Here is a 72,089-nt window from a genome sequence, read left to right on the forward strand (position 1 = left end):
CAAGTATTACATTACTTTGTCAAATTTCTCTAAAGTTTCTAAATGCTTACTCAGTTCATTTCAGTATTTATTATAGGCCAGTAAGAAAACAACCCAACAAGCAGCAGACCAACTCTATAGACCCTGTTCAAGTTTAAACAAAATTTAAAGTTTTGTTACTGAAGTACTTCTCAGACATTTTAATATATTAATGAGCATTGTCAATATCTAAGAAGTAGATTCCAAGTGCAACATTTAGGACATTTCCCCCCATTAAATAAGAGTGTAGAACTTCTTCCTTCGCCTAGTTGGTTTCACCAGTCTATTCTATGAAAGCCATGTTCCATGGGACATACTTTGAGAAAAGCTGTTTTGTTAAATTTTAATTCTTAGAGCACCTGGGTGGCCCAGTCAGTTAAGTGTCTGACTCTTGATTTCGGCTCAGGTCATGATGTCAGGGCTGTGAGATGGAGCCGGGGGTCAGGCTCCGGGCTCAGTGTGGAGTCTGTGTGAGATTCTCCCTCTCCATCTGCCCCTCCAGCTTAGGGGTTCGCTCCCTCTCAAATAAACAAATCTTTATTTTTTTTCTTCAAATAAACAAATCTTTAAAAAAAATTCTAATTCGGGCAGCCCCGGTGGCGCAGCGGTTTAGTGCCTCCTGCAGCCAGGGGTATGATCCTGGAGACCCTGGATCGAGTCCTGCGTCGGGCTCCCTGCATGGAGCCTGCTTCTCCCTCTGCCTGTGTCCTCTGCTTCTCTCTCTCTCTCTCTCTCTGAATAAATAAATAAACAAATCTTTAAAAAAAATTCTAATTCTCTAAAAATTATAGCTCCATGCAAGTTATATAGGTTAATGTTCACTATATAGCATAGTTGTATTTCCAGACAATTCCAAATTTCCTAGAGATAGACAGATGGGTGGATGGGTAGATGGGAAAGAAGGAAGAAAGGAAGGAAGGCATGGTATTTATCTTGTATACTGTAGTCGCTTAATTATGTAACTGATAGTAACAGCCTAAGGGCTAAAAAAGTTTTGGAGGTTGCTTCTATCTTAAGGCAATTTGCTTTCCCAAGTATCTTCTTGTGACTTCGAAAACCAGCAAGGACTCCTTTCATAAAATAAAATGATATTGCACAATTGTTTGCTGAGGCCTCAAGCTCCTTTCCCAGAGCACAGTGCTCTCATCTCACAGAGCTCAGGATGGAGCTGACGGTATGGTGAAATGCCTGAAAGACAGTGTTCCTAAGGTTTTGTGGTAGGACCTAGCTCAGAAAAGTTAACACAGTATTCATCTAAACTCAGCACTCAATAGGTCAACCAAGAACCAACAGCATCAGCCTCTCCTGGGAGCTTGGGGGAAATGCAGACTGTCAGGTCCCACCCCAGACTTACTACTGACTCAGGCTCCACTTTCACCAGATTCATGGGAGATTTGTTTGCACCTTAAAGTTCAAAGAGCCTGGATCTAACTGTGTGCTTTGCACATACAATTGTGAATAAATATTCATTACTCAGTCTTAAGGGATTCTGTTAAATCAAATTGAGGCTGGTTAGGGTGCAAGCCAGTGAATTTAGAGAGGAGGAGGGAAATGCAGAAAGAGACCCTGAGGGTGAGCAGAGATAATTCATCTGTTCCTTCTATGCAGAATTGGATTACTCTTTATGATTTTTCTTCAATTTGATTTTTAAATGGAACCATTATGACTCTGATCTAAGGGGCTCCGAGTCATCAACCAAAGTGTGCTAAGAACTAAGAAGGCACCTCTCCTTTAACATTTTTCTTGGGGTTTTTTTGGGGGAAGGAGGGAGATGGACAAAGAAATTTCCAAATTTCCCAGGTCAGGGGTCCTCAGTTGGTGGTCTGTGACCTGGATGTGGTGTATCAGGAGATGTCAGGTCTTCAGCATCCAAGTGGGTTCTATTCTAGATTCTGCAGTTTCCAGCTATGGTTTTAGACACGTAATGGTTTTAATCTCTGAAAGTCCTCATTTCCTCTTTCATAAAATGAGAGCACTGATACTTATAATATCCTCAGGAGTAGTTGAAAGATATCAAGACTTGAAAGCACCTCCTTTGGGGGAGCCAATGTGAATACCTTTCTCAGGCCTAGTGTTCCAGGGAGTCTCAGCCCAATCAGTCCTCCACATCCCGGCAATCCTACCCTATTCCCTCCCTACCTCCCCAGCTTGGTGACCAGCGGCTTGACAAATATACATTGAGCACCTTGGGTAAGCCAGGCAAATAAATGAGTGACAGAGCCTTCCCTGGGATGGCTTCATCCAATAAGAGATTCCTACTGAGTTCAGTGATTCTGAGAGTTCTAGATTTCACAGGTCATTAAAATTTCAAAAATAATTTAGGACATTGATAAAGGATTGCCAACTTTTTTTTTTTTTTTTTGCTATTTTTAAGAAAATGGCTCTCTCCATTTCCTAAAAGAAAAATCTATTTTAATACCATAAAGTAGGACATTATGAAAGATAATCCTTTTATATTGAATAAATTTGACTCTTTGAAAATATTGCAGTGTCTTTTTTTTTTTTTTTTTTTTTTTACTTCAGTATGAATAGATAAAACCTCTTCACAGACCTGTGCTATTTGGTAACCACTCTCTCTCAAAACCCTAGAAGGCTAAAGAAATAGGTTTTGTCTAGAAGTTGCTTAAAGTTGCCAGAAAGTCCTGAGGTTTGCTGACCAGACCCAAAGCCCCACCTCCATTCCCTGACCTCCTCTGGCTGATGGAAATGTTAGTTGAGAAGCTGTAATAGGATATGACAGCAGAAAGGTTGGATTTACTACCCCAGGCGTCCCCAATGCAAATATTGTTTTATTTGTGTGAAACAAAGCTTTCTTTGGGCCTTGGCTACTGCTGGGCTTTAGGAGGAGGCTGAAGGGGCTAGCAGATGGGAGTAGAAATGCAATTAGTTAATGCAATTGTGTTATTTAATGCACTTAGCAAATATATATGTTTTTAAAAGAACTGAAAGGAGCTACATCCAAATGTAGGCAGATGTTATCGCTAGTTGCCTGGGATTATGGTTTATTTTTGTACGCTTTGGATTTTTCAATATTTTCCACACTTTCCCTAAGAAGATACATCATTTATATAATAAGAAAAAAGTTTATCTTGAAAATATAAATATATAAAAATTTTGAACCATGGGAATGGGGTTTCATACCCAGATGTAATGTGCCTGCATGAAATAAACTAAGCCCCACTATATACCCTTTTGTACCTTTTGAATTCTGTGTCTCAAGCATGTGTTATCTATTAAAATAATAATTGATTTAGAAAGAGTTCAGAAGGCTGGAGGAGTTCCTACACATAAGGCTTACATAATTTTCTATGCTTTCCACCTCAATGCAACCCCATCCCACCCCCATCCCATCTTTGGCCTTGGGGGTAGGGGCTTCTTCTATGGCCACTCGACTGGTTAGCAGATGCTATCTAATTAGGTATGAAAGAAGATGTGGTCATTGCCCGGCTTGATTGCTACAATAAGGATTGCAAATCATGAATCCAAACAAAGACCACTTCAAAAATCCAGTGCCTACCAAAAACATGGTGCCATATGAGAAACTGAGATGAAAAAGAAAAAAATAAAGATGAGCTGTGTGAAATCAGACTTTGGGTGGACAGAATTCTGTGGTCTTCTGGGACCTGTCTCAGGTCTTTGAGGTAGGATGAACATCTTACTCATTAGTAAATATTTGAGATGAAAGCTTTTTTCACTCACCTCCTAATTATCATTTTTCCAAAGCATCTGCTTCTGGGAGAAGATTAATTAGTTGGCTATTCCTAAAGGATGGATTTGGCGAGATCAAAGGACCTCAAAATGTAATGGAGAGGAGAACTAAACTGTGGAAATTTTCTCTTTGGAGGAATGAAGATGAAAATTCATTTGGGGAGTGTCACAGTGAACAAGATTTGCTCTGTTCTTCTTTCTTTTCTTTCAGAAAATAAAAGCTCCTGCCAGGATGCAAATATTTAACTTATACTGCATTTTATTAGCCTTCTCTTTGTAGGGCTGCCACTTAAAATTTTTCTCTTTCCCTCATTGGGTAAACACATCAAAGAGGTGTTTATCTAAGACTATGTACAGAGACCTATGAGGTACTCTGCATGGAAAATGAAGGAAAAAAACTCAAGGATGGTTTCCTTATGTTCACTCAGACATCTCCCCATTTGATTTTTTTCTTGTAGATTTAAACAAGTCAACCAACAAAATTGATGTTGATAAATTGTGCAAATTTATGTCTGTGCAAAGACACGTTGGCTTGCCAATATCCTTGTCCCTCACCTGCCATGAAACTCTACTTCTCTACATCTTTTCACTTCTTTTCAGAACGGTCACTGCTCTAGGCTGTGCCATCCCATCTATGCCTGAATATCTCTGCCATCCCCAGAATTCATACATCAAAACCTAGTCCCCGAAGGTAATTTACCCAAAGGTAAAGGTGTTAGGAGGTGGAAGTTGATGAGATCATGAAGACAGAGCCCTCAGAAAGGAAGTGTCCTCATAAAACAGACTCCAGAGAGTTCCCTTACCCCTTCCACTGTGTGAGGACACGGTGAGAAGACAGCCATCTATGAACCAGAAAGCTGGCTCTCAACAGACACCGAATCTTCCAGCACCTTGATTTTGGACTTCCTGGCCTCAAGAACCATGAAAAATAAACGTCTGTTGTTTATAAGCCATGCAGGCTGCGGTATTGTTACAGTGCTCCAATAGGACTAAGACAGTCCTTGTACCTTTGAGTTTTAATTTGATGACTAAATATATTTGGTAGAAACTTTAGAAAATGTAGATTAACAAAGAGAAAATTTTAAATTATTCATAAGTCTCACACTCAAAGAAACTGCTATTAGCATTTCATTATTTAATCTACCCTTCCAGCCTTTTCCTCGCCACATACTTTTCTACACAGTCAACTCTTACAGTTCGCACTCTTTTTCTATTTGTTTCTTCCCCCTCTTTGCTTTTCCACAACACCGCTCTGTAGGATGAGAAGAAAACAACTCTGTTCTGACTGTGGTGGGTGTTGAGATGGTTCTGATAACACATGCCAATCATATTTCATCCAAGAATTGCTCTACACTTAGCTTCATAGACGTTACCTTTCGAAATGGCTAATGGCTAATGGTTGCTCTGCTCTACACCCTAGACATGTACCTAGAGGTGATCTGGACACTGTAGACGGGCCTCTGCCTGGGCCCCTGGGACCAACTAATGGATCTGCAGCAGCTTCTGGCCTTGGAATTGGCCCTGATTTAGTTCACCGGCTCACTTCAGAAAACACTGCTTTTCATACCATCTGCCCAGCAGTGAATAAAGACACATGGGATGTTGGCCTCTTGGACTCAGAATCAAAGGGCAAGGGCTACCTCATCCTTCCCCTCCTCAGCCTTACCTCCTTGGCTCCCCCTCCACACACCCACACTGGGTCATTTCCAAGACTGCACTGTTGATTTTTCAACTTATCAGCACTTGCAGTTGGGGATAAATTGGGTCCCCCAGGGGCTGAAATCTGCCCTAACTGCTTCAGCCTCAGGTTATGGGGGGAAAAGCCACCACAGAAATGTTTCCCTTAGTGAAGTGTGCAGAGCCTGCAATGGCAAAAAGTCAGAGGGACAGCCCGGGAACGATGTGCTACAAAGACGCAGGGTGTGTGGAGATGTATTCGAATGAAGCCCGAATGCAACACCAGGACCCGTTAAGCCAACACTGATACTAATATCAAGAGGAATGTTTAAAAAGTTCCTAACTTTTTAACGCTAACTTAGCGTTTCCCACTCTGGCTGACCACCAGAATCACCTGATGTACTTTTTTAAAACTCCAGCCATATTGTTAAGATTCTACAGACCTGGGAATAGATCTGGGCAAGGGCATTTAGTATTTACTTATTTCTATTTTGAACTGCTTTAGGGAGGTGTTGCATGCTTTTTATTCCATTTTTCTTTCTTTTTTCTTAAGTTAAGCAAAACTGACCATTACCAATGATTTCTTTATTAAACTGACCATTTTTTAAAAATTGGGTATTAACTCAGACAACACCAGTTCAAATTGATTTGTTTGCTTAGAGCAGCAGTTCTCAGACCTGGCTGCACCTCAGAATCACCTGGAAGGCTTTTAGAAATCCTGATGCCTGGGTCTACCTACCTACCTTCAATTCTATCAGAATTTCTGGGGCAGGTGCTGGGGCTGAATGTCAGCTTCTCAAAGGTCCCTGGACAATTCCAAGGTCAGACCAGGCTGGGGATCGCTGGGTGAGACCCAGCTGAAAGGATGCTGGCCCACCAGTGTGCCAGGTATGCTCACTGCCAAGCTCTTGGGGTACGCTGGAGAATCCAAACACTGATACCCCTAGTCAGCCCACTCAAAGAAGAAAGCCCATGCGTGGCCTCTGCTCACCGCCAGGTAATCAGTGTACCCAAAGTAGGCACGTGGGGAAGCATCACTGCTTCCAGACTTCTGGCAGGTTTTCCTGCTCTCCTCTCCCCTCCCGTCACTCCTCACCCTACAACTGACTACCAACCGCCTCCCACATGTGAGTAAACAATCTGCATGCAAGAGGATGCCTCTCAGCTATTCTCTGACACGGGTTTCACTGGCATATGTCTTGACCTTCATGTGATTTACCAACAGTACGCCACCAAAAATGGAGTGCTTTAGAGTAATTATCTCTTTGTCTTCCCACAAGTTTTTTAGGTAAGTACTCTAATCATTTTTAATCTATTGGGGTTTTTTTTAAAGATTTTATTTTATTTATTCATGAGAGACACACACACAGAGAGGCAGAGACACAGGCAGAGGGAGAAGCAGGCTCCATGCAGGGAGACCAATGTGGGACTCGATCCTGGGTCTCCAGGATCACACCTCCAGCTGAAGGCGGTGCTAAACCGTGGAGCCACCTGGGCTGCCCAAGTTTCTAATCTATTGTTGAGGAAGCAGAAGCTTAGAGAAGGTGCAGGCCACATGCCCATCCTCTGCCCCACTTCCTTGACTCTGGGGCTGGGACCCTGCAAAGTTCATTTCTGCTTTGCCCTGACAGGCTCTGCCTGGGGGTGCCCGGAGGAGGGAGAAGGCACTCACCCCTTCTTGTTGCCTCCAGCCTTGTCAGCATCCTCCAGGCAATGGCCCTTCACTTCAGGAATCTGGGTTCCTGTTCTGCGAGTTCCTTCCTTCCAGCTTCTAGATCCTGAGAACTGCAGCTCCCTCTCTCCCTAGCCCAATGCAAAGGTGGGGATGGGGGTCAGGAGAGGGGGTGTGTGGGGGGGTAGCTGCCCTTGCACTTCTACTCTGGGGTTATTCTGCATTGCCTTCTGGCATTTACCGTCCTCCCACACTGATGCAGCCAATTCCCTGTCTTAAATTCTCTCTGGTAAGATAGCCAGTGGGTTTCTATTTTCCTGACAAATAAATTAAATAATTACTCAAGGACATGCCGCAGGAAGTGGCAGACTTGGGACCCAAACCTAACTCTGTCTGACTCTGGAAGGCCCACTCTCCCTACCTCCTAAGAGCTTCGTGGTAGCAGGTGTAGGCCTCTGAGACAAGAGAGACTTACCTGGCCTGAATTTTAAGAACTCCTCTTTCAAAAAGTGAAAAATGTCTTTGTACCCATGAAAAACAAATAACTTTAAGGACAAAATGACTACTGGTGTGTGAAATGGAAAAATTTATGGTACATTCCAAAAGTGCCTGAGGGTGATTACTTTTAGTGCTAATTAAAGTCCTGGATCCTTGAAATAAGAGTACTTTATCTAGGCTAGCACCATCAACAGAATGAAGTTGAATTTCCATATTTTAAGGGATAATTCATAATTTCATATGAACGAATGTATCTGTAGAATATTCCAGGTTGTAATTAATAGTCTACAGGCGAAATATCTTTGTGAAATATGTAATGCATATCATGCAGCTTATCTAGTCCACACCCAGTTCATGTAGTCTAGAATATGGGGAATCCGGTAGAGCTCAAGCTTTGTATCATCTGGATCTGGACTGGGAGCTCAATTCCATCCTCCCAGAGAGTGTTTCTTCCTTTATAAACACTTCACAGTATTACAAGTGAGACCTATGAATAAACAGTGGCTAACACAGAGAAGTCACTGGATGTATTTAATCACACACACACACACACACACACACACACACACACACACACACACACCAGGTTAACCAAATGCTAGTGGAAAGTACAAAAAGGAACATTGAATAAATGAAGCATTCTGTGTACAGGAAGAGGAGATAAATTATTCTAGAGATGACAACTGTTGATCAAATTAATGTAGACATTTAATGCAACCCGAATCAAAATTTCAAGGGGTTCCTACAGTATGCGGTAATATCATATTTTTTATGATTAAAAGCAGTGTAAGAATTTTAAAAAGCATTAGCCAAGATGGAAATATACAAAGTAGAAAGAAAAAGTCCTCTCTAATTCCATGTGCCAGAGGTAACCACTGTTAAGAGAATGGCACATGCTCTTTTAGACGTTTTTCTGTCTATACAAATATGCCCATAAACTCCGTGTTCTGTGGCTAGAATCATGGGAGGGATTTGTTTAGTCTGCAGCCATAAGCTTAGTGCTGGGCATTAAGCACATATGCAGCATCCAGAACTATGTGTGAGAGCCCTGGGTGTGAGGAGGGAACCCATAAACCTAGGAGACTCTGCACACACATACACACGTATCACACACACAGCATGTCTGGCAAGTGAGCATGCCTGGATACTGGGAGGAAAGCCATCAGTCACCAGCGTGGGGCCAGGTTTTGGCTTTCCTGTTCCACTAATAAAAGCCAATGCTCACTATGTATACAGGTTCATTTGTCTGCAGAGTCCCAAGTAGGAAGTTTGGGGATAATATTTTCCTCTAAATATATTGGGTGCCAGGGTCACATATGCTCCCAATAAGTCTTACCACTGTCTAGATCAAGGTCCTGGTGAGGAAGAAAAGGCATGTGCCACAGGTAAATAAATGTGTTTAGCGAAAGAGCTGTCTTCAAAGGTGTGGCCAGGCTACAGGGAGAATGGTGAGGGTAGTGGTGGTGGTGCAGGGCTTTATTTTCTTTTTCTTTCATGCTGCTTCTTGCTCTCATTCTGCTTTCTTTCTACTCCTCTTTCTCCCTCAGCCCTCTCCTGCAGCCTTTTGCACAGGGATTGAATTTATTGAGTCAAATACTTACCTGATGTAACTCCAAGGCACCTTAGAGCTACCTTATTGGTATCCTTTTCAACTCTCCCTCTACTCCTTGGTTCTGGAGAAGCTCTGGATTTTAAGCTGTGTAGACCTGATTCTCAGACTCCTCCCTACCAGGTTAGTGGAGATCTGAAGCTGCCTGCCTGAGCCTCCTGGAGCCTAGCGCACCAGCATGCCTGACTCAGGTTATGAATGCTACGCGATAGTGCTCTCGGTCTGCTGGATCGAGTGACAAGCTAACACTTGGGTAACCTTGCACGCTTGGCTGGGGTGAGAGCCCAGAGCTGCCTCTCAGGGTTTGAACCTACTGGTGCCTGTGGACCCCAGACTCTTTCCCCACCAGTGCCCTGCAGACCTGCAGCTCCCCCAGCACCACAGAGGCTTTTGTCGGAAGGCAGCCATGGACTGTCACCTGCTTATCCTGCTCACATTCACACAGAAGGTTAAAGAAGCCTGTGAGTTTGGCCTGGATCTTCATGAGCCCTGCTGCCTTAGCATATGGCCAATACTTTGTCTGATTACAGCTTCTTCTGATTGGCTTTAGATATGTGATTCCAGGTCCAAGAGCAGCTAGAATGAATTTTATCATCCTCCATCTTAGCTAGCTGCCTTGACAAAGAAGATTCCATTGGAAGGGATGCCACTGAGTTACCTGGACAGGCCTCCTGCCAATGCTGTGTAGACCATAACCAGTTTCCACTCTAAGATCCCCTTGTTCCTTGTTTTGATTGTTCAAATCTCATTAAATGAGTAGAAATTGCTTCACCCACTACTCGTCAATTGGTCAAGAACTTGGGACACTGTTTTGCTCTTTATCCTCTGAAACATGCCATCCAAAGCCAACCCCAGACACACACTAAGTCAATTAACTCACTCACCATTCAGCAGAATCCTGTGAATTTTCCAGAGTCCTCAGACCCATTCTGTCTCTGTGACTTTTCCTTAAATGAATCTAACTCCTGCCACCTCCTCACTCCACTCCCCATGCCACCTCTGCATCCCACAAAAGCTTCTCTTTCCTGGAAGCGTCTGATGTGCCCATCACCTGCTCTAACTCTCATCTTAGCACCTCAGAAGTGGCTGCCACTGTAGCTTTTGTCCATTGTGGTTCTCCTATCGGTTCCATCACCTCGCTTGTGGATCTGCCTCCCCCGCTAAAACTAATCCAACTTTCCCATATGCCCTTTGCCTAGAGTCACCAATTTCTAAAATTTTGTCTCATTCTGCTTTCTACATATATAAACATTTTGCTGAACCACTTGAGAGTCAAAGACATCTTACACCTTTACTTTGTAATACACCAGAGAGTATCTTAACAAGGATGTTTTCTTATTATAAGCATAATATAATTAACAAATTGAAGAAGTTTATTATCAATATAAATACCATTGCTTAACATATGGAGGATATTCAAATGTTATTGTCTCAGTAATGTCCTTTGTAGCATTTTTCCCTGATCCTGGTTGGTTCCACTTTAAGGTCCTCATCACATTTATATGTTGTGTCTTTCTGAGTCTTCTATATTCCAGAGCAGTTCTTGGTCTTTTTCTTTCATGACAGTAACATTTTTGAAGAGCACAGGCAGTTGTTTTGTAGACTGTTCCTCAATTTGTGTTTGTCTGATTCTTTATGGTTAGATTCAGCTTAGGGCAAGTTGGCAGGAATTCTCCAGAAGTGACGGAGCTTCTCAACGTACACTGACAGGAGTAGTTTTGGAGAAATTATATTTTCTTTCTATAGTTCCTCTTCCCCCATTTGAACAGGTAGGAGACTCTGAGACTTACTGCAGGTTGATGAGAGGCAGGGCAGGAAGTGGTAGTAATCTCTAGGCACCCCTTCCCACTTTTTATTTCCAAAATCATGTGTTTATTGAGAAGAAATGGGGAAATTTGAAGGAAGAGGCAAAAAAAGACAGAAGGACTTGCCTTAGACCCATACAAAACTCAGGATAGAGGGGTTTGAGATTCCCAATAAAGAGACAAGACCAGTGTCCTCTCCCTGGAAGATTCTAGAGATGGCAGGAGCTCAGAGGGAAGCACTACATGGTGCCCAAGGAGGCTGACTCCCAGGACTGTGCCCTGGGCTTGTCAAAGACTCCCCACATCCAAGTAGGGGAGGGACCTGCAGGGCAGACAGACCTGAAGACATAATACAGACTAGAACAGCAGGAGCCTGCTGACTATACCTGGTAGAGGCGGGGTGGGGGGGACCTCACCCCAAGAATGACCCAGAACCTTCGTCCTACCCTGGAAAAATGGCACAGCCCTAGGAATGACTGGCCAGCAGGAAGTAGACTTTGAAGTAGAAGTAAGTTTATTTAAGAAAAGCAAAGGATTGTAATATTTCTCCTACGCCTGAGTTTGTAGCTGAGATTCAGGCCTGGTGGACACTCACTCCCTACCCCAGCTCCTCTAACAGATGTGAACCTAGCTCTCTGCTCTCAAGGACCTTTTCTCTTGAAACCACTCCCCTACTTTCTCCTCCCTCCCCTACAGCTTCCTCTTGGTTTATTTATCTCCTGTGCTCCTCCTCCTTTCAAAGAATCCTGCTTCTCCTTAGGGTCAGTCTCTGTCTGGGTGGGTCATTGGCCGTCTATCTCTGTCCATCCATTGCTGAATGGAGCCCATGCTCTGGATCTGCAGACAAAGTAGAAGGGGAAAGAAGCCCTCAAGGTGTCTGTATTAGCTATCTATGCTGTGTAACAAATTACCCCCAAACTCAGAGGCTTACAATACCTATTATTTCACAGTTTGTATATACATCAGGAATTCAAGTGTGCCTTAGCTCGGTCTTCTATAATCAAGGGGTCAACCAGAGCAGCAGATGTCTCAAGACTCAGCTGGGAAGGTGTCTGCTCCAAAGCTCACTCATAATAAGGCTGTTGGCAAGATTCAGTTACTCATGGGCTATTGGCCAGTGGCCAGATTTAGTTTCCTGCCACACAGACCATAGGGCAGATCACAAGTGATAGCTAGTGTCATCATAGCCAGCAAGTGAGATGAGCCAGACAGAGAGGGCACTAGCAAGATGGAAGTCATCGCCTTTTGTAACCTATCCTTGGAAGAGGCATCTTTATAGCTGCTAGTTGTGAGAAGTAAGCCCAGCTCCATGACAAAAATAAAGAAAGTAATTTCTATTCAGGTAACACCAAACTTCTAGTCCAAACAAAATTTGAATTTTTAAAACTTATCAAATTCATCTTATCAAGTTAGAGTGCATTATCGAATCTACCTCGACTCCAGTGTGTATTCTTAAGCTATAGCATGAAATCCGATTTTCTCATGACTGTGCTACAAGGCCAGTCCTATGCCATGCAGTGAAATGGCAAATGTGTTTGATAATCCGGCCACCACTTTTTTTCCTTAGCTGGCCTCTCTCTTCCACTCCTTGCCTCTGCATCCCCTCCATGCCTCCGTTCTCCTTCTGAAAGTCTTCTTGAGATAGGCTCTGAGGTGCACTGGGGTGACCTGACACCCAGCTGGGCCCCTCGTTGGCCCTCAGGCCCTCACCCATTGGTCTGTGAACAGCGGAGGAAGCTTCCCGCAGGTGGCCATCCTCCTGGCCTGATATTTCTTCCACCCTGCACTTCCTCACTTTGCTGCCCAGGTTGATGCTATACCTGGGCCCTTTGTCCTACCCACAGCATACAGCTTTTGGACAGTTTAACTTGCATCCATGTTAGTAGAGTCCAGTCAAGAAGTCAGAACCTCGTCCACATGTTTTGTGCAGAGAGGAATTTCATGCAGCCATCCGATGGCGACAGTCTTGAGGGGAATGGTAGATACCAGGAAAAGGGGATGGCCCAGCTGTCAGGATGCTGGAGCCCACATGCCCTGGCTGCTGGACCACTGGAAGCTTCACCACTGCCGCTAACAGGGCTGCAGGCCATGCAGCCTACACTCCTGCAGCTGCTGTTGCTTCCAGAGGCCCTCGCATGGGCAGGAGACGGTGTCGGCCGCTTGCTTCTGCTCTGGGCTCCACTGTGACTCTCAGAGACAGACTCTCACCAGAAGCAGCTTGCAGGAGAGTCTGAGAAATGTAGTCTGGACACTAGCCTCCCCCACCCGGATCGCTGGCGTCCCCAGCTCTGCCAGGCCGGGGGCTCCAGGAAGGGCAGGACTGGAGCTGAGGGCCCCACGCAGAGCCACACTGGACCCCTCCAGATGTAGGACCTGCCATCTGGGCCCCGACCTCTTGCCTGGGCAGCTAAGAGAACAGTCAGGCAGCCTGCCACCTGCAGAGGGTGTAAATGTTAACAGAAGCCACACCTGCGCAGGTGTGGGCAGGCTCTGGCCCCGTCGGTGCTCTGCACATGGAAAGAAAGGCTGGCCTTGCTCGGGGACGTGTCATCTGTAGGCGTCCACAGCCGGGAAAAGCTAGGCTTTCGTTTCATTTCTGTAGCAGCCATTCAGTGTGGCTTCCTTCCATTTTTTTTTCTTTTTTTTTCTTCCTTTTTGCTTCCTTCCATTTTTTCAATTTTGAGTCACTCTATATTTCCTAGGAGATATGGTAGAAATGTTTCACTCTGGCATTACATAAAACAGGAAATTGCATTTTGCAGTGTTTTATTATCTCTGGTTCCCATTTGCTCCTGGTGCTCTTCTAAGTCAAATGTCTGTCTTTGAACAAGTGGCAAATTTAGCAATGATTCAGAGATATTTATTGGAAGTCTGCTACTGGCCTGACACCGGATAAGGAATTAAAGAATCAAGAAAAGGAAAGAAAAAATGACCTCATGTTTAGCTGTGTTACAGTTTTGTTAAAACATGAGGCTACGTACCTACAACTTCAGAAAACAAATAGATGGGGGGAAAAAGAAAGAAAGCAAATTGATGGAGTCTATTCCACGGTGTGATACTCTGTGGTCCACACTGAGGATCCCAGGTCAGGAAAGTTTCTCTCTAAAGAAGGGATGGTATTATGGAAGGCAAGGAAGAGGAAGAGGTGAGTGCCGAGAGCTGTGAAAGCAAAGGAAAGAAAGGCACAGACACACTGGTGGGTGGGCGGTGAGATTGCTTCACTGCAGCGGAAAATACAAGTCCTATTACTGAGGATCTTGAACATCAGCTTGAGGAAATTGAACTTGATTCTAGAGTTGCCAAAACGTGGCCATGGAAACAACGAAGATTATAAATCATATCATCATTCTGATTTTATAGAACAAAACATACAAGCAGCCTGAAGGATGTAATATTTCAATAAATGCAGCTCTAAAGTACTAATTGTAGTCCTATAAGCCTAATAATTACATCTCTTTATAGAGATGAGGTATTTGATTAGAAGTATTCTGGGTGCCTGCGTGGCTCATTGGGTAAACGTCTGCCTTTGGCTCAGGTCATGATCTCAGAGCTGTTTGATCAAGCCCCACATCAGGCTCCCTGCTCAGCGAGGAGCCCGCTTCTCTCTCTTCCTCTGCCTGCTGCTCCACCTGCCTATGCTCACTCTCTCATATAAATAAATAAGATCTTTAAAAACTATATTTTATCTTACATCTCAATATGTTTTTTCCTCCTAAAATATAAGGTATAACTACCCCTACATTCTGATCCATTTGATCCCTGAGTCTGGAAGTGAGTTTAGATGGAGACGCATGCTATGATAGCTAAATCTATTTAATTCCTGCATTTCTGAGTTAGAATAGCAAAGAATTTGAGCCCAATGCAAAAGATAAAGCCTAGTCAGTCCCTGAATTTGTACAGAGTGTTAGGAGAGCAAGGGAGCTCTGGACCAGATTTTCCAGAGTTCCCTCTTCCATTTCCACCCCTATTCTCCTGCTGTTTCCGCAGGCCTGATCCAAGCTGCCTGAATAAACACCCAAGGCCGCAATCCAGGTCAGCATCTCCTACCACCTGCTCTCGGGTAAGGAAGCTGCTCATCAAGCCTTGAAACCTCCTCCCACCCTCGTTCTAGTATTTAACTTTGAGAACGCATCCTCTAGTGGCGACCTCTGCAGTACCCCGTGTGCAAACAGGATGCCCCTGGAAGGCTGACTTTTGGAGGCACCCTGCCTCGGCTGCACTTGGTTTTCTGAGAGAGGTAGGAGATGAAGAAGTTGGCTTCAGCCACATTGCAAAGGAGTTTGTGGCTAGTCTAAGGACATTGATCTTTGTTGCTCAGATCAGATATTTGTTCGGTTAACAAATATTTCGAGTAGTGGAGGAAATGACCAGTTCTCAATTTTATAGACAAGGCTCGCCTTCAGTATTTGGGTAACTATTGTAAGATAAATGATGCTGATAATGCAAGTAGCTAGCTTAAGAAATAAAAATAAAAAACCAATGAAAACTTCTCCGTATGTGCCAGGCTCAGGGCGAAACTGAAGGAAGGTACTGCATCATTCTTGGCCAAGCTGAGGGACGCAAATCCAGAAACTGCATGCCTGTGCTCCTCGCAGTCCGCTCAGCACACAGCTTCCCCCACACGTTGATACAGGGAAAATCTATTAAAGTGAAGGTCAAGGACAACCAGAAAGGAAAGAAAACAGGAAGTTATCACCGAAAGACATCTCCAGAAGAGAAGTGTATTGGTTAGGATTAAGTCTGGCTTAGAATGAGAATTCCAACACAATAGTGACTTCAACTGACAGAAGGGTTTCCTGTGTTTGTTTTGCTTTTTCTTTTTTTTTAAGATTTTATTTATTTATTCATGAGAGACACAGGGAGAGGCAGAAACATAGGCAGAGGGAGAAGCAGGCTCCCTGCAGCGGGGGGGGGGGGGGGGGGGGGGGCTAATGAGGGACTTGATCCCAGGACCCCAGGATCATGACCTGAGCCAAAGGCAGATGTTCAGGCACCCCCTGTTTTTTCTTTCTTACGCTAATGTCCGGAGAGGTAAGCAATTTAGGCCAAGAGTGGTGTCTCCTTTCCTCAAAGTCCTAGGGATCCAGCCTACTTGCAGATCACTGTTTGCCAACCCTAGGAAATGGTTCATATCTTCATGATCCAAAATAGGTTCTAGAACTCCAGCTATCTCCCAGGCACAGGGGAGAGTAGAGAGCCAAGGCGGGGTGAAGAACACATGCTATGTGTTTTTAAGGAAGTATTCTGGAAGCTGGTCCTGCTCTTTGGCTTATAGGTCCTTCTGCAGGACTTAATGCCATCATCTCATTAGATGGAAGGCAGACTGGGAAGTTTGGGAATGAAGTGATGAAGTGTGTTTGCTGGGAGAAGATGGCGGGTCTCTTGGAGTCCCAGCTGATAACTTTATCTTCTTATTTTTTCTGTCCCAACTCCCTCTGTCAGCTACTTCATTGTGTCCAAAACCTACATTGTCCAATACTCTGCAACCTACCCCTTCCATTGTGGTCTGCAGCTCCATGGAAGCCTTGCCAGTCTTCATGTACTGTCAGGGGCTCAGGGTCAGAGGGTTCCTCCTTACTGACAGCCCTGGCCAGGACTACGCAGAAGCTTTTAGCATAAGCCCTTATGCTCCGCCCAACAAGGGTTGGCAAACATGTCCTGTAAAGAATCAGATAATAAATATTTTTGGTTTTGCTGCCATATATTCTCCATTACAGCTGTAAGTCTGCACTGTAGAGCGAAAGTAACCACAGGCCGTATGTATATGAGTGAGCATGGTACATTTCAATAAGACCTTGTTTTTGGACACTGAAATTTATTTTTTATTTATTTTTTTTTTTAAAGATTTACTTATTTATTTTAGAGAGAGCGAGAGCATGGGAGCCAGGGGATAGGCAGAGGGAGAGGGAGAGAATCTCAAGCTGAGTCCCCGTTGAATATGAAGCCAGATGCAGAACCCAGGACTCTGAGATCGTGACCTGAGATGAAATCAAGAGTCAGCTGCTTAACCAACTGAGCCACCCAGGCGCCCTGACACTGAAATTTAAATTACATAATGTTGTCACATGTCATGAAACATTATTATTCTTTTTTTTTTCTTTTTTTTTAATCATGAGAGACACCCAGAGAGAGAGGGAGGCAGAGACATAGGCAGAGGGAGAAGCAGGCTCCATGCAGGGAGCCCGATGCAGGACTCGATCCCAGGTCTCCAGGATCACTCCCTGGGCTGAAGGCTTCACTAAACCACAGACCCAGCCAGGCCACCCACATTATTATTCTTTTGATTGTTTTTCAACCATTTAAAAATGTGAAAACTGTTTCTATCTCACAGGCCATAATGCAAACATGAGGGGTTCAATTTGGCCCACTGACTGTGGTTTATCAACCTCTGCCTTAAAAGATGAAGATGTAGGATAGTTATAAATGACTACACATATAAGTGATATTATTTATACCTAGTGCTGGCACGGAGCTAAACCAAATACACAATCCTCATGGTAGCCCCATGATAACCTGTCTTATGAATCTGATTTTATAGATGAAGAAGCTGAGGCCCAGAGAGGCTAACTTGCCCAAGGTCACCCAGCTAGCAAGAGATTCAGGCCCACCCAGAGGCTGTGTCAAACGATGGTGCTTTGTGTAACCGACAAGCCTGTGGTGCCTCCGTGAAGTGACGGGAAAGGCTGGAAATTACAAGGGGACCCCTGGGTGGCTCATCTGGCGTGATCCCCAGATGTGGGATCAGGTCCCACATCAGGCTCCCTCTGAAGAGCCTGCATCTCCTTCTGCCTGTGTCTCTGCCTCTCTCTCTCTGTGTCTGTCTCTCGTGAATAAGTAAATAAATAAATCTTTAAAAAAAAAAGAAGTACAAGCAGGGAACATCCTGCAGCATCGCTCATTGGCCACATGCTGCAAGGGGACACAGAGGCAAATGCCTGCCAGGCAGACTGTAGTGGGTAAGAGTAGATTCTAGGGTCAGAGACCTGGGTTCAAATCCTCCCCCACCCTCTGTTAGCTGTGTGGACTTAGGCAAAAGGGACAGGACTTCACAAAACCTTAGTTCTCTTGGCTAAAAAAACGGGCATAATGATATTACCTGTTTCGTGGAGTTGCTGGGTAGGTCGTATATGAAAGGCTTAGCCTGTTGTAGGCACAGGGTCACTACCATATGGTCAAACACAGGTCTGGGGAGTTTACTGTAGGATAAAGCAAGCACAAGCTGTGTCTCCACCAGGAGGAGGTAGGAGCACAGGAGCTTTGGGGTTGGTGTTGCTATTTCAGGAAGTATTCAAATTCCAGGGGAGGCATGTTTTGGCCTGAGCTGGCTGGGAGGAGAAAGCCAGGGCTACTGAGCTAGCTCTCTTATGTTCCATCACTCTCCTGTGTCCTCTGCTAGGGGTCAAAGGGCTGGACAGGAGCAGAGCAAGACCCTGCCAGGGGGGCTGCCCATGGGTGGGAAGAAAAAAAATGTAGTTTTGAAAACTTAAAGATACAGGTAAAGCAGGATTTTTCACCACCTTCTGTTTCCAGCCCAGCTCAGCCACAGTCACAAAAACCCTGTTCGGGGAAATGAAACCCCCTAATCACAGCCGGCAGGACCCTGAGAGCTCCCACTTTACCAGCTGAGGCTTTGAGAATTACTTTATAAAGCATCTGTTGCCTAAAGGCAGTGTTTTAGGAGAGATTTGCACACATTTCTTTGTTCATTCCTTACAACAATCCCTTGCAGAAGTTCTATCAGCCCCAATTTAAGATGAGAAAACTGGAGCACAGAGTGGTTAAGTAACTCTCCCAAAGTCACTCAGCAAAGGCAGGCCCACAGCCTCAGCCTCTCACCCAGAGCCCACGTTCTATTATAGGTCACTGGTTTGAGCTTGTTTGTTTGTTGTTGTTCTTTAAAGATTTTATTTATTTATTCATGAGAGACACACACAGAGAGAGGCAGAGACACAGGCAGAGGGAGAAGCAGGCTCCATGCAGGGAGACTCGATCCCAGGTCTTTAGGATCACGCCCTGGGCTGAAGGCGGCACTAAACTGCTGAGCCACCTGGGCTGCCCTTTTTATTATTATTATTATTATTCATGAGAGACACAGAGAGGCAGAGACACAGGCAGAGGGAGAAGCAGGCTCCATGCAGGGAGCCCAATGTGGGACTGAATCCCAGGATCCCGGGATCATGACCTGAACCAAAGGCAGACACTCAACCACTGAGCCACCCAGGTGCCCTTGAGCTTGTTTTACAACAGAACCCCCTGGGCAGCTTGTTAAAAAATATATATATACCCACTTCCTACCCGGAGATTTTGATTCAGTAGGTGTGGGGAGCAGCCCAGGTATACACATGTTCAATAAATACCCCGGGTGATTCTGGTGCCTGCCAAAGAAAACACTGGGGTGGCGGAGACCCTATAACTGTGCTGCAAATGGGAGCCAGCTGCAGAGGCTTATACCGTGAGCGGGCTTCAGAAAAATCACAAAACAGATGGTGACTTTGTTTTTAAATATCCAATCCTCAGTTAAATTCAACAAAACTGAGAACAAAAGTGTTTCTAACAGAAAGAAAACCTGGCCTAAACAGGCTGGTGAGGAGGGAACAAGGAGGGGCCGCAGCAGGACAGCTGTTTGGGCTGGAAGAGGTGCTATTCATTCCCTGCTGGGGCTGCCCTGAAGCTCTGAGCTGTCAACTGTCCTACCAGCAGGGGAGAGGGGGGAGCCAGGGGTGAGGCGGGCCCTGGCAGCCCTGCCTCTGCAGGTGGGGAGTAAACCTGAGCCTGGGGAAGGCTCCTCACCCCCTGCTGTGAAGACCTGGGATTTCTCTACACCCGCGCATCTGGCCACAGATGTGCTCACCGCAGGACTGGAACTATAAAGGGTCACCAAGGATTCCACTGGATTCTTTGCCTCCCTCAGAAACAGCCCCTTGCACCTACAGAGTGGGCTCTGGGTCCAGGCTGAGAGAATGAAATTTTGCTCCAACCCACCTGCCTCATTTCTTAGCATCATCCTCCACCCCCTATTCTTTACTTCGTTTGCGCTTAGATTTTTTTTTTTTTTTTTGTGCTTAGAGATGTTTTAAGAAAAAAAACATTTTATAAAGTTAGCACCGGGGAACCTGGGTGGCTCATTCAGTTAAGTGTCTGCTTTTGGCTCAGGCTGTGATCCCCATGGTCCTGGGATCGAAGCCCATGTCGGGCTCCCTGCTCGGCAGGATATCTGCTTGTCCCTCTCCCTCTGCCCCTCTCTCTGCTCATGCTCTCTCAAATAAATAAATAAGATCTTAAAAAGAAAAAAAAAAGCACCATAAAGAAAGTCAGCTTCCCTCTGAAAAAGATCAGAGTGAAGCCAGCTATCAGGGTACCTCGTTGTCCAGTGAGAAGGGGTGCAGAGGGCTGGGGCCATCCTTATATTCTTGGGAACAGAGTGGGGATGGAGAAAGGGGAGTGCTGGCTGAGGGGCCCCAAAGAGTCGATGCTCCAGGACAGAGGTCCTTCTGGCTGGTTTCAGGAGTGGGACAGAGCTGCCTCAGGGAAACGGGGAGAGCAGGGATTCAGGTGATGTCCCTCTGGGGTGAGGAGGAGGACTCCTGAGTACGAAGGGGAATGGCGAGCCTGAGGACTGGCAGACGTAGCTCTGGGGGGGAGCACTGCTTGCTTCTCCCAAGACAGACAAGGACAAGTAGCAGGTGTCATCTGCCTGCAGTGGAGGACCCGATGGTGACCTTCCCCTCCTGCCTCTTCTCTGGGACCCCAAGGAAGCAAGGGGGCACTCAGATGTGCCCCCGAGAAGAGGAACACAGACACAAATGGGAAAAGATGGAGGAAGAAAGACTGTAAAGCAGAGATGCCAGGAAATAGGAGCAGAAGAGGGGAGGGGAGCCCAAAGAAAGGGAGGAGCAAACAGATACAGAGAAAGACAAGAGAGGAGGCTAGCCAGGGCCACAGTCCCAGAGAGACCCGGGATCACAATGTGACTTCCCAGTCAGTGTGGCCTTGCCCTGGCCTCTCTGACCTTGCAGGGGCTTCCTCAAGTCCCAGAGGTGGGAGGTGGGCTTGCAGCGAGGCAGTGTTCCACACAAGGTGGGGGGATGTGGGAAGGCCTTGGGAGTGTAGGAAAGAGAAAGCAAGGAGAGGGAGCCCTGGGGGGGCAATGGAGAGGGGGGCTGGGAATTCATCCTGTCTCACGGTGGGGTGGGAACTGGGGAGCACAGGTGCACTCGGGATAACAGCACCGACCGTCTCCTATGGGCACTGCAGTAGATGCCTCCACAGCGGTGCCCAGGGACTGCAGCATCAGGGGAGCCACAGGGACTATAAGGAGGAGCCCATCCTGGGGGCATTTATGAGGTGCAATCCTTGCCACTTGTTTGACCAGCTGTAGAGGGAAGGGGAAGAACCAAAGTCTGTTCCTAGGTTGCTATTTTGAGTAATTGGTGAATGATCATGCCATCAACTTGCAGGCAATAAAAGAAATGCAGATTTTTGTCAGAGAAATCAGTTCTGTTTTGTACTACTGTTGTTTATATCTGCGTGGAAAACTGTAACTGGCCAATGAACATGAGATTATGCACAAACTCACCATTAATGAAAGATTAGAAGTTAAAACAAGATCACTTACTTAATCAAAAGGACAAAGATACTGGATTAAAAATTTCACTATTGGCAAGGACACTGGCCAACAGGTGCTCTCACACATCACTGATGGGGGTGTAATTTGTACAATCATTTTTGTAGGTAATTTGGAAAAAGTTATTAAAATGTTTAATGCGCTTTCTTTTTTCCCCCCCTTTATATTACTTATTTTATCCCAGTGATTTTTTGTATCTCTTTATAGATGAAGATTATGAACAGTTTGGTAGTAATATATGTGGCAACATTTGTTTTCAGTTTCTTATTCTGTCTGACCCCATCATTCATTCCACATCAAAGAATTTATTCAACAGCTTGCAAAAATAAAAGCATAAGGCTGTGCGCCGGAGCATTGTTGGTATTCACAAGAACACCCCATTTCCTCCACTTTCCAACTATGTGATTTGGGGCAAATTACTTCATGGGCTGTGCATGTTTCCTCCCTTGTAAAAGTGGTAATACTGGCACTGACGTTATTAGTTTATTAGGAGGATTAAATGAGATAACTGAAGCCAAGCATTTAGCATGGTGCCGGAGCTATGGTCAGTGCCCAGCTAACGTTAGCAAGCGTACTCCTGACAGGGAGGCTTCTGATGGCATGTTAGGGGAAGGTCTCCTGGCATGGAAGGGAGTGTCTGGGCATTGGGAGGACACTGCTAGATGAAGCTGAAAGTTGGGGCAGACAGGAAAGATGAATCTGTTGTCAAGTGTACACTTTCAGTTCACATGAGGAAAGGAAGCAGGAGGCTCAGACCTAATCTGGAAAGACACATAGTAGTGGTTGTTGGAGAGGAAATGGGGTCTGGGGACTGTTTTGTGCTTAGGGGAATATGTAAACCAATGAGATCCAAGATTCCTGCTGAGAAGTTAGAAGCCTGGCAGGAGCCCCAGGGTCTCAGAGCAGACCCTCTAGTGCTACCTTGCTGCAGAAGAGTTGCTGGGTTTCCAGAACAAGCAGGGCGAGGGAGTGAGGGCAACAGAGGACAGGAGCGGAGCCTCACCATCTTGGTTGGCACAGTGCTAGGAATGTGGTCGAATGGTTCTAGAATGACTCAGACGTGTACAGAGCCTTAGCCCAGCAGTTGGACCCAGTGCCATGCACTTGACTTTGGTGTCAGCAGCTGGGGCTCGCACGTCAATTCGTTGTCCACACTTGCATTGGATATAGATCTTTTGCATCCTATCTACTTTCAGGGTTGTCATTGCTCATGGGCTCAGAACTTAAATGATGTCCTGGCCCGAAGAATCTCTTCTTTCCAGGTCCAACCAGGCATCCATGTGGTGGGGTGTCCAGAATGGAGTTTAAGAGGTAAGCAGACACCTTACAATGTATTCTGTGTGCCCAGAAATAGCTCTTGAAATTCTGCCCTTTGAGACGCTTATTATGGTTGGGGATTCCAAAGTATCTCTGACAAGTACATTAAATAATGATTTATTAATTCATATCTATCGGCAAATGCATTTCATCCCTTTGCCTTCTCCTTGGAGTGGTGATCTGTTTCAAAAGTCAGGGGGATTTGATGAGGTGGAGGGAGAAGAGGGCAATTTCAGAACTTGGGCCTTTCAGTACGGGAAGATGGGTTTTAGCTTGAGGACCAGGTTGGGGTTTCCTGGCTGACTGTTGAAGTGTACCGGATCACCAAAAGGGAGGAGAGCGTCTTGGAGCCAACTCTACAGGGTGGTCTATAGATGACAAAACCCAGAGATCACAGGGCCTGATGCCAGGAGATCTGCATTCCTGTTTCAACTTTGCAACTTAATAGCTCTACTAAATGGGCTCCCATCCTTGACCCTCCCTTCTCTCTGCCATAAAGGAGGGCCAGTCATATAAAATCTTAAAATAAATAAATAAATAAATAAATAAAAATGGGCAGCCTGGCTGGCTCAGTGGTTTAGCACTGTCTTTGGCCCAGGGCCTAGTCCTAGAGACCCGGGATCGAGTCCCACGTCAGGCTCCCTGAATGGGGCCTGCTTCCCTCTGCCTGTGCCTCTGCCTCTCTCTCTCTCTCTCTCTCTCTCTCTCATGAATAAATAAATAAAATCTATTAAAAAAAAAAAAAAAGGGAGGGCCAGTCATGCCCACCCCAACCCCTTCCATTCAGCTGAGTGTGGCTTGGCTTTGGAGAATATGCCCACCGCCATAATAAAATAAATAAATGCAACAGCACATAATATTATTATGACTATTGGAAATGTCCCGAGGGGACTGGCCTCAGCTCGGTCACTATAGAGCTCATCTCAGACAACCGAGGTGACAGGCTGGCCCTGCAGCCCCCCTCCCCCCGTCACCCCCGCTGCATGCCTCTCAGAACCATACACAGAAGCACATGAAATGCCCCATTCAACTTTGCTGAGATCAAAACCTTAAAGAGAACAAGTTCAGCTGATAACAGCCTTCTTCAGGGAGTTTCAATGGAACAGTTCAGGGTCTGCTGATGCTGGGATAAGATGGACAAAGCATCTGCTTCCGGCCTGGGGAAGAGAGCCGCCAGGGCAGGTGGCCAGGGCCTCAGGGAAGAGGAGAGCAGGAGCATGTTTTCACTGCTTACTCTTAGGCCTGTCCAGAGACCCTGATCATCCAAGAGCAGCCCTTCGGGCCAGCCAATCCTATGTGGGACATGGCCTGTCCCAGAGCGGCCCAGGTGTCTGCTGCATGTGGACAGGGTGTTGTGGGTACAATAAAGGAAACTCAAAGGACTGGCCCTGCCCACGCGGGAAGGCGGAAAGCCTCAGACGCTCAGCAGGGACAGCACGCAATCGCCTTGCATAAGCGCAGTGGTGGTGTGAGCAGATAGAGTCACCTGGGGTCACACCGGGTTTCAGTCCCTGTTCTACAGATACAGCTTTTATACCTGTGAAAATAGAAATGAGATTAGCAGTGCTCTCGGACCTACTGTTGTGTGAAGAGTTCTTGTATTTTGGAGCCCTGTATAAGTAGCACATCATAATTCATGATACCTTGTTAGTATTAGAGATACATTGTTAATGATTCAAGTGTGGGAGGGAGCATCTTTGAGGGGATGGAGCTTACCCAGCCATTCCATCATCAGGAAGGCCACTGATGATCTCTGAAGAGTTTCTGGTTGCAAATTACTGCCTGGTTTTACTTCAACATCACAGGAATCACAGAACTCAGAGCTTGAAAAAGATGGATTAACCATCTAGTTCAAGCACCTTATTTTAGAGACAAGCTACGAGGCAGAAACTCCATCTGACTTCTCTTTGCTTTGTGCAAGGCTCCTGGCACAGACTAGGTGATCCGTAAGTACATGTGAGACAGAACTGAGTTCATTTCTCTGCTGAAAATTTAGTCAGTGCAAGGCAGGGACCCTATTGCACTGCATTGTGAGATGGAAGGAGAAAAACAAAGGACCTGGATTAAAGTGTGCAGGGGCTTTGCAGCAGTGCCTTTTAGATAGCATAGTTCAATTGCATTATTCTACATGTAAAATAATACATATTTGTATATGTGTGTGTGTGAAGTGTGAGTGTGTGTGTGTATTTTAGCAAGAGGTTAGTGGTGAGGAACAAATAAGGCAGTCCTAATTCTTGCTGGTTACGCATCCTAACTGTGACTTTTCAGCTATTTTGGTTTAGCAGCACAGTAATTCTTTAAAAAAAAAAATCCCTCAGTTGAAAGTTAAATAATTTTTTTACCGAAATATGACATTATATGTATTATGTATGCATGCATGCATATATATATCTATCCCATATAATTTGCATTTTTATGGTAAAAGACTGGCCTCACTAGCTGCAAAATTAACATTGAGTTTTATTCCAGTGCTTCAACATCCTCTTGCCTAGCTACTTCCTCAAATGACCTAGATACATTTTGATCCCTGGATGGGGATAGCATGCTGCCCTGGGGAGGATTCGGTATTAGAAATTATTCAGGAGGTCTGGGCTGCTTGTCAAGAGTCTGCTGTTCTTTACTTATGGACTTTGGTTTTCTCATTGGCGTTGGGGCAGGCAGGAGATACGTGCACTAGAGTTATTTTATAAATACATATGTAAGTCTTGTTATCTGGCAAAAACTTTTCTAAGTGCTTGTGAATATTAACGTATTTAATCCTCACAACCACCCTATGAGTTACTAGTACTATCCCTATTTTGTAGATGAAGCTAAATAATTTGTTCAAATTCTACAGCACTTGAGGAACTCCTAGAAGAGCCCTCTGCCAAGATCAGAATCACTCTGAAACAAAATAAAACTTACCTGGTGGCCTTTCTCTGCTGGTGGGTGCTCTTAACTTTTAGGGGTCATACATTCCCTTCAGAATTTGATGACAGCTATAGATCCTTTCCTTGGAAAATAAACATGTGTTGATGAATTAATCTACATCCCAAAGCCATCCATGGAACCCAGGTTAAAAACACCTATTATAGGGGCCCCTGTGTGGCTCAATTGGTTAAGTGTCTGGCTCTTGATTTTGGCTCGGATCATGATCTCAGGGTGGTGAGATAGAGCCCCATATGGGGCTCTGTGCTCAGCAGGGAGCCTGCTCAAGATTCTCTCTCTCCCTCTGCCCCTTCCTCTGCTCGTGCACTCTCTCTCTCTCTCAAATAAATAAATAAATAATATTTTTTTAAAGCCTTAATATAGTAGAGGAATGCATCAGCACTTTCTTCGGCAACTTATTTCCCATGGGAGCCCCAAACCATAGAGACAGATGTTCCGGAATCTACTATCTACTTTTTGTGCCACATGTCCCGTCTTTTTCAATGACTCTAGATTAGAAATCATCTAGGCAGAGGTAATCTAGTGGTTATTTATGGAGGCCGGGATTCTTGGGTACTTTCACATTCTGCATGATGTATTTCTGCAATATTTAAATATTTCCCTAGAAGCATGTATTACTTTTATAACCAGAAATGGTATGAAATATTTTTAATAAAAAATCACAAAATTTTCATTATGGATATAATAAAAATATGCAAAATTGTGTACATAGAAGAATATTCATCACTGTGTTGCCTACAATCCTCCTAAAGGAGAGACTAAATAAACAATGGGGCTTTCTTCAATGCATTGCTGTGTGGCTTCCAAAAAAATCCTGTAAGGTAGCTCTAAATGTACTGTATGAACCTCAAGACCTACCATCTGGAGAATAAAGCAAGATGTAGAATGGTGTACAGTGTGCTACAAATTCATGGAGGCAAGAGAAAGGAATGCTGTTTGATGCATCTAATGCTTCCGGAAGGATCAGAAAAACCTGGTGAACTCACTGTCTCTGGAAAGTTAGAGCAGAAATGAAGACTTCCTTTCACTCCATGCCCTTTCCTGGTTTTTAACTTTGTTCCATTTATGTATTACCCATTCAGTAAAATACTGTAAAAAAGAATGTGAAAGGTCATGGAGATGCCACTACCTAAGAGGTGTCTTCCCACCATAGGACCTGGCACTGTCTGTCCTTCTGCCTGGAATGACCCTTTCTATCCCCTCACCCCCTTTGGATGTGAGTTTAGTTGAAAGTTTCTCATTAAAGTCTTCCCTGACCTTCCCAACAAGGTCAAACATCCATCTGTCTGCTTTTGTAATACCATGTGCCTTTCTATCCAAACACTTCTCGGTTGCAGTTTTCCATATATTTCTGTGATTATTTGATCCATGTTTGTCTCTTCCTTCTAGGCTTAAGCTCCTTAAGAGAAGGGTTTTGGGTTTTCCTCCCCAGTATATCCATAAAATTTGGGACATAGTAGTGGACCTGATGTACTGGTACATAGTAGGGTAAATAGTGAATGAGTAGTGAGCATACATCCCCATCACCAAGTCCACCACCCCTACTTTCCTGTCAAGAGGTCAAAGGTCTTCTTAAACACCTAAGAATCTGGACCTCACAATTTCTTCAAGCTGTTCATTATACCTTTAGATACCTCTCACTCTTGGAAATTTCAATCCCATTTGTTTATATTGAGCTAAAATGAATCTTTGTGGCTTATACCCACTGTATTTAATTCTACCCTTAGCAACACATAGAATGGAACTAATTCCTCTATATGATGATTTTTCAAATATTTGAGCACTTACAGTCTTCTTTTTACCTAACTACACATTTTCAGATTTTTTAAAGATTTTATTTATTTATTCATGAGAGACCCAGAGAGAGAGGCAGAGACACAGATAGAGGGAGAAGCAGGCTCCTTGCAGGGAGCCCGACACGGGACTCAATCCCACGCTCCAGGATCATGCCCTGGGCCCAAGGCAGGTGCCAAACCGCTGAGCCACCCAGGGATCCCCAATTTTCAGGGTTTTTTTTTAGTCATTCCTAGCTATGACTTCCTTGAGGGCAGAGAGGGTTTCATATTCATCTCTGTATCTCTAGCCTTCAGCTCAGCTATGTTATTTTAACAGAGTCAATTTTTTTTATAAGCATCGCTTACATTACTCACCTCTGAACATGCTGTACTTTGCCTAATGTTCCTCTTACGGTACTGACCAAAATTCTGGACAAATATCGCAGCTTTGGTCTTGCTAGCATACTTTTTTTCTTTCATGGTTTATATCTCTAGTAATGCTGAGATCCCATAAGCTTTGGGGGCAGCCATTGATGACACATAATGAATCCCGTTTATGAGGGTTTCTTTTTTCATTCTTTTCAGAGCTCCTGTCTGTACCTTAGAGCATTGCTGTGTGTGTGACCTTATGTATTAAAACACTGCACTCGAGCTCAGGCGGCAGCTGGACTATGCAGCGGCCCAGGCGCTCGGCATGGCTGGTCTGGTGCTGGAAATTTACCGTCGAGCTATTCAAAAAAGTTCCATTTGGAATCTTCCAGATACTATCTACAAAACATGTAAATGTGACTGTGATGATGCACACGCACTGCCTTAGAACACAGGACAGTTTCACAGTTTATTGCATCTATAGATAAAAAGAAATACGATCATCTTCGTAGATGCTAAAAAGGAAGTAACAGGTCTGATGAGCTGCACCTTCTTCCGAGCAGCAAATAGTCTTTAGTCCTCCAGTGATGATGTGATTGAACTAAAGCCATCAAATTTCAACCGAGAAGTTACTAGTAGAACTCTAGGCTCCGCGGTGGCCACTGCCAGAGGTTGACACCAGACTGGAAGTAGCAACGGCATTAAAAGATGTTGTCAAAGTCGGTGCAGTGGAGGCAGATAAACGCCAGTCTCTGGGAGGTCAATATGGCATTCAGGGATTTCCTGCCATTAAGATTTTTGGATCCAACAAAAACAGACCAGAAGATTATCAGGGGAGCAGACCTGGAAAAGCCGCGGTCGATGCCGCTCTTGGGCTCTGCGCCTGCTGGTGAGGGACCGCCTTGCGGGGAGGGGTGGGGGGGGTACAGCTCTGGAAAACCAGGTAGGAGTGAAAGTTCTAATAAGAAGGATGTGATCGAGCTGCAGTAAGAACGTCCTCAATAATGACGATGTTTGGATGGTTGAATTCTACGCTCCTTGGCGTGGACGCTGCAGAAGCCTCGGCCTGAATGGGCTGCTGCAGCCACAGAGATGAAGAGCAGAAGGGGGGGGGGGCTCGCCGCTGCGGAGGCCACGGGGGGTAACCAGCTTCCAGCCAGCCGATGCGGGCTCAGGGCATTCCCTACAATCGAGATATTTCAGAAGGGACAGTCTCTCGTGGACTATGATGGGGAACCCACACGATCCGACCTCGCGTCCCGGGCCCCGGATTCGTTGTCTGAGACCACCTGAGATGCGCTGCCTGAGATGTCAACGAGGACATCGCTGAGACCCGCGAGGAGCATCAGGGTGTCGTGGCCGTGCGGCCCCACATTCTGGACCCCCGAGCTGCTGGCAAAAATTCTTACTTAGAAGTTCTTTTGAAGCTGGCAGGCAAATACAAAAAGAAAATGTGGGGGTGGCTGTGGGCAGAAGCTGGAGCCCAGGAGGAACTTGAAAATGCACTGGGGATCGGAGGGCTTGGATACCCTGCCACGGAATCATTAATGCCCGCAAGATGAAATTTGCTCTTCTTAAAGGATCTTTCAGCGAGCAAGGCACTAACGAGTTTCTCTTTTGGGCGTGGATCTACAGCTCCCGTCGGAGGTGGGGCTTTCACCTGCCATCAGCACCCGAGAGCTTCCCGTGGAAGATGACACTGACCTCAGGGACGTGGACCTGGACAATCTGGAAAGACATGAGCTGTGAGAGGCTTGGCACAGACTTCAGTTTTCTTTTCTTGGGAGTGGATCTCCCCAGCGATGAAGGAACATTCTTCACACTCAGATAAGTCTACCAGTGGCCTTTTGAACCAAGAAGTAGCATTTGATTGGTCCTGTGAAAACACTGCAACAGTGAACTTTGCAGCTCAAGAAAACAATGAAAAATTCTATGAATCGCTGTAGCCAGCGAATTGGGTTGTATTCTATCAAGTAATATTTTGAGGAAAACTCGTGGGCTGTTGACATAGTTTTCCCTCCGTCTGACTGCTGCTTGAATGTTCTTGGAGGGTGTTTCTTATATTATTAAGTTTTTTAGTGTGATTCTTTCATTTGAATATTAATGCCTTTTTTTCCATTAAAAAATAAAATAATATTTTGGATAATTAAAAAAAAAACAAAAAACACTGCACTCAACTGTTAATATTATATTGTTGGTTTGTTTCTCAGACTTTCCAAAGCCAGACCAGCAGCTTGGTGAAACACCATGAGTTCCACGCCAAGAAGGATGATGCACTTTGAAAATATATCTGCTTGGTGTACCTGGGTGGCAAAGTTGGTCAAGCGCCCAACTCTTGATTTCAGCTCAAGTCTTGATCTCAGGGTCATGAGCTTAAGCCCCACACTAGTGGAGTCTACTTTAAAAAAAAAAAAAAAGATACTTCCACCTGGTGTGGCAAATACTACCCGAGGCTGACTCATGATATTTCCCTCTACCCCATCTTTACCCAATGAGTATCTTCAGAGAAGAAAGAGAGTGTGTTTGAGTTGCAAGTGAGAATTTTTTAAAAAGCCAACCTCTTTAATCCTTAACTGTCACTAGACCACTCTCGAGGGCTCTCATAATGCTGAATTTAAGCTCTTAGAGCTAGAGGCTCCTGGGTAAATGTGAGCATGGGCACATCATTGCTAATGTGCACAATGTTTGGCAGAATGCCATCAGGCCAATACATTGAATGTAGCTTCTCTGTCTTTTAGCCAAGAACAAGAGGAGAACCAGTCAATCTCCAACATCATAATAATTCCTCTATGGGGAACATGTCCTGACCTGGTAAAGGGATGCATGCAATGATTTAGTTTCTTTTTCCCATATTCAGCTTTCATGAGCTATATGACAAATGGGTAAAGGATCAGAGCATGCTGAGAACTAATGAACCAGAGGGAGAAATTCATTTAATGACTTAAGTGTGCTTTATCTAATGTGAAATGTAGGTCAATTCACTGTAAATTTATTCATGGGGATTATTTGTCCTTAGCCTGATTACATGGCATGTATTATAAGATTTTGGCCTTGTGTGAAACAGAACAGACCCTGCTTGTCCCTCCCCATCCTTCTCCACCCCTCCCCCTCCCACCCTTTCCCCCTCCCCACAGGTGGCAGGCTTCTAGCCACATCAGTCAGTGCTTGTCTCAGGAGAAAAGACTGCATTTCAAACTATTCAAAAAATTGATTTGGGGCTCTTTATTACATTTTTTGAGACACTGGAAAAATCTAAAGCCTGAACACCTACACAGAAATTCAGATCTATTGCTGAGTTAGCAGCCAATATAAAGATCAAGCAAAAAGAGGGGTATTTCAGCACTATGTGGGGCTAGCTGGCTATGTGTTACAGACAAATTCATCAAACACAGCAATCAGGGAACACATTTTATGAAGTTTAGCTAGCAACTCTTTCTTAATTCTAGTTTTAGAAAGCCAAGACAGCAATCTTACGGGGCTTATTGTCATTATCATCACCAGCATCATCATCATCATTATTTTATAAACTGAAAATTAGTAACTGAACAGGCCAGTTTGTATTAGTGTGCCGTTAGCTTCACCAGCTCCTTTACCTCTGAGAATCAAAAAGAATCTTCAGTCCTTGGTCCTAAAAGACAGTCCAGTAAAGCAATTTCATTAAAGATTTGAACAAAGGCTTAAGACATTTATTCGTTCAAAATAGATGTCCACAAGATCCACCTTTTGAAAGGAAGAAATTTGTGGGGCTTAGTTCACATTAATATAATTTGTGGTTTAGTGCAGTAATGTGAAAATCCTGTAGTTGTCAAAAAAAGAATCACTTTTCCGCCTTGAGAAAGAGAAAAATGGAATTTAAACTTTTTTTCCTTTTCTAATTTAAGCTTAGGGTTAATTTGACAAGGATGATGCAGGGAAATACTAAGAAACGTTAACTTGGCATTGTGCACTTAGCAAGTAAAGCCAAAAATTTCATACTTTTCCCCAAACCAATTTCATCTCCAAGATAAAGAGTGATGCCTTTTTATGATTCCATAAATTTCAATGAGTTTTACAGAAAAGAATATTACTTTTTGTTTTTTTTTGTCTCTCTAGTAAAAGAACAAAACTGTGAACTGAGGTTAAATGAGCTCTCCTTGTCTTCCCTGTGGAGTATTTGTATAAAGCCATGGAGAACTCTAGCAAAGTCTCCAAAGTTACTCCTTAAGTCCCATAAAAAGATGATATCAAATCAGATTGTTCCTGGAAGACTTGGCCTTGGAATATAAGTAATAGTAATGCCCTATATTTGTTTGAAACTTCACAGTTCATAAGGTACTCTCACTCATACTGTTTCATCTGATCCTTATACTCTCCTGGTGATTTTCAGCAGAGTTTGGTCTTCTAAGGGGGTTAAAGTTCTGTAACCACCTGGAAAGATCAAATCACACACATCTACTTGACATTTCCTGACTATGAAATACAGAACGAGTGGTTTGGGGTCTATGTAAATAAGTTAACTTATCTTTAGAGAGCTGGGTATAACAAAACATTCCCTGACTTTAAGCCCAATAATGGGTACTAAGCCTGGGGGTCTCATGTCTCCCACCCCACCTCACTTGGGGGCATGGATTTATGGAGCGGAATGGTTAGCAGAGTTGCCAACCATGTTCAGATGCTTATTCTTTCCCTCTCCATTCCACCAAGTGTCTGTTGCAGCAGGCAGGGTCCAGGCAGGAAAACAGAAACCACGCTAGGTATTTAAATAGAGGGGCTTCAGTATAGGAAATTGTTTACATAAGTGATAGAAATGTTTAGAAGAAGAAAGTTGAGAAGCCAAACAAAAGATAGTGAAGCAAACTAGAGGTTCCCAATTTCTGGAAGCCTCTACCACTCCTTGATTAAAGGAAAACAGAAAGGGGAGGTATCACCAGAACCCAGGGGCTGGGATCATTGGAGTTAAACTGGGATGAGGTGGGCCAGTTCATCAGGAAATAGAGCCATAAAGATGCCACCCAAGAAAAAAGGAGAGGAAGAAATACCCTACCCTGTCCTTCCTGCCCTCTGGTCTCCAGTAGCACCTCACATTGGTGGAACACACTTGGAAGATGCAGCCTGTGGGGTTTGGCCCCACTGCCCAAGGCAGAGAGCAGGTTGAGGGGTGAGAAATGGAGCTGAGGGCAAACAGAATCAGGGCCAGTGTAATAAAAAATTTCTCTTTGTGCCAATTGTAGCCTTGAATTCCTGTTAAATGTGCATATATTGTGACATCATTGTATGTATTACCATGATTCAAGTCAAATAATTTGCCCAAGATCACACAAGTCAAGTGTTGCAGCCAGATCTTTTGATTCTTAGGTCCAGTGCTTTTGCCACTACCCCTGCCTGTTTCCTTCTATATAACTATACTGGAAGGGGCTAGGATTATCCGAGGGTTTAAAAACACTTTCATAGGGACGCCTAGTGGCTCAGCGGTTGAGCGTCTGCCTCTGCCTTCGGCTCAGGTCATGATCCCAGGGTCCTGGGGTAGAGTCCCATATCAGGTTCCTGGCAGGGAGCCTGCCTCCTCTCTGCCTGTGTCTCTGCCTCTTTCTTTGTGTCTCTCATGAATAAATAAATAAAATCTTTAAAAAATAATTAAAAAATAAAAACACTTTCATAGACTCTTAGGTTGGAACTAGCTCAGGGCATTTCAAACTATGTGCTCCAGAGCTCGGAGCTCCACAGAATCCCAAACTTCACCCCTCACTTCAAACTGTTTATCAATTTAATGTTATGCATGAGGGTTCCACTAAGATTTTTTTTAAGATTTATTTATTTATTTATTATAGACAGAGAGAGAGAGAGAGAGAGAGAGAGAAGGCAGAGACACAGGAGGAGGGAGAAGCAGGCTCCATGCTGGGAGCCCGATGTGGGACTCCAGGATCATGCCCTGGGCCAAAGGCAGGCACTAACCACTGAGCCACCCAGGGATCCCCGATTCCACTAAGATTTAAAGAAAGTGATACTGCTCAAAGAAAAACATAAAATTGTTCTAGTCTATCTCCCTCAAATGAAGTAACTGAGGGAGTTAAATGAAATCACAGAGGGTCTTGCTAACAGTAGACTTGAACCCAAACTTACACATAGGTTTTCTGGCTTGTCACTTATCATTCTTGTCAGTGAACCATGCTGGATGTGCTATAACCAGCTGCTAAGAGAGAGTGACAGTAGAGTGAGGGAAAAGGGAGGAGTGATAGGGAAAGGCAGAAGAAATATAGAGACTACTCAGAAGAAGATGATCCAAGGCAAAAACAAAATGAAATCCACTTGAGAATGATGCTTAAAGGATTTAAAGCCATTGTGTTTTGCACATGGGGCAAAACCAAGGATATTCTGTTGAAAATGAGATCCATTCACAGAAGGGCTAAGAGAAATCAAGGATAGTTGCCAGAAAGTGGAAACAATCCAAATGTGCATCAGCTGGTGAATGGCTAACTTGAAGAATACCCATACAATAGAATACCAATCAGCAGTAAAGGTGCAGGTGCATATTGCGACATGGATGCATCTCATCTACATTATGCCGAGTGAAGGAAGCCAGACATGAACGACCACATATTGTTTGATTCCGTTTACATGAAATGTCCAAAACACACAAATCTATCAAGACAGAAAACAGATTAGTTGTTGTCTGGGAGTGGGGGTGAGTACAGGGAATGGCTGCAAATGCGCATGAGGTTTCTTTCAGGGGTGAATGGAAAATGTTCTCAAACTAGATTGTGGTGACGGTTGCACAACTTCGTAAATCTACTAAAAATCTTTGAATTGCACATTTAAAATGAGTGAATTTTATGGTATGCTAATTTTACTTCAATAAACTGTTATTGTTTTTTAAAAGATAAAGCAAGGACTGACTCTAATCTGTTGTCTTGAAGGTACAAAAACTAACCTCCAAAAATCTCATGAGGAAAGAAAAAAATTTTTTGCAGATTTTATTTATTTATTCATGGGAGATGCACAGAGAGAGGCAGAGACACAGGCAGAGGGCAAAGCAGGCTCCCCGCTGAGCAGGGAGCCGTTATGTGGGACTCCCTTCCAGGACCCCAGGATCACGACCTGAGCGAAAAGCAGACGCTCAACCACTAAGCCACCCAGGCACCCAAGGGAAGAAAAGCTTTCATCAGCTGCTCAGGTAAATGAGGCATGGCTGTTCTTACATTCCTGGGTTGGGTCATAGAGGGCACCAACCATTATTCTGAGCCCCAGAATGGCTCTGTCATGTAGCACAGTCCTTCCCTGAGATTGCCCAGCACTGCCATTTCCTGGGCTTACAGGTTCTCAAAGCCACATCGCTGCAGATTTGGGGTGAATACAACATGAGCAGTAAAAAAAAATTCTTCTCACACCAGAGCACTTGGCACCCCTCATTGTAACGATCTGATTAGGAGCCTATGTTCCTCTCGAGGCTGTCAACTTCATGAGAAAAAGGACAGCAAGCATCTTGTTCACTACTTTCTCCCACCACAGAACACAGGCTTCTCATGGTTCGTTCTAAATAACTATTTGTGAAAAGAATTTAAAAATTATTGGGAACGCTCTAAATAAATAGAGAAACTGGTTCAATGGCCATGGATTAATCCAACAAACATGTAATGGGAACACGACTATACTTAATTCCCACAATATCCCAGTTAGGTAGGTGTTAGGACACCATTCCTTACTGAGGAGCTGAAGTTCAGGAAAGCTAGGTTACTGGTTCAAGGTGGCCAAGAGTGATTTCAAACCAAAGTCTCCTGAAGCTAGATGCAGGGCAGTTTCTTTACACTTGAGTTTCATAAGAGCAGAATTAGGCTCCTGTTTTTCCATCATATAATGCTTTAGATTTCTTTGATGATTTGTATCAGACATACCCAAAAGGACCATTTGTTTAAAGTTTGATACTTTTTTAATAAAAGATTTTATTTATTTATTCATGAGAGATAGAGAGAGAAAGATAGAGAGAGAGAGAGAGAGAGGCAGAGACACAGGCAGAGGGAGAAGCAGGCTCCACGCAGGGAGCCCGATGTGGGACTCGATCTGGGGTCTCCAGGATCAGGCCCTGGGCTGAAGGCTAAACACTAAACAGCGCTAAACCACTGAACTACCCGGGCTGCCCTAAAGTTTGATACTTTTAATCAAGATATGCCCATAGCTGCTCAATGATTTTTTAAAAAATGTATTGATAAATAGAACCAAAAGGTGGACTGTACCACAAAGGTATCAATCAGTTAAGTAGCTATCAATGAAAGACAGTTTTTATATGTCAGTAATACGTCCCAGAAATGGGATGAACTAAAAATGACTGCATATGAAAGCCTGAGCTTTGCTTAATATCTCTAAAAATTTATTAAATTCTCCAATGGGAAGAGAATTATCTACTCTGGATATTTGACTGATCAACTTTTAGTAAAAGTATATGACAGACCTTACACGGATCACAGACATGGGTGAAGAAATTCAGGCTTCCGAAGGGAGTTATTACAACTTTGGAGATTATTCCTTCTGACTGTCCCCTCTTGGTGCGTGGTCATCACCATGCTGCAGAGGGGAATCATTCCCTCCTTGACTCCATATTCTCACCTCCCAGGGTTAGCTGCTTACTCACAGGTGGTGACTGATATATTTCTAGAATCTTCTCTTACTCTCCTCCCTTCCACCTCCTTCTCTTTATCTGTTGATTATCTCCAGAGTCCATTCTTTAGTCTTTAGGTAAGTTGTCCAGGAATAATGAGACTCTTTGCTATTACTACTCTTACTTGATAAAGAAGACGAAAAGCATAATCAACCATGTATTCCTACAGGAAGAATGAGGCCCCCGGTGTCACATATAGTGTCAGAGGCCACACCGGAGTTGGTCCCTAGTCTCCAGAGTGCTGGTTCCAGCTTTCCTTCCTCCTATGCTCTTTCTTAGCAAAAGTAAATAGTTGATTAAAGGCCTAGATGCCAGGGTGCTTGGGTGGCTCATTTGGTTAAGCGTCTGCCTTCAGCTCAGGTCCTGATCCCAGGGGCCTGGGATCAAGCCCCACATCAGGCTCCCTGCTCAGTGGGGAGCCTGCTTCTCCCTCTTCCTCTGCCTCTCCCCACCACTTGTTTTCTCTCTGTGTCAAAGAAATAAATATGATATTAAAAACAAAGAAAAATGCCTAGCTGCTCAGGGCTCAGGAAGACTTATAAATATAGTTCTGACCCATTTCAAAATGTATTTCCAATAAGATTATCCCTATTTTTCGTGTCTCCAAAAAAAAAAAAAGGACCAGAAAAAATGGTCTTATGACCAGTCCACTTTGGAGCTCAAAACATATAGGCAAGCCTAGATTATTAATCCAATCCCAGATATATCATATTGCATTTTTATATGTAATCCATGTTTCTTTGGAGAATTCAAAAATTGTACTTTCCTCCTTCACCATCAGTCTTGTCACAAGGGCCAACATTTTTTTTTAATATTCCCAATCATTTTTCTAGTGTGATCATTGGTAAAAGGTTTTAAAAATCACCATAAATGATCTCAGACCTAGAAATGGAAAAGAAGGGTCTGAGAAGACCTCCCAAAGCCATTACATGTCTCTGATGCTCCTGTGGTCCCTCTCTGAATGGCTCTTCCACCTTGCCACCTGTCCCAGCAGTAACCCCACACAACAAAGGAGTCTTTCCCTTCTGATTCTTTGATTTCTGGCATTCATATCCTTCCCATGCTAAATAGGGAATTGCAAGAATGATGGGGTCTGCCTTTGAAGGCAATGTTCTTAAAAGGCACCGTGGCTTCTGTCTTACTCTCTTGTATGGCTTCCTCTGGGGGAAGACCGCTGCCAAATTGCGAGGACACTCAAGCAGTCCTATGGAGAGGTCCACGTGGCAAGGAACTAAGGCTTCCTGCCAACAACCAGCACTAACCTGTCAGGCACGTGAAGGAGCCCCTTTGGAAGCTGCATCAAGCCCTCAGAAGACTCAGCTCTGGCAGACCTCTTGACTGCCACCTCATGAAAGCCCCTGAGCCAGACCACCCAGCTAAGCTTCTCTGGATTCCTGACCCACAGAAACTGTGAGATAATAGATATTTACTGTTTTAAGTCACAAGTCATCTGAATATGTGACTAACAATATGATAGATTTTGTCAGAAAATTAACCACTAGATTCTACTGTCTGAACACTCCCTCAGGTTAGGGAGATGGGAGGTTGCTGTGAGAAAGACAAGACCAGTACATTTTATGTCGCTGATCAGCTTATTAAGAGTGTAAATCTGTTCTTTCATTTTAGGGGCTTAGTCTTTGCTCTCTTCTACTTTCTTTCCATGAGCAGGATCTAAGCAGGCTGATGTTCTTTGAGGGGGGGCACACCTTACCCGGATGTAGAGCTACTCAAGTATCACTGGAAAAGTACTTGAGTGGGAATGAGGGGCAGAGTCATTTTCTTTCTTTTGCTCAAAAAAAAAAAAAAAAAAAAAAGACTCTAATTCCAGAAACCACCATAAAATAAAATCAGCTTTGTCTTCATAAGGACCCTAGTGTCTTAAAAAAAAAAAAAAAAAAAAAGGTCCAAATAGTAACAGTGGTGAGAAACGAGATCCTGTCATGGGATCTTTGTGGATAAAACTAGACATACACACAAACACACTCAGGAAATTAATATCCAATTTTCCAAGAGGAAAGGTTAATTGTGGAGACTATTTCAAGGACCAGTCCTGGGAATTGTGATATATTGGACAAAAGGAAAATGGGATTGCAAGTGAGCAGATAAAATATTTGAGTGTAGCTAATTTTAATTATAAAATTAAAAAGTTCAAGGATTTCCAAGTTTTAGTGCACATAAGAATCACTTGGCAGGTGCAGGGGGCAGGCAGGCTTGTGTACAATTCAGACCATAGTTCCTCAACCCCAGAGATTCTGATTTAGTAGGCCTAGGATTGAGTCCAGGAATCTGTGATTTTTTTTTTTAATAGGTTCTACGCTGGGTCTGAGATCAAGAACTGAGCTGAGATCAAGAATTGGAAGCTTAACCAACTGATCCACCCAAGCACCCCCAGGAAGGTAGTTTTAATAGGCATAGTGAGCTGTTTCTACTTGTGAAAGGTCTGCAGACTACACATTTAGAAAAATTGAGGTAATATACATAAAATGCTATAATCAAATATTGTATTGGTTAAAACCATGAAAGTTCAAGAAGTCAGAAATACTAGGCAAGAGTTGGAGAGCAAATAAGCCAGTGAAATGTCACACAGACAAGTGCCCATCAGACATTTCCAGCAGACATTTCAATTGTTCTCAACTCCTAGGTACTATCTTCTAAAATGGAACCATGTTTGATTTTTAAAGTCTAATCATTGTACAGTGACAATCAGAAAGGGTGTTTTAAAATAAGTTTACCTTAAGGGAAGTTAATAAATGTTTCCATAGATTTCAATGAAATAGCTCTTATTTTGAAATAGCATTTGACTTGCTAGTTCTAAAATAAAAAAGGAGAAATTTTAAAACCTACTTTAAGTAGAAAATTAACTTTATAAGTAAACATCTTTAATAGGAAGAGGATGTGGAATATAATTACAAAAATCCTGTTTTGCATGTGATTGGCAGAAATAGCTTTACTAGTTATTAGTAACACATGCAGTTTGGAGAAGAAAACCCCAAGGACATACGGGTATGGCACAGCTTCACTGTTCTCAGCATGGGCAATCAAGTATTTCCAGTCATTTCCACAGGTGACACATTGACAATTGGATTTGTGGAGCAGTGACCCAATTCAGTCATTCAGAGAGTTAAAAAACACAAACATGTCACAACACAGGCAAAAAATAGAAAAATGACAGTCTGTGGGATACAAGCATGAGAAAAGGAATAAGTTTTAGGACTGAAGGGAATCACAGGGGACCCTATAATCAGCTTGGGAGCCCCAAGTCCAGCACCTCCATTTTATGGTGGGAAATGGAGTCATGAACAGATGGAAGCTTGTCTTTGACCTCATGATGTCCTAGTGGAACTCAGACCTCCCAGCTTCCAGCTCAGTGGTCCAAGGATTACTTGGTTTATAATGATGATGGAGTCAGCTCTCACCTGCCCAAGTAGGCAGCCTCTGGGCATCATTATTGCCTCCCAGGGTGCAACTGCTGCTCTGTTGACGGGGTGCTGCCTAGAGTAGTTATTTATAAAAATCATATCTGTTATTTTATACTTATAGGAACACCTTTGATATTTTTGAGTGACTTTCTATGATTATAAATCTAAAAATAAAATATTTTATTTTGTAATTATACTACTTTTTAACAATCATCATATTATGAGGGTTCTCAATGCACCAGGTCCATTGGCTCACTGTTTTCCAGGATGAGATATTGCCTATTTTGATCCTCTTTATGTCCCCAGCCTTTAGCACTGTGCAGGGCACACAGCAGGAACTCAATAAATTTGTGTTGAGGGATCCCTGGGTGGTTTAGCGATTTAGTGCCTGCCTTTGGCCCAGGGTGTGATCCTGGAGTCCTAGGATCAAGTCCCACATTGGGCTCCCTGCATGGATCCTGCTTCTCCCTCTGCCTGTGTCTCTGCCTCTCTCTCTCTCTCTCTCTCTCTCTCTCTCTGTGTCTCTCATGAATAAATAAATAAAATCTTTTAAAAAAACCAATAAATTTGTGTTGAATAAATTAATTAGTAAAATATATCATAGTTCTACTTATTCTTCATTGTGGCACATTGAGACTGAGTCCAGTTTTTTTGCAATTATAAATAATGCTGCAGTGAACGCTCTTTGATGGATCTTTGCATCTACTCCTTGTTATTACCTTATGATAAATTCCTAGAGGTGGAACTACTAGATCAAAGGCTTTGGATACGTATTACCAAATTGCCCTTCAGAAAAATGGGTCATTCCTCCATCCTGCCATCAACTTCTTCTTTTCTTTTTTTAACAATGAAAATTTTTCTTCTATTTCACACATTTTTAAACATTTCAATTCCAGTATAGTTAACAGTGTTATATTAGTTTCAGATGTACAATACAGTGATTCAACAATTCTGTGCATTACTCAGTGCTCGTCAAGCTGAGTGTATTCTTAATCCCCTTCACCTGTTTCACCTACCCCCACCCCCCATAACCATCTGTTTGTTTGCTATAGTTAAGAGTCAGTTTCTTGGTTTGTCTTTCTCTTTTTTAGTCTGTTTTTTCTCTTATTTTTATTAATTAAATTCCACATATGAGTGAAATCACAAGGTATTTGTCTTTCTCCAATTGGTTTATTTTGCTTAGCATAATACTTTTTAGATTTATCCATGTTGTTGTGAATGGCAAGATTTCATTCTTTTTGTGACTGAATAATATTCATAAATATATGTATATATATACACACACATATATATCATATCTTCTTTATCCATTCATCTATCAGTGGACACCTAGGTTGCTTCCATAATTCAGCTGTTTTAAATAATGCTGCAATAAACATAGGGGTGCATGTATCCCTTTGAGTTAGTGTTTTTGTATTGAGTAAATATTCAGTAGTGTGATCACTGGATCATAGGGCAGTTCCATTTAAAAAAAATTTTAAAGATTTATTTATTTGAAGGAGGGAGGAGCAGAAGGAGAGAGAAAATCTCAAGCAGACTCCCTGCTGAGTGCAGAGCCGATGCAGGAGCCTAATCTCACAACCCATGAGATCATGACCTGAGGTGAAATCACAAGTCAGATGTTTAACTGCTGAGCCATGCAGGCGTCCCTATTTTTAATTTTTTAAGGAACCTCCATATTGTCTTCCATAATGGCTGCATCAGTTTGCATTCTCACCAACAAAGCAGAGGGTTCCCTTTTCTCCACATCCTCTCCAACACTTGTTGTTTCTTGTGTTTTTGGTTTTCGCCATTCTGACAGGTGTGAGGTGATATTTCATTGTAGTTTTGATTTGCATTTCCCTGATGCGAGTGATGTTGAGCATCTCTTCATGCATCTGTTGGCTGGCCATCTGGTTATCTTCTTTGGAGAACTGTCCTGTCTTCTGCCCATTTTTAAATTGGATTATTTGTGTTTTATGGCGTTGATTTGTGTAAGTTCTTTATATGTTTTGGATACTAATCCTTTATCAGTTATGTCACTTAAAAATATCTTTTCCTGTTGAGTAGCTTGCCTTTTAGTTTTTTTGAGTGTTCCTTTGATGTGCAGAAGCTTTTTATTTTGATGTAGTCTCATTAGATTATTTTTGCTTTTGTTTCCCTTGCCTCAGGAGACTTATTTAGGAAAATGTTGGTATGACTGATGTTGGAGAAATTACTGTCTGTGCTCTCTTCTAGAATTTTTAAGGTTTCAGATCTCACATTTAGTCCTTACTCCATTTTGAGTTTATTTTGTGTATGGTATAGGAAAGGGGTCAAGTTTCATTCTTTTGCATGTAGCTCTCCAGTTTTCCCAGCACCATTTGCTGAAGAGACTGTCTTTTTTCCATTGTATGTTTTTGCCTCCTTTGTTAAAGATTAATTAGCCATAAATATTGTGGGTTTGTTTCTGGACTTTCCATTTGGTTTTTATTGATCTATGGGTCTATTTTTCTGCCAGTACTGTACTATCTTACTTATTACAGGTTTGTAATATAACTTGAAATCTGGAATTCTGATACTTCCAGCTTTGTTTTTCTTTTTTCAAGATTGCCTTGGGTATTTGGGGTCCTTTTTGCCTCCATACAAATTTAGGATTGTTTGTTCTAGTTCTGTGAAAAATCCTGTTGGTATTTTCGGTGGGATTGCTTTAAATCTGTAGGTTGATTTGGATAATATAGTATAGTAGATATTTTGTATAGTATAGTATAGACAGTATAGACATTTTGTATAGACATTTTGATAGTATAGACATTTTGACAATATTTTTCCTTCTAATCCATAAGTGTGGAATGTTTTTCCATTTCTTTGTGTCATCTTCAATATTTTTTATTAGTTTTTAGTTTTCAGAGTATAGGTCTTTCACCTTCTTGGTTAAGTTTATTCCTAGGTATTTTATTATTTTTGGTGCAATTATAAATGGGATTATTTTTTAATTTCTCTTTTTGCTCCTTCATTATTAATATATAGAAGTGCAATGGACTTCTGTACATTGATTTTTGTATCCTGTGAGCTTACTGAATTCATTTATCAATTCTAGCAGTTTTTTGGTGGACTCTTTAGGGGTTTCTGCATATAGTACCATGTTGTATGCAAATAGTTAAAGTTTTATTTCTTTCCTATCAACTTGGATGCCTTTTATTTCTTTTTGTTGTCTGATTACTGTAGCTAGCATGTCTAATATTATGTTGAATAAAAGTGGGAAGAGTGAGCATCTTTGTCTTGTTCCTGAGCATAGGGGAAACTCTCAGTTTTCCCCCATTGAATATGATGTTAGCCGTGGGTTTTTCATATATGGCCTTTATTATGTTGAGGTGTGTTCTCTCTAGGCCTACTTTGTTGAGGGTTGTTTTTTTTTTAACATGAATGGATGTTTTACTTTGTCAAATGCTTTTTCTGCATCAATTGAAATGATCATATGGTTTTTATCTTTTCTCTTATTGATATGATGTATCATGTTGATTGATTTGTGAATATTGAACCACCCTTGCATCCCAAGAATAAATCCCACTTGATTATGGTTAATGATTTTTTTAATGTATTGTTGGATTCAGTTTGCTAGTATTTTGTTGAAGATTTTTGCATCTATGTTCATCAGAGATATTGGCCTGTAGTTACCTTTTTTGTAGTGTCTTTATCTGGTTTTAGTATCATGGCCTCATAGAATGAATTTGGAAGCTCTCCTTCCTTTTCTATTTTTTTGGAGTAGTTGAGAAAGACTAGGTGTTAATTCCAACAATGAAGATTTTTTTTCTTAAGAATCAAAGTTAGTGATGGCAAAACATTTTTAAGCACTCTGCTCATTGTGATTGAATAAAAATAGTTTTTGAACACTTTCTGTCTGTAATGTATTAAATCATACCAGAAATTTATCTAGAGGTGAAAGTGTGCTGAAGGCATTGCTAAATTGCTTATATTCCTTGGATTTGTTCTGCCTTGTAAGTTTAATAAGGGGGAAAATGTGGTTTTTGCTAGAGAGAGAGCAAGTAAGTCAACATTGGCTATTGCAGACCACTGTAGGATGAAGTGATGCAAGACGGGAGCCTTGGGGGGGAAAGCTGTGGCCTGGGGGAACTCTGCAGTGGTCCCATGTACATACATGTATCAACATGGGATGATCTCAAAGCATAATATCAAGATGGGGAGGGGGAAATGCATATTTTTGAGATGCATAAAAATGGAAACAATGCACATTAAGCACATCAGAATGGTTGCCTAAATGGAAGGAAGGAAGTTGTCCACGGGATCAAATGTGAGAGGGACCATGCCCAGACCAACAATGCTGCTAACATGTCACAAACTGAGTTCATGCAGAGAGTAGTAAGAAAGAAGGTAGGATGATGAATCACTAAATTCTACACCTGAAACTAATATCACACTGTACGTTACCTAACTGGAATTTCAATAAAAACTTGAAAAACACAGAAAAAGAAAGATGGAAGGAAGTGGAGGGAGGGAGAGAGAGAGGGAATGAGGGCTGTGATACCCTCTGAGCTCTGATTCTGTCAGTAACTCAGGGTGAACTGCCCTCAAGTTCCCCACCCCTTCCGGGCCTCTGATGTGCCATACTGTGGAAGGAGTAGATATTTACCAAGGTTTTGGCCATATCATGCTGTGGTTCAAAGCCCATGCAGGACACCGAAGCTGTGGCCTAGACTCTCACAGGTAAATGCAGGTGTAGCGTTTTCCTGTACATCCTGACAAGCCCTACAAACAGAAAGCATTGATTGATTTGTAAAATAAACCATGTGCTTTACATAATACTTCTAGCACAGACTTCCATAATATTATAAGCAGATGTGAGCCGTTTATTAAATTTACAAACAGCAAAGTCCCATAATGACGGACCTCCCCAAGACGGCCAGCTCTGCCTTGGCAGAGTTCCAGCAGGAAATTTTCTGGTGTCGACCGTTCTTCTTTCCTCTTGGAGCCACACAGTATCAGACAATGTTTGAATTATTTAAATATGCTCGAAGTCTGCAGTTCATTGTCTTATCATTTCAAAGGACTATGCTTCTATAAATCATATATTGAATGTCTGAGATTCTAACCAAAAAAAAAATGAAGGAAAAAAATTAGACACACATATTTCTGGCTATCCAAGGATAGTGTATAGCAGAAAGGAAATGGTATTGCATAACAAATGCAAGTATTCGTTTGAAAGGTTTATGTAAATGCAAGATGATATAATGCAGTCAGTTGGCTCCAAAGGTAAAGCTGTGTGTGTGGCTGTGTGTGTGTAGATTCTAAATTAATCTAGTTAAAATGATACAACATCCTCATAAGAGCAAGGACAAAGTAAATGTATTAGAACATGTGGGAAACCAGGGGTTGCCTAAAGCAATTTTCCCCTTTATTATAGAAGGGAACAGCAAGCTTTACTGAGAGCCTTGACACCATCTATGCTGATGGATCCCAGACCATCACTGTGTGATCACTTTCCTCCTGGTTTCCATTTGAAAGAGGAAGCAATTTGAAATCCAAGGTTTTTTTCTTTGGCTTTAGAAACACCAGGAGACCAGCCAACTTTTAAATTTTCTGTTAGTCTTAGTCAAGTTATGTAGGACCCAGTCTCTCCACTCTGGCGCTGCCAGGAATTAGGCATTCATATGAAAAGAGATGAGCAGGAACACAACACTCCTGGTGCCTGACCGATGGAGAACATTTTCTCTGTTCTTGGCGTTGCCAGTGGAGATTTGGAACCCAGAAGAAACACTGTCAGTTTCAGTATTTGTGGAGACAAAGAACAGGGCTTCTCCTGGAATGGGCTTCTCTCCCACCTTGGTTGCTGTGGGCCCTGTGGACTTCAGTTTATTTCAGCCCACCTTGCATGGGGGTGTGATGGGTACATGAGGCTGAATAGAACATAGTTATGACCCCCAGAAAGACTCCAAGACTCTGAGATTCACATGCAGGAGGTTCTGGAGGATGGTGTCAGGCACCACACCTGTGAAGGAGTGGGGAAAGCAGGATACACAGAGGAAGAAGCTCATCTGTGATGTAGTGACAAAAGGACCTTGGGTATCCCAAGGGAAGCTCTGCTGCTGGGGCAGTACTTCAGAGTTGTCCCCCCTTGGCCTTTATCACACCCCCTCCCCCCATCAACCATCTAGTCATCAGATACTAGCTGTGTCCATCTCCTTGAGTCACATACTTCCTTCAAACCAGGAGGGGTGGAGAGAGACTCAGATGAGAGGCCTCAGTCACCAAAGCTCTCAGCAGCTGGGAGAAGTGCCTCCGTGGATCCACCACAGCAATCACTACAAAGTACAGGATGCATTTCAGCCATTAAGATGCTCATGCTCTAGTTGAGGGAACAAGGATATGTGTGTTAACTACAGTACAAGGCAGCGAATTATAAGTGTCACATGTATGTCACTCATACATTTTACAGATGCATAGAGAAATGATAGGAAGCCAGAAGTGGAATTATGGATTATTTGACTCAAAGTGCTCAATTTGTAAATGAGAGTACTCCGATATTAAAAGCAAAAGGACATGTCCAAGGTCATGTTTCTACTGGGAAGTCACTGGGCTTTCAGATTCCCATTTCAATCTTCACTGTCCTCCTCAGTAAACAGTTCCTTTTGGAATCTAGTTACTTTTAACAGGGCTGATCTGTTTAATCTTGAATAGAACCAGGTAAGGTAGAAAACAGAACCCTTGAAATAGGTCCTCTGATGCACTAAGAATTGAATTCAAACAAATATCTTTGATTATAATCTGAAAAATGGCCAGTCAAGACACAGGCCTAGAAAGATTCCCCTCAGATTATAAGTAATTTCACATTTCATCACTTTTCTGTCCATTTGTGGTGATGTGGGAGGCCACTATCGTTCCTGAAGGAAAGACCAGTCCTGGCTATGCTTATTTTGTGGAAATTAGACATGGTTTCTGAGTCTTTTCCCTCAAAATACCAAAGAGCATATGGGTAAGAAACCACCAGAGTCAACACCAGACCACACTGGTGATATTTTGCCTCTGTTAGGGTTATTGGGTAAACCATAACTGCAGTCTATTATAGTGTTCACTGTTTTCCTAAGACAGCATGGCCTGCTAAAGGTCTCCTTTTATTCTAGAACCTTCCAGTTTTACCTCTTCATATAATCATCAGACATGTAGAGTGCATTGTGGGGTGGAGAGGACAGAAGGGCAGTTTAGATAACACTGAACTGGGTTAATTTTAAAGATCTGGGTTCCTTCATAAGTGACTAGTTGTTCATTTCTTTGGATCATTCCTTCAATAGCTCAGCACCTACTTTGTACTAAGTAAGATTGTAAGAACTGAAGACTTGGAGTTGAGGAAGACATGACTTCTCAGGAACCAAGCCATCAGGAAGCTTGATCTGGTGGACAAGACATCTATAAAAATGAACCAAGAATAAATGCGATGATTTAAAACACAGTGGAAGCATCACTAGTGGGATGGCGCTAGAGATGTCTGTGTTGCAAAGGGTTCCAGTCGTTTATTTTGCTTAGTGTAACATACCATTTAGTTTGAACTCCACCCATTATTTGTTTATTCATGCTGGAAATTTACTGGAAGCTTTCCATGTGCTTCACACAGTGCTAGACACTAAAAATATAACTACTAGGAATGACCCAGCACTATTTGCTAAGAAGTTCTTAACATTGAAGAGTTTTAATTAATTAAAACATTAATCTGGTTTGTCTTGCTTTGTTTTCTGAAGCACACACATGTCAAGGGAACCCAAGCGTCCCATCCATTTCATACTACGTCCCAGTCCAGTCACTTGGGTAGACCAGAGCTTGGCTTCTCCCTAATTCCAAGTTCCTGCATCTCTTGTTCCAACATCTCATGTACTTTTGACTCTTCTGACTTGGGACATGCTCCCAGTTCTTTGCTACTGAGTCATTCTAGTGGTCATTCTAGTCTTCTTACTTCCCTAGAATCTGAGTTCCTCAATACAGTGTGGAAATAAACAAAAATATTCCATTCCTAGACAGTTTTTCCCTCTAGCCCTCTTCCATGGTTTAGTCACAAGTCTCCTTTCCCTAACCCATCCTGGGGGAAACTCCTGGTCCCAGCCCCCTTCAGTGTCTCTGCCTATTTCCTCGTCCCCACCAAGAGCATGGAGGGAGCATACCCAAACTCACCTTTAATACTTTGGAGCTTTTCCCTTCATAAATGGCTCATTATCCAGCCTAAAGCCAATGCAGTGATTTTGTGAGGTCTTGAGGGTGAACTGGGGTGAAGCTGCCACCCTGACTCAGACTGTGGTTGTTATCCAGGTGTGCCTGTGGAGGTAGATGTTCCCAGCTGCATGTGCTGGTGGCCCTCCTCACTTTCCTTCCAATCTCCTCTTGGTGCCTTGGGGCTCCCTTCCTATTTCTTGTTGGGCCATCCACACTGTTGCTACACCTCTCAATACCGTTCATCCTCTGGAAAGTCTCTCTCCTCCAATCGATTATTGCCCATTGCTACTTACCCTTTTCCTCAGCCACTTCTCAGGAGGCCTTGAGCCCCGTACAACATGCATTCTCTCTCCCACACTGGCTCTGCTTTTGCTCCTGCATGATGGATCGCACTCTCACTGGCACATCTTGTCAGCCATCATGGGTCACAACTTTGTCAGAACACAAAAAGAACGGCTGAAGCAGGGCACGGTGGGGTAAAAGGCAGTTGTAGCTGGACACACTCGACTCAACAGCAAGTAGAGTGCTGTTTGGCAAGGACAGCCCCTGTTGCAAAGTGTGCTGATGCTCATTGTCAAGAGGGCTCTCCCTGTGATTTGCAAGCCAAGTATGGAGATATGCGTACGTCCTCACAGTATAGTGTAATGGACTGCAGTTCTTAAGGAAGCACTTCAGAGACAAACTGCTATAATGAAGCAGCTCTGCTAGACCATGTTCAATGGGCACAGATGTGAGACTCAGAATCCTCCATACTTAGGATAGGGGTTCCCCAAATGTGGTCTCTGGACCAACTGCATCATTATCATCTGGGATACTTTTAAAGGAAAAGACTTAATATATCTGAATCTCTCGGAGCAGGGCATTTGAATGAGCTGTCTGGTGAGTCTAAGTTTGAGACTTAGAGGCACACTTCCTTTTTGAGAAATACCCAATATTTAGAAAGCCACACAGTGGTTCTTTGCTTGATCTCATCTGCAATTCTGAGGATATTCATCTCCCTGGAGATTTCCTCTCCAGAGCGGACTGTTTCTATCTTTCTAACATTCTATAAATGGAATAATTCTATATTTAATTTCAGATTGGGTGAGAATATTTCTTCCTGAAGATATGAATGGGCCTATCATGCAAATGAGGAAAGTTCCCAATACATTATATTTAGGACATTGTATAACTGTAGAACTGCCTTCCTCCAAGTGACAGTATTAGCTGCTCGTAAATTGGACCTAGACTTTTAAAATCGTTTTTTAAAAGATCTTATTTATTTATTTATTTATTTATTTGAGAAAGAGAAAGAGAGAGAGAGAGAGCTCGAGTGGGGAGACGGGCAGAGGGAGAGGAAGAAGCCGACTCCCCATTGAGCTAGAGTGCCCAACCCAGGGCTTGAGCCTAGGACCCTGAGATCATGACCTGAGCAGAAGGCAGACACTTAACCATGCTGCTTAAGGGACTGACCACCTAGGCGCCCCTAGACTTTTTAAATCTTAAAAAGAAACAAGCAAAAACCTTTTGAAAGAATGGGCTTTCAATTTTCATATGAAAGGAACTTAGAGTGATTTGGAACCTTTTTAATGCTGATTCTTGTGATGATGTTATTTCCATGAGCTTCACTGGAAATATCCCAGTTCAGTAAATTCTCAGATCTCATGAACTTTTCCACGGAAAGAAGGTATTTCTCACCAAGTATATAGTTTCACACAGTAATGCTAGAACTAGAAAATCCCCATTTTGTAGTCCTTAATGAGTCATTGATCCAGGCAACATTCATCAGTAAAGGAAACAATTGATAAAAGGCTGACGGGAACTTCATGACATTGGAATCAGGTTGGCACCATTGGTCAATTTCAGCTTCACTGAAATGTGGGCAACCTGACATTATGTGCCCCTTGATGTAGTGTAGTAGGAGACACACAGTACTAGCTATGAAGTATGCTCCTCCAAAAGTTAAACCTGAGTCTCATTTAGTTGATAGAAATAATTTCCAAGAAACATCTTCCAAGTTTACAAGAAATAGGGGATAGAGGACCAAGTTAAATAATGCCACAACGGAGCAACAGATAGATCCAGAGTATAGAACATTCCAAAGGACAATTGAGCAGTTTTCTTCAAGTCAGTGCCATGGAAAACATAAAGATGGGCAACTCTAAAATTCTACATGAAATGAAACATGGGGGGAAAAATCTGATGTTTGGCATTTTTAAGACATTAGAGAAATCTGAGTATAGAGTGGGCACTAGATGGTACCATGGAATTATTATTATCGCTAATTCTATTAGGCATTATTGTTAATTCTTTTAGGCATCTATCAGACTATTATTGTTAACTCTATAATTGCAGTGTTCTTATATAAGAAAATGTCCATAAGATTTTAAGAGTAGAATGTTTTCAGTGGTTAGGGATGAAATGACATGATGTCTGAAATTTGTTTTACAATACGCAATAAAAAAAAAAAAAGGATAGCTAAAGCAAGCAGTAATATTTTGGGATTGTTGAAAAGGGGATATCGGGTACATGGGGTTCATTATGCAATTCTACTTTTGCTATATTTTTAAATATTTTCATGATAGCATATTAGAATAAAAAACTCCACCTCCCAAGAACAAAGAAAGTAAGTAGCAGAATAGTATGCCACTATTTGTGGACAGAAGTGAACATATGTCTGTGCTATAGACATAGAATACCTTGGAACGATACCCAGGAAACTGGCAAAAGTGATTGCCTCTGGAGAGAACTGGGTGACTGAGGACAGGGATGGAAGAGAGACTATTCAAATGACTTTTTGAAGAGAGGATGGAGAATTACATATAGAGAGAAACTGGTTTTATGAACTTGGCCCTTGTAAGTCTGGTTTTATTCCTCCTAACATCCCAGTCATCTATTGGTTGTAAACTGGGCATTTATACTCTGTGGGCCATATTCACCTTAAAAAGTTAATTTATGTCAGTGACGGACAAATTTACTTAATAAACATTTGTTCAGTGCCTGCTGCATTGGGTGCTGGGTCCTAGGGCACAGAAAGATGAGTCAGACACGGCATCATCAAAATGATAGGGTTTAATATCAATTCACTAATGCTTTTTTATTTTAGGCATAAAAAAGGAACCTCAGAACAGCCAATTCTTTTATTTTGACAGTCTTTCTGACTCATTAAGAAATCTATTTAGCTGTGCCAAGTTCTGAGGATAATGAAGAAAGATTTGCATCAGTCAGTAATGTGGCTGAAATCCAGTGAAATGCAGAAAGTTGATGTGTTGGGTACTCTGTATTTAGGTGCTATAGTAATAAGGGTCATTAAACAAAAGTTAGAATGTCATGGAGTAGAATTAGAAAGTTAAGTGATATTAAAATACTCCTTTATCCCACTGATTATGTAGAGTCCTTTTTTTCCATAGTAGCCTGTGGTTCTGAACTACACATGAATACATTAAAAAAGATAAAAACCCTTTAATTTCATAGGAGGCCAAAATGATCTTTTTGCAAATAATCTTTCTGATATTAGGGAAGATGTTATTCCCTTGTTCCTATTTTATCTTTAGGTAGAAAAATTAAGATAATTGAGTTGGTGCTGGAGGTTTTTGTTTTTGTTTTTGTTTTTATTTTATTCAAATTGTACTGGGGCAAATATTTAAAGAATAGTCCTAAGTGCTGATGCATTACAAATCATCTGAATGGTTATTTCCTTCCTTTTCCATCTCTTCCAGTTCCCTTCCAACTTAGTTACCTTTTGCATGGCTCTGTACCATGCCAACTTTACAGTTTTGGTAATTATGGTTCTGACTATGCTGAAAAATCTGAGTTTATTAATATAAAAATAGAAAAATGTGATAGTGCCAAAAGTCTGACAAATCTCAATAGAATCACCTTTTGGGGCAAAGTGAGGACAATAAATCTTCCTAACCCGAAGGAGATAGATCCAGCAGGAAGTAAAAGTATATTCAAAATAGTGAGACAAATAATGTATAAGCCAGTTCACCAGAACTCCTGCTTTGTAGTTGACCTTATAAAGGTTTAGTTGGCTACCAGATAATCCCAGCTTGACATCCTAAGACATCTGCTTCAGGCTGCTCTGGGCAACAGAACATAGGACTACAGGATCACAGCTACTTCTCGGTGCCTAGGACTGGTCTTGTCAGGAAAAAAAAACATCTTTTTGGGGTGTATTCTAAACGTCTGGAACTTTATTTCTGAGGAAAGTGACTGGATGAAAGAAGACTTTTAAAGACCTCTTATCAACAGAATCAGTTTGAATATCTTGTGTACCCTGTCTCATCTTTCCAACCCTTCTGAAAGGCAAGGGTTGTATTTTATTCAGTTGGATTCTGCACAGCTGAGAAGAGTGTTTTGGTCATAATGGGTCCAGACCCTAGTTCAATGAATATTTGTTAAATTGATTTAAAGAAATAAGCAAGTAAAAATTGTGGTGTATTTATTTTTTTAATTTATTTATCTTTGATGTAGACACAAAGTCATTGCTTATCTCTCTGAAGTCACATTAAAATTATGTAAGTTATTTCTATGTGTACTCACTATATTTCAATACATTCAATTCTGTAATAAAAAACAATGACTTAGATACAATTTAATCATCTTATTTGTTTAAAGCAAGCCTATTCCATTTGATTTAGGAATATTTAGGATGATATTTCTTACATGAAGATAAATATGTTATTTTTATTTAAAAAATGCTTTAGGTAAACTCTACACCAAAGTAGAGCTTGAACTTAGCATCCCAAGATCAAGAGTCGTGTGCTCTACTGACTGAGATGGCCAAGTGCCCCAATATATTATTTTAAAATTAACACTGGTCTGATACCTAAACAAAATATTTTGAAAGAGTTATATTAATACATCTGCAGAGACAAGGAAACCAGTTTTATTGAACATGTTTCAGTGGTAGAGGGGCAATTTGTTATGAACACAGATTAAATTTTTTTAATTTAAAAGTCTATAATACCTTGATATTGTGGAATATTTCATTAAAACATGTTTATATAACTTTTTAAAAAACCCCAAATGGCCAGAGACCTTAAAGTTATATATTTACCAAAAAGTCTTGATGATCCACAATAAAAATACTGTTAACCACAGCATAACCTTAAACATGTTTTCTCCAATCTATGAGCAAGCAAGCAAAAGAGAAACATCCTGCCTCACATGTTTATACTAATTTATTTAAAGATAAATCCAAGTTAGTACAATAATAATAATTATGGGTATTCTTCTAAATAGTGCATTTCTTCAGGGACATTAAAAATTTTTTTATCTATCCATTCTAGAAAAAGAGAGCGAGAGCAGGAGGATGGGCAGAGGGAGAGGAGAGAGAAAGAGAGAGAGAGAGAGAGAGAGAGAGAGAGAGAGAGAAAGAGAGAATCACTAAGCAGACTCTCTCTGCTAAGCACAGAACTCATCCCAAAACCCCAAGACAATGAGCCCAGCTGAAACCAAGAGTCGATCGCTCAAATGATTGTGCAGGCGCCCCTTCAGGGACATTTAAAGAACCTTTCATAGAGTGTTCTATATACCATGGGAAAAGAAAAGTTATTATCAAGCATATCCTAATGGGTATACTAATAACAATATTTTCCTGAATCTATGTAAGCAAATTCCTCTAAAAAAAAAAAGAGTTTTGGGGAATGCCTGAGTGGCTCAGTCAGTTAAGCATCTCCCTTGGCTCAGATCATGATTCAAGATCCTGAGATCGAGCCCCACATTGGGCTCCCTGCTCAGGAGTCTGCTTCTACCTCTTCCTCTGCCCTCCTCCCATCCACCACCCCCAGCTTATGCTCTCTCTCTCTCAAATAAATAAAATCTTTTTTAAATAAAGATATTTAGAAAAATGGAAAAAGGAGGAAAAAATAAAAAGAAGAAAAAGAGAGGGAAAAAGGACATTTGAATCTGCATTTTATCACTCCATACTGAATAGTGAAGAATGAGGTGAGACCCTATGCTTACAGGTAACTAAAAAACGGAAACATGAATTCTTGCAAAGGGTCAAAAATCTGCCTCTCAAATAAAATGAAAATAACTTTATTGATTATATGCTATATTGAAACTGAGATAATATTCCCTGAATTATTATTGGGTAATAGACTATCCTAGAACTTATAATAAGAAAAGAAATGGAGAGATTTCTGTAAACCTGAAGATGTCAAATGAGAATAGAAGCTTGAGTGTCTTGTTTTCATCTCTGATTCTGAGTAATAGGCAATTTTTAGAAAATATAGTTCCCATACCCACCTTGCTCCTGAGAATGGATACAATTTTGAGAAAGGGAAAAATTTTGTGAACTGTTGATGTATGTATGTATCAAGAATGCCCTAGAAGATACCTTAACATAGCACAAATTTTGATCATATAAACAACAGTGGAAAACAATATTTAGTGAAATTTCTTTTAGCTCTTCAATATAGACACAATTGGTATGCACATGTGCAGATAGATTGTCAGGAGTTTAAGGCAAATAGTGCAATGAGAGGAGGGTAATAATTTCTTAGCGTTTGGCTCTGTAGCTCCGAGTGATGCCTGGTTTGGGATTTACAGTTCTAGCTTTGGGAAAAAAATGGATTTTAGTTCCAGATGTATTTGTAAGTCAGTTGGAAGCTTTCTCTTTGATTTACTTTCCCAAATGCTGAACTCTATTCACAGAAAATGAATATTTTTTCAGTTCCTAATTATTTTCTTGGCAGAAAGTGGGACAATATGAAGGCTTGGTAAATTGCATAGATGGAATGAGTTTTACCTTGGGTCCTAGACAACTCTAAGATAACTGCCACCATGTTTCCCTCTGCTGGGTGGAGACAAACCCCAAGAATGCAAACTCGTTAAAAGAAGTATTAGTCTGCTCTATACTGAACTATGATCACTGTGACTGGTATAGACAGAGACTACTAGTAGCTGACTCTAAATTTAGAAATAACTGTCTTTTCAGGTCTAGGGTGGGGGAGTCTCAATTTTAAAGCACTTACTGTAGGTTACTAGTAAAGTAAATTTTACCTCTATTGGGGAATCTGTTGAAAAACAATGCTAGGCAATAGACTGGTTAGAGTTGGTTTTTCTAAAGAAATAGTACATGGCTTTGAGATCATAAGAGAGGCTAGAGAAAATGAGAAATTATAAAGATAAGTGAAGTATCCAAAGTCATTTGGTTAGAAGCCAGGACTAACTAAGGCAAAGAATTCTAGGATTGATGTTCCTTCTCTTTGGGAGATGGGGTTTCAGTGATCTTAGCCACAAATTAGTACTAATTGGCTTAGTAATGACAGATATTCAGACACCTGCACCTCACTGCTTGAAATGTAGATTTGGCTGTCATTTTGAAGAGTAAGATTACTGAATTAAACCAGGGTTATGACTCTACAAGCTCTTAGCATCCAGGATTATCCTGGCAGTCTAATAGCAGAGATAACTTTTCAAACATCTTAGGAACTAGCTAAGTATACACTGAACAAACATGCTATTTTCATAAAATGAGAATTTATTGAGCACCCACTCTGAGCCAGGCCCTCTTTTAGGCACAGAGATGCAGGTAAGCTCTGCATCTGATGGAACTTAACTTCTAATATTAAATGGCATTTCATTTGCAGGCAGTGGAAGGACACAGGATACTCTGAGAAGGATGAATTAAGTCATGTAAAAAATTCAAATCAAAGTTGGGGGAAGAAGACTGATTTTGAGACGCTTGATGGGATACCATCGGGTGCTATCACCAAGGACTAAGTGGACGGGAAACATAACTTTAGTTGCAAACAATTTTTCTTTCAGTGTTGATGAGCTTGTGTAAACCTGGCCTTTGAACTATAAAAATCTGGTTGCTTCTTGTCAGTGAACCAAGGGACAATTTAGGTGGCATTAATTCAATGAGCTTATTGCTAATCTCTTGCAGGAATCAATAAACATTTACTTTTTAGCCATCCCAAGTGACCTGCTGTTATCACCAGTTATTGCTAGACTGGTGACCATTAAGAAGGTGTGAACAGAAACATTTTACCTGCGTGATTAGAAAAGTCTGGGCCCTGCAACTTTTAGGGCTTTCTCAAGTTGCCAATTCAGTGGTTCTGATTGTGCTTTTTGATTTTAAAGTTTGTTCTCTGCAAGTTACAAAGCTGTACTCTGATGATACATAATCAGCGTATTATCTACTATTCACTGTGGTCATAATAAAACCAAACTCCTCAGCCCAGACAAGAACACGCTGTTGTTCTTATGGGATATCCAGCCTTATCCAATGTCCCAATAGACTTCCGTAAGATAGTTTCAATTTACAAAATCAACTCGCTTTCCAGTTCATAGCAACACGAGTTTCATGCTGTGAGAAAATGTTTAGAAGTGGCTGTAGTTCCATTTGTGACTAATCTGGAGAAACTTGCTAGCTATTTCTCGGGCAGAGGGGTCCATCCTAGTTATTTTGTATTGAGCTGGAAAAAACTTCAAGGTCTTTTACTTAAAAAATTAAAAAAAAAAAAAACCTACAAAAATCATGTGTTCCTGATAGAAAAATCAGAAACTACAACTAAGCAGGAAAAGACAAATCACCCACACTGCCACCCATCAGAGAGATCTAGTTAACATCTGTCCAGTCTTTTCACCTGTCTCCATCACAGTTTAAAAGATGAGATCGTAGGGTACACAGCACTCTGTGATTTGTCACCTTGTCCCCCAAATAGCCATCATGTTGTTCAGTGTCAACGTCATCCTACATGTCCTAACGCCTGCATATATGTAAGAGGCGTGTAATTGACTTTATTCAAGGGTATGGTAAGCAGGAGAAAAATTTTCCTTATTAATTGAATAATTAATTAATTGAATAGAGGACCCCCGCTGCCCCTTCCCTAGTGACCCCAAAACCCTAAGTGACCTCTGACCACCAATTTCAGGGTCGCGGGGACAACGCGCGCGGGCGGGGCAGGGGGCGATGGCACCGCCGCTCGAGCGCACGGCCCCCCACGGTCCTCGAACTACGCCGCCCGCTTCGGGGTGGCCGGGGGTCCGCGGGCGGCGCGCTGCGGCTCCGGGGGCCCCAATCCAGGGACGCCGCGCCCCCCCTCCACTGTCCCTCGCATCTGAGCCCGAGTTCGGGGGAGCCGGGGTCACTCTGCGCCCCCTCCCCCCACGACAGCGCGGCCGGCGGGCCGCCTGCCCCCGCGGACCCTCTCGGCCCCGGGCCGCGGGACAGAGACCCAGACCGGCCCGGGCCGGCGCAGCCCGGGTGCCGCACGGCGCCGCTGCTGGACCGGAGCCGCGCGGGGCCGCGCCGTCCCCGAGTGATGACGCGCTTCCTGCCCTCCCGGCGCTCGCGGGCCGTGCGCTCGCGCTCGCCCTCGGCTCTTGTTCCGCGCCCGGAGCCAGCGGCGGCGGCAGCGGCTGAGGCGGCTGCGGGAGCGGAGCGGTCGCCGGGCGCGCGGGGGGACGCCGGCTGCACTCCGGGGCAGGCGCTCTGCAATGAGACAGTAAATGCATCCCCCGGTAAGGCGCACGGCTCACTCGGGTTTCCCTCTTCCTCCAGCTGCATGCACGTTGCATGAATTTCTCGTGTCTTTTCCCTCCCCTGTACAGAAGGAAAATGTGGGTGGTTTTTTTTCCTCCCTTTTGCATCTCGTGAGTGATGCCAATGCAGAAAAAAAACCCGCAAAGCTCCCAGATTTGATATCCTAGGAGGGCTTTTTGCAAAAAAAAAAATAATAATAATACTAATAAAAATAAAATTAAATTAATGCACCTGTCTATTGCACATGTATGTTTCACTGCACTCGACTGGGCGCAGCGGTTTGCAAGCAGGCTGGCAGCCGGCGCCCGAGAGCGGATTCCTGGCGGCGGGCAGCCCGTCCCCTCCGGGGCTCCCGCCGGGTTTCCGGTAACTGGGCTTTGAACAGCGGCCCCGCCTGCACGGAGTGTCCCCTCGGCCCCGGCCGGGCCCCCGCGCCGGCAGAGTTGGCGCGGGCGGAGCGGCTTCATTCCAACACTGGCCGCCCCGACTCCAGCGCCACTTTGCAAACAAGTCTCCGGCCGCGGCTCGCGGCGAAGACAGCCGGCGGGTGCGGAGCTCGTGCGGCCGCGGACCCTCAGACCCGCCGGCTCCGCGACTCCCCCTCGGCGGCCTCGCCACCGGCAAAGCTGCTGGCTGCTGAGGGGCCCGGGCAGCGCCCGCCCCAGAGCGAGAGCAGGCTCCGGCTCCGGCTCCGGCTTCGGCTCCGGCGGCGCTGGCCTCCGCTGGGCGAGCGCTGCCCTTTCCTTCCTCGGCTCCGCCAGCTCCAGTTCCGCGCCCCCGGGGAGCCGGGGCGCCCGGACGCCGGGCATTTCGGGGTTCCCCGAGGGGCCCGAGGAGCGACGTTCGAGGGCGCCATATTTTCCGTGGGTCTTGGCTGCCGGGGCTCCGGGGACAGCGCGGGGGCCCCGGCCCCGGCCGCGGAGGCGGAGGGGGCTCGGCCGGGAAAGTTTGCGCGCCGAGGAGGCGCGGAGGCGGCCGCGCAGGGCGCACGCGGAGCCGGCCCCGGAGGGGCGCGCGGCGGCGGCGCGTGGCAGGCCGGCCCGGCCCGCGGGGGGTCCCGAGCCGCCGTCAGGGGCTCCCGGTCCGCCGGGACGCCGCGCGCGGGCTCCCGGGCGCACGGAACACGCCCCTCGCCCGCTCCGCCCGGGCCGTGCGCTCGGCGGCGTCCCCGGGCCGGCTCCGCCCGCGCGCCCCGCCGGAGCCGATCCCCGCGGGAGGGGAGGCGGGAGCGGCCCGGGGCTCCCGCCGCCTCCTCGGCTGTCGCCGCGACGCCCGCCCTCGGAGGCCAGGTAAGGGGCGGCGGGCGGCTCCCGAAGTTGGGGCTCGGGGGAGGCGTGGGGAAACTTGAACTGGTGCCGTCCGCGACGAGTCGAGGGGATGCGGGGCGTGGAGTCCGAGCCCCTGCGCCTCGAGGTGGCGGCTGGCCGCCGCCGATGCCCGGGGAGCGGGGGCAGGAGGGGGAGCGGCGGGCCCGAGCGCGCGGACACGCGGGCGCCCCGCCCCCTGCTCGGCTCTCACGGCGGCCGCGCGTGCCGGGCTGAGGCGTTCGTCCGGCTGCGCGCCCTCCCCGCGGCTCGCGGCTCCCGAGCCTGCGGCTGGCGGCTTCCCGGGACCGGGCCGCGGGCTTGCTCTTCCGACCCACGGTAGCTCGCGGGCAGAGGAGGGGCGTGTTGGCCGACCCACCATCCCCCGAACGCGGAGACCTGCCGGCCTGGCTCCTGGGCGGCTCGCTGAGGCGATGCCGTCCTGTCGAGGTCACGTCAGCACTTGGGGCTTCGTCGCCGGAGAGGCTGCAGGGGTCACAGGGACCGGCGGGCTCGGAAGCCTTCCTCTGAGGTGCGCCCTGTGAGCTCGGACCGGGCCGCTCCTTCGCCAGCCCCCTTCAGCGAGTGCCTCCGGGCCCGAGGCCCCCGCTGCGCGTCGGAGGTTTGTCTTCCGTGATTGCTGATCCGGGGTATCGGCGCCAAGGCTGGGGTGCAGGTGGATGTCCCAAGGGGCCTTGACGGTTACCTGCGTGGATGCTAGTTCTTTTTTCGTTTCTTTTCCCATTGAGCCCTGGAATAGTGGAAAACACCCAAGAGCCCAAGATACATTTATCCAAAATTAACATAACTAATTTAGGAGAGAATCAAATCAGTTGCAGAAAAGCATTTATTTTACAAAGTTCCTAGTCTTTAGCGGTGGTACCTTGAATCGCAAGAAACACAGGGTTCTTCAGATTGGGGAAGTCACTGAATTTTCTCTGCCTTGGTACTTGGCACCCACTTAGGTTATTAAGGATATACAAAATAGTGTTAATTAAAGTGTCTTTTTTTGACATTAATGTGCTTCTACTTCAGACAGCAGATTTTGAAAACAACTCTGTTAAATGAATTACTGGCTTAGGCGAATAGGTGTGCCTTGAATTCACTAGTGCTAAACCTATTGTTTAGGGTTTTTCAAACCAAACACTGTTTCTTTTCCTAGAGTATTTTTATGGGAAGTTGGGTTTTACAAAGAGGAGTGTGTGTGTGTGTGTGTGTGTGTGTGTGTGAGAGAGAGAGAGAGAGAGATTGAGAGAGAGAGAGAGAGAGAGAGACTGTGATGGGTAGAGATAGAGATTTCTAATCCAGGTTCTGTGTTTCGTACCTCAAAATTACACTGATTCCCATCTTCCTGCACCCCTCGCTCACAGCAGATAATTAGTTCCCAAGAGCAGTTAAGGGAGGTTACAGATGGTGAACCATCTAAATTTTTACCAACTATGCTCAGAAAAAAAAAGACTCTACATCTAAAAATGTATTTATTCGTTTAGCATTATGCTTTGTAACTACATATATTTCGCGTTGTGTGCATGTACTACATGTTGTATGATAAAAATTAAATTTAAAAAATCGCTGTCTTAATAAAACTGAAATAAAAACTTAAGAGAAGTTGCAGACCCTTCAATCTTCATTCCCAAGTTTACAACTTTCATATTTATGATTTCTTATGCCTCTCTTAACAAGGTGTTATAAATTGTGCTTTGTTGCTTCTTGCCTGATTCATATTATAACTTCGTGACTTGATCAAAGGTCTTGCATTTTTGTTGTTGTTGTTGTTAAGAAGGTTTTATAACTTCAAAAGATTAGAAAACGTCTGTGCTTTTTGGAGAGTTGCCTGTCAGTTTACCCCACTGTGTGGTGTGTATGTTGTGGTGTGTGTGTGTGGCCTGTCCAAACTCTTGGGACAGTGTCTGAAACTTATGATCCATGACAGACATTATTGATTCAGAACTTTTGAGTCATGAGGTTTTCTAGGAGATTTTAGGTGGAGTTTGGCCAATACAGGAAGTACTAAAAAAGAGTTAAATAATTCAAAGTCACTTTTATTGGGTACAAAAAATTTTAAAGACAAGAAGGAAAACTTAATAAGCAGGGCCAGAATTACAGCTTAACTTACGCAACTGGTGCCTTTTTAATTACAGTACTTTCCCCCAGAACTTCTTAATCCTATTATTTTTATATTTAATAAGGAGACTAGTTAAAACATAAGCCAAACAGAACTATTACAAATAATGGGGATAAGTGGTGGGTTCAACCAGATGTTTTGCCTGAAGTTAAGAGTTAAGGAATCTGAACTCTGTCAAACTCCCCCTGCAAGCCCTCTCTACAGGCCCCTCCTCAGTAAGCAGGGGATTTTAAGGAGCAAAAAATCTTGAAGGGGGTGGAGACAGAAAACCAAAAAAGAAATGACGAAATGCTTCAGGTAGGCTTCTCCTGACATCACCATCCTGACAACCTTTGGCTCTGTGGCAGGTGCCATTTGAATGACAACTGGTAAACAAGGCTGGGTACAAAATGCTTTGGTTGTAAGAGCCTTTCTTTATTGTCAGCCGGAACTCTGAATTAAGACTGGGCTCATTTGCCACCCATTTCACAGTGGATTTTCAGAGTCAATGCCAAGAACATGATTTTTTCCCTTAACCAACAGTGTAATTTCAGCTAAAGTGATGCTGTTCTGAATATGTAGGAAAAATAATGAATATTTGTATTTCCTTTTTACTCTTCTAGCTTCAATCTTTTTTTTTTTTTTTAAGATTTTTATTTATTTATTCGTGAGAGACACACACAGAGAGGTAGAGACATAGGCAGAGAGAGAAACCGGCTCCCCAGCTGGGAACCTGATGTGGGACTCCATCCCGGGGAACCCGGGATCATACCCTGAGCTGAAGGCAGACGCTCAACCGCTGAGCCACCCAGGTGTCCCAACTTCTAGTTTCAATCTTAACAAAATTCTCTGAGTCTCCTATTCACTTAGCAATTGTTTTGAGGACTTACCATGCACTTCATGCTAAGAAGACATCCCCTGTCCTAACCTCACATGCTGAGTTCCTAGGGAGTGATATTCATTTGTACTTTACATATCTAATAGATGAGGGGGTGGTGGTGAGTATGTGATTAAACAGTATTTGAAGGACAACATAATAAACAAAGGATATCAACAGTCAGTTCCCAAAAGAAGAGAGATAAATGGTCAATAAACATGTGAAAAGATTCTTAACCTCCACAATGGTCAGGGTAATGCAAATTTAAAACACATTACTTTTCTGTCCATTCAGTTAACCCACTTTTTAAAAAATCGGTAACATCTTCTGTTAGATGTGTATGGGGGCAACCCGTAGACTCTTGGGAGTTTGAATTGCTATAAAACTTAGGGAAAGCAGACAATTTCTCTTTAAGTTTGGAATGAACTATATGCCCCAGCAATCCCATATTTGGAGGCCTGGTTTACAGAAAGAAAAACATCAACATACAAAGATCTGTGTGTAAAGATGTTTATTGTGGGGTTATTCAAGTAAATAAGCAATATGAAATGTCCATCAGTAGGATAAATAAATAGGGTTTATTTTGGATTATTTTGCAGGGGATATCCATGATGTATTAAATGTAAATAAAATCAAGTTATAGAGTATCAGATGTAGTATGATCCTATTTCTGATTTGAAAAAAAAAAAAAGCCCTATTATAGAACACTGGAGAAAGATATGGAAGGACACATAAAGCTTGAGATTGTTTAAAATTGGCAGTGGGAAAGGGGGAAGGGTGATTCCTGTGTTTCATATACACCTTGATTGGTTTACTTAAACACAAAAACTTTTCTATAGGGAAATACTTTAAAATAGTATTTGGTTCATGGATATGAAACTTTATTGAGACCCTTTTGGAAACAACACCACACCTGCTTTCTCTGATGCTTTCTGCAGCAATCTTTAATCTCTTTGGAAACTTTCAGTTAATTATCTTTTGACATTCTGAGATTTCTCAGTTTTGAGTCAATGCTTTCATTGTAAAGGATGGCTTTAGAAAAAGCTGTCTGTTTACCTTTATCCCCCAGGAGAGAGAGAAGTGAGAATAAGAGATCAAGAAAGCTCTTAGCAAGCGCTTTCCTTTTCCTTGACTTTCTCTGATTCCGACTCAGGGAAGGTCTGGCCAATTGCACAGTCTTCTCAGATAGCAGCAGCCTCTCCTCAAGCTTGGTTTTCCTGTCCGAGGCTCAGAGAGGTACTGTCTAATGGCTCTGCTGGCATTTGAACTCCCGTCTCCTTCTACAAGATCCCTAGCTTGCTGACTACTCTGTACCATTTATAATCTTACCTTCTAGTGTGATTTTTGAAACTTGATAGAATTTATGAATTCTTGGCAGTTAGCACTAAAATCAAACTTCGAAAAACAGTGGAAACTCCATCCACGTTTTAAGAAGTCCGTGCTACGTGACCTTGTGAGTCCTAGTGGGAGACTCAGAGTCTCAACCCGCTGCAAGCCAGGGCTCTGCTGCACAATTTGAAAATCATGGTTTTAGATACCACCAGTGGTTCCCCAGCTAGAATGCATCAGAATCACTTTCAGGGCTTGTTAAAAGCCAGATTGTTGGGCCAGGGTTTTAGACTCTGTAAGTCTTGGGTGGAGTTTCATAATTTGCATTTTTAATAAGTTCCCGGGTAATGCTGATCTTGGTGATCATGGACCATACTTTGAGAATTGCTGGTTTTGAGAAACCAGCTTCCTGTTTTACAGATCTTGTGTTCTTGTCCAGCCAGGGGATTAAAGTTAGAATGCCAGTTAGGGCAAGTTAACTCACTTTTATCAATTTTACCAAGCAGAGAGAAATAAATATTTGGGTTATGTTATTTGAATGTTGTCTACATCTCTTGTATGTGTTTGGGGATTTAATGATGGATAGATGCATGTTTACTCCACAGTGAAAGTCAGAGTTCATTAGTATTGTTTTAATATTCTGTAATGGAGTCTCAAGCGAGAATGAAGAGGACTGTTAGCGATTGTTTCATTTTTGGTTTTTGGTTTTCAGCATGCTTGCATATGGAAGATTTGAAGTCATTGATTTCTTTTAACAAAAGTTGGCTACATGTCAAGGGCATTGTGAAGAAAATGGTGACCAGATGATAAATGTTGCTTAAATTGTATTGTAATCTGGTCATTAGTGCATTTTTTTTTTTTTTTTTTGGAGGAAATTAAGTGCAGTAGCCATTAATTTCAACAAGTGTTTATTTCACTGTTGCCAGAGGGGGCATATTTCTAACAGTGGTTATCAGTGGCACATACATACTGTGCTGTCCTCAGGGACCCTTACTTTTGTATAAGTTCTTAGAGGCTCAGATGACCCAAAGCTCAAGAAGTTTCCCTGAAAGGCTCCCTTCTCCACCGATCCCCTAATTCTAAAATTCTTTTTTTTTTAATTCTAAAATTCTATAGCAGATAAACATTTGTTCTGTTTTTAGCCCCTTAATTTTAATGCTTTTTATTCTCTAATGATTTCACATGTAAGTTATAATAAGCAAAGCAAAATTGGTAGTAGAGTGTATGAAAAAAAGTGAAATGAGAGAGAACTTTTCATGAAACAGACCTTGACCTTAAGCTTATAGAATGAATCTCTTTTGTAGGATTTTCCACCCTGACTCTGTGTTGGGATCCCTTGGGGATTCTGATGCTTTGGTTTGGGTGGGGAGTTGGCATTTATGGGTGTGTTCTCCAGGTAATTCTGATATGTAGCTAAGGTAGAGAGCCTGGATCTATAGTCCTCTGCCTCATGTTGCTTCATTTTTTGAAGACTGTTCATCTGGCCCATAGTTCTTCCTCCCTTTGACTGTCTGTCCTTCCTTCCCTCCCTTTTTCTCTGTCTGCATTCTTTCCTTCCCTGAATGGAATAAACCAAATGACTTTTTCTGGGTGGTGGGATTATAAATGTTTAAAATTCCTAAAAATTACTTTTTTTGGTATTTTCCAAATTTTCTCTATATTGAGGGTATGTTTCTTTTATAATCAGAAAACTTTAATAAAAATCGTATTAGTGGTTGGATTTGGGTTTTATACATATGAATTTACATTCCTCTATAATCAAATAACAAAGCTGTAACACCTCCGTATATACAGCAGTGAATGTAGTGTGCTTCCCCTTCTGTAATCCTTAGCTTGCTTTTGTTTGTTCAGATATTTTGGGATTATAGGTTTGACTTAATTCAGTTTTATATTATATAGCCTAATTTACAGGAAAGACTTAGAATTGAATTTTGTAAGCCTGTTTTAAAACATTTTTCCTGCTTAATTTTAGATGCTTTATTAGTTTTTCTGATAATCAGAATTTTTAAACAGTGAGTCCTGTGGTACCATCAGCATTTTGGGTGACTTGAAATCTATAGAGATTGTCCACTCAACTCAATCCCTTGGCCACCTCTCATTGTTACCTTTTCCTCTACCCTACTTCAGCCATCTCTTCCATGGTTATTTCTAGACAGAGGGTATTTAGCATCTTCTAGAGACATTTTTGTGTAGCATAGGTTGAAGGGAGGAAGGGGCGCTACTGGCATTTAATGGGTAGAGGCCAAGGATGCTGCTATATGTCTTAAAATGTATAGGACTTCCCCCACAACAAATAATTCTCCAGCCTAGAAGATCAGCCATGCCAGTGTTAAGAAACCCTTAGTGTCCTTGTTTTTTGTTTTTGTTTTTAAAACACCAGTCCACAAGGGAGAGAGATTTGGTGTGATGATCCAGCATGAAAATACGCACGCACAGCTGGAACAAGTTTCCTCAAACATTATTTACCCTTACTAGGTATAATGTACTCTTAGACTTTTTATTTTGTTCAATTAAAAAATGCTCATCATAACCCACTAAATTGATTTCACTTCCCACTAGCCCTTGGTTTGAAAAACACAGTTTTAGACTTTGTCATTACCAGTAACTGCACCTCCAGCAAAATCTTCACAAGCATTCCAGTGTGACCCTCACTTGTTTTTCATCTTACTCCCTTTAGTACCCAGTTCCACTTAGCCTTCACCCTACAAGGGCCTCTGACCTGGTGACCCTTCCACTTTTCATTGACCATATCCCTCTCTCCTCCCCTGAGGTGTCCCCCCCCCCCCACCACCCACAGCTCAGGTGCTCTAATACACCCTCAACTCCCTTGACCCTTTCTCCTTTCATCTAACTCTCTTGGGAAAACCCCTCCGTCCACCTACCATGCTCCTGCCTGAGGCCTAGGAACCGGCTAGAGAAAACACCTGGCCATCTGTATCACCTCTCTCTTTTGATTTATAACTATAGATCTCAAGGGGGACTGTTGGTACACTGGAATGCACTATTGTACCCCACCATATTTCTGTCCCCACCCCCCTTTCAGCTGATGACTTGGCTTATTTCAGGGAGAAAAACAAGCAATTACGAGTTTCATCCTCCTCCTTCCTATTAAATCTGCTAGCCTATCTACAACTGTAGCCACACAGCATTGTATCCACAGAGCTTTTTAACCACATGTGCAATGGATCCTGTACTCATGCATGTATCTCCTTTCCCTTCTGCATAATCGTCTTTCCTTCTCGGATGGATAATCCTTCCTGAGAGAGATGCTGTAGTAGTAGTCCTCATATTAAGGAAAAAAGCAACAACACAGCACACTCATGACCCCGTCCCCCCAATCAGCGACTCTTGCAGCTGCGGAGGTGACATTGGAGCCAACTGGTAAATGAAATGCACCCTACTCTCCCTAACAGTAAACCTTTCTGAAAGAATTGGCATACATTCTGCCCCATTTCCTCCCTGCTCATTCTGTCTTGAACCCACTCCAATTTGGCTTTTGCCCCATCCTTCACTGAAGCCACGCTTCTTCAGGTACCAGTGGTGTCTGGTGGCCAGCTCTTCCCTATCACCTTCTGCAGCCTCTCAGCAGCGGTCAACCAGCTGATTGCTCTCTAGGACCTTTCTTCACCTGGCTTCCGTGCCACCGTCCTCATCAGGTTCTCCTGATGCCCTGGCTGATCCGCCTCCAGCTCTCCTGCTGGATCTCCTCATCCTGGCTCCTGAAGGTTGGGGGCACTCCCTCACACTTCATTTCATTTACCAGTTGGCTCAAATGTTACCTCCACAGAGGTCTCCCTGGCATCTCCTAGCCCCTGCTCTCAAGCCTCTTCCTTTTTTGTTTTCATATCATTTATCATTCCCTGATATTACATACATGATTCATTTCTTGTCTACCCCGCGGCTCTAGAATATAAGCTCCATGAGAGAAACTATCTGGCACCGTGTCCCCATGGGTCTGAAGCAATGGCTGGCACGTAGGAGTTACAAAAAAATGTTAATGAGTAATTGATGAAGAAAACTTGCTGGTTATGGAGGTTAGCCTTAGATGAGGAAAAAGAAATCTTTTCCAGATTTGAGCTAAGGAAGAGAGTAATATAGATGTGGAAAAACAGTGTCTCTGGGGACCAGTATTTTTTTTAGGTCAAGTGTTAAGAGAGGTTCCAGGAATGAGTGAATGCAGCCCATCCTTGCTAACTACTTGTTGAGTGATAGAAGGCGAGGATAGCTAGCTGCAGACAAATGGTTGCCTCTCATTTTTATCTTTGAAGGAGGGGCACTTAAGCAGTCAGCTTGGTAACTTTTGTCACTGAGTTGGACACAGTAAATTCACTTGTCTCAAGTACTTATTGACCTCGATGTTCTGGTGGATTGCTTTGGTGCATCACTCATCCCCAGAGTCCACTTGACTGCATGGAGAGAGGTCTCCTTTCTCTCCTGCCGTGTTTGAGCCCCTGGAAGACTGAATTTTCCTGCAGATCGGTGGCGATGTTTCCTGGTTCCCTCAATGCTGCTCTCTCAAGCACCCAGCTTAGGGAGTCCCAAAGCTTCGTGTGCTTAAATGACAATCCCTGTCTTCTCTATTTGCATTGCTGCAAGACCACCCATAATTATGTCATACTTGGGCTAGGACCTAGGTTGTTGTAAGTAAAGATACTTCCTGAGTATGGCCCGAGGTCATGCCTGGCAAATCTTCCCAGAGGAGTGTGGATTATTTCTGGGTTTGAGAGATTACATCAAGGGCACTTTAAGAGGCTTAATTTTCTCCTTGAAGGGCTTTCTATGGGACTCAGCACCTGTCACTCCCGGGCCCTCCCCAGCAGGGTTAAAGGGTAAGGCATCAGCCAGAGCAGCCTGAAGAGCAAGCACAAAGCAGGCGGGTTTAGTACATCCAAGAAGGAAGGGCAGATGTCTTCATGGGAGATCTTAGAGTCATTCCAGAGAAGTTAATTGCTTAAAAACTGGGAGGCCTGAATGGTTCTAGGTCAGCCTCTCCCTTTGACAGGGAAAGAACTGAAGCCCAGAAGGATGAGAATTACTGGGGCTGCTTCGCAAAGCTGGCATTGAAATCCCATGTTCCTGACCACCACCAGGTGCTTTTCCTTTTCTTGGGATATCTGGTGGGACCCTGACCATAATTGGTGGCTGTGGTTCTCAGTCGTGTGTGTGTGTTTCCAAATCACCAGGGAAAGCTCTTAAAAATGCTATTCCTTAAAAGGTATAATGCTAAGTGAAGCCAGTCATTCAGAGAAAAACCAATGCCATATGATTTCGCTCACATGTGGAATTTAAGAAACAAAACAGACAACAAAGAGGCCAACAAAAAACTCTACTCTTAACTCTAGAGATTGGACTGGTGGTGACCAGTGGGGCAGACGGGTGGGGGTAGAGGATGGGTGAACTAGGTGATGGGCATTAAGAGCACACTTATCCCGACCGAGCACCGAGTAATGTATAGAAATTTTGAATTGCTATATCGTACACCTGAAACTAATATAACTCTGTGTTCATTATACTGGAATTAACACTATTCCTAAACCCACCCAACTCACTGAATTGGAATCCCTGAGAGCGAGACCTAGGGACCTATGGTTTTTTAAAAATTACTCTAGGGAGGCACCTAAGAGAGGTTGCCTGAGAGGGTGTGTAGGAGGTAGTCCCCCCGTAGGCCTTGCACACTGGATAGACACAGCTCCCTTTTGGTGCAGGACAACCATCCCAACAGGATCAGGCTGCTGCTAATTCTCCCACACCCCCTCTGGTTACTGGGAAAGACCCTTTTGGGTTCCAGGTTTTTTTTTTTTTTTTTTAAGATTTTATTTATTCATGAGACACACACAGGCAGAGACCTAGGAAGAGAGAGAGAAGCAGGCTTCCTGCGGGGAGCCCGATGTGAGACTCCATCCCAGGACTGTGGGATCATGACCTGAGCTGAAGGTAGACAGATGCTCAACCACTGAGCCACCCAGGCGCCCCTAGGGTTCCAGTTCTAATGCACATAAAAAAGGTCTTTTATTTTCTTTGAGGGCATCTCTGCAATGCGTTAGGTCCTACTAACAGGGAGAAAGAAAGGTGCATTCAGTATGAGGAACTCACCTCCTTGAGGACCTAATATTAGGGTCCTCTTGATCCGGATCCCCAGGTGCCTGAGTGCCAAGGGCAGCTTGCCAGCTCTCAGACCAGCTGGTGCCTGATGCGGACCGTGGGTGCCCCTCTGACGGAAGAGGGGAGTGTGAGTCTGCTGAGCAGGGATGGGTTTGGACAGTTTTACGAGGATGTTAAATCATTTGCTGGTTCTTGCTGGTAAACTTGCAGATGTTTTGGAGCTCTAATTTTGTGAGGGTTGCTACAGGCTCAAGACTCCACAGCAGAGCCTGCACTGATTGCCACCTCCCACCCTCCCCACACCCCACCCGCACCCCCACCCCTGAGCTGGCTCTCTCACTAAGTTGACAAGTAGTTCACATGGAGCTTTATGAATGTACTTGGTGATACTAGAACAAATCCTGTGGAATCTGAAACGACACATCAGGGGCCCGAGTGTCCCCCACAGAAGGAACAGCAGAAGGGCACTTTCCTCTTGAATTGCAAGCTGACAGATTGAGTTTGTTAGGGCTGCTGTAACACAGTACCACAGATCCGCAGCTTCTACAACAGAAATTTATTGTCTCAGTTCTGGAAGCTAGAAGTCCAAGATCCAGATGTGGGCAGGGTTGGTTTCTTTCGAGGGCTATCAAGGAAGCTCATCCGTGCCAGGCCTTTATCCTTGGCTCGTGGATATCTTCTTCTTGTGCCTGTTTTCTGTGTCCATGTTTCTCCTTCTTAGAAGGACATCAGTCATAACGGATTAGGCGCCCCCCCCCCTTTTAATGTCTTCATTTTAACTCGACTACCTCTGTAAAGGTCCTGTTTCTACAGAAGGTCACATTCGGAGGTCCTGGGGAGTTAGGACTCCAACATACCATTTTTGAGGGGACACGAGTCCATGCACATCACAGGTTGTCAAACTGACCTGTGTCTTAATTCAAATCTGATGTGGAATGCTTCTTATTGAAGCTACCTTTTTAGGTGAAGGGGACCCTTGTTGGTAATCGTTGTAGAAGTCTGTATCCACCAGTTTTACTACCACCAGTTTTACTGGGTAGTAAAACTTGTCTGTGTGGTCCAAGGTAACAGCCCTGTGAAGTGGGTGCTGTTTCTACTTTGAGGAAGCTGAGGTGTTCCAAGGTTTACATGCCAAATATTGGGTAAGTTTGACTTAAGCTCAGATTTTCTACTGAGGATAGGTTTCTCCCATAACATCTGTGATTCTCAAACCTTGCTCTGTATGAGACTCTTCTGGGAAGCTTGCTAAAATACAGGGTTAGGAGACCCTCTGAAATACTACTGAATCAGAAGCTGAGGTTGCAACCAAGAAATCTCTATTTTTATTAAGTTTCCCGTGGAGATTTTGATGCATTCCAAAATGTGAGAATGAGTGCTACCCTACAAGAGACATAATATTTTAGGGAGGAATAACCCACCCTCACCATCAAGTGCCCATTTGAGTTTTCGGCAGCTGACTTTCATGGGAGGCATGGAAAGGTACTCCTTGGACCAGGGGATGCTGAGAGCCCCAGAGGATGTCCTTTCATAATTACCTCTGCCACCATATGGATGTGTATGGTTGGAGCACTTTGGTTGTCTAGGCCATGCTAGTTGTCCCTCAGCTAGTGGGAAATAAAGCTAGCTCAGAACTTTCCGTGCCACATAAACCACAGTGGGGAAAGAGTGGGAGATAAGTTGAGAACATGCATCCTTTAGCAGAGCAAATATAAAACTGGCAGTAGGACAAGGCAAGAAAAAGTTGTGATTATTAAGTATTTGTGATTATAAAACGTATTCGTGTTAACTAAAACATGCTGGAGCATGTGGGTGAATCACCTGAAGAGATGTTAAAACATGGATTCCTAGGCCCCAGCCCCAGAGATTTGTTTCTAATTCTGAACTGCTGGTCTGTGGACCACACTTAGAGCAGGCAACTGCTCATTAATGAAAGACTGTCACTGTGTGGTTTCATCTGCTGCTACTACAATGACCAGCCTCTCTGCATAGTAAGAACATTTAGAAGCCTGGGCCATTGCCTGCATATTATAACCCATACTTAGGATCAATGTCCAAGTTACGTTACCATCTTAACTTCATTTCATTTTAGTGATTACATAACAAGACACATGCTCCCTTTGCTAGGGCTATATCTCTTAAGATATCCTTAGCCACCACCCTCAGAATTACCTGGGACTAAGTTTAAACACTGTAGCTGCACAGTCCCCAGAGATTCTAATTTGGTAGGTTCGTGTGGTGTCCAAGAATGTGGAGTTTTTATAATCAGAAGGTTATTAGGTATACTGAAGTTTTGAGTGCCATTGAGCTAAGGCTTGGAAATCAGCTCTGCTTTATACCAGCCCCGTAGTAAAGGTGTAAACACTGTTTGATTGCATTGTTCCCATTTTCTGGCTAGGAATGCTGTTGTTTGGTCTCAAGTTACAAGGACCTAATTCTGCAGTGGAGATGTAATTTGAATAGATTGTTAGAGTTCTGTTTGAATAATCACCCCCTCCCTTTTTGACATAAGCTCACGCAGTTCATTTTGAGGTAAGTCTTAAAACAAAAGTTGTGTTCTTTGTCCAGGTAAATTCCTTTGGAACATTGATAGTATGTGAAATTTATTACAGATTTTTGGAGTTAATTCAGGGGGGCTTTGTGGTTTTAAACTGCTCAGTTAAGGATAACCT

General features: G+C 43.4%; 1 protein-coding gene and 1 pseudogene across 10 annotated transcripts in view; both read left to right on the forward strand.

The window, feature by feature from the left end:
• Positions 1-24,231: 24,231 nt before the first annotated feature.
• On the forward strand, positions 24,232-29,781 carry LOC112917174 (protein disulfide-isomerase A6 pseudogene; annotated as a pseudogene).
• A 27,724-nt stretch (positions 29,782-57,505) lies between these two features.
• TLN2 (talin 2) overlaps positions 57,506-72,089 on the forward strand; it is a 424,341-nt gene continuing 409,757 nt past the window's right edge. For 4 of the 10 annotated variants that reach the window (XM_072738711.1, XM_072738720.1, XM_072738724.1 and 1 more), the window contains exon 1: positions 57,547-57,682. The gene's annotated coding sequence lies outside the window, so the exon portion shown is untranslated. Of the gene's footprint in view, positions 57,683-59,202; positions 59,631-72,089 lie in introns of those variants that run through there. The other 6 variants (XM_072738715.1, XM_072738723.1, XM_072738718.1 and 3 more) reach the window with 5 other exon arrangements.

This window comes from Vulpes vulpes, chromosome 15 (assembly GCF_048418805.1).
Source record: "Vulpes vulpes isolate BD-2025 chromosome 15, VulVul3, whole genome shotgun sequence".
In the NCBI taxonomy this organism is placed as follows: Eukaryota; Metazoa; Chordata; class Mammalia; order Carnivora; family Canidae; genus Vulpes; species Vulpes vulpes.